The sequence below is a fragment of the Phragmites australis genome, chromosome 1 (genome assembly GCF_958298935.1).
Source record: "Phragmites australis chromosome 1, lpPhrAust1.1, whole genome shotgun sequence".
In the NCBI taxonomy this organism is placed as follows: domain Eukaryota; kingdom Viridiplantae; phylum Streptophyta; class Magnoliopsida; order Poales; family Poaceae; genus Phragmites; species Phragmites australis.
This window is the reverse complement of record NC_084921.1, coordinates 48,559,798-48,620,745: the sequence shown is the minus strand read 5'-3', so window position 1 is coordinate 48,620,745 and position 60,948 is coordinate 48,559,798. Positions and strand designations below refer to the sequence as shown.

Sequence of the window (60,948 nt, the reverse complement as noted above, 5' to 3'; positions counted from 1 at the left end):
GCAATGTGAATGTGTATAGTTAGGAGCCATTGCAATGCACGTGTAATAGTTAGTCTTAATTCTCTGCGTCCTCCTCTTCTATACATTGCTTGCCCAAAAGAAAATAACAAAAACATTTGCATGTACTTTTTTTTAAAGTAAGACAGTTGCATATAGAAGCGTATAGTTAGTCTTAATTCTCTGCGTCCTCCTCTTCTATACATTGCTTGCCCAAAAGAAAATAACAAAAACATTTGCATGTACTTTTTTTAAAGTAAGACAGTTGCATATAGAAGCGTCATATTTTAGATCCACTTGTGCGTTGTGCGCATACTTCTCTACAATGAACAGAGCTTACAAGTTTGTTTCACAGAAGAGTATCATGGCTCGTAGCTTTGTCTGAAACCTTTATGTCGAAGTAGCTGTCGTGCGCATAAACAGTTCAAATGCTAAAAGGTCCCTGAGTAATCTGTACTCAATTTCAGGTAGAGAAAGGCAGAAAGCATTGCGCACAATCATTTCGTTTCCTTGACCAACCAGCAATAAGATGGTAAAGGCGGACAAAAAATGTTCTTCATTGAATGTCCACGCTGACTGTCCTTCACCCTGACTGAACTACGATGTCGTGCCAGAAACACGGCCTTTCCTCTCATCCCCGGACACAGATCGCAGCTCGCTCCTGAAAGCTTACGACGTGCATGCATGCCGCCATGGCAGAAGACGACAAGAGGAAGCAGCACAAAAAGCCGGACAAGGAGGCGCGCTTCGGACTCTGCACCGACGTGAAGGGCCTCCGGTTCGGCGGGCAGCTGGCGGCCAGGTCGTACACGGCGCGGCGAGCGGCGCCGCTGGAGCTGCTGCGCCTGCTGGGCATCCACCCGTCGTACGCGTCCGAGTGCGCGCACCTGCCGTTCCCGTCCACGACAGCCTACGTGCCCACGGGGTTCACCGTGCTGGCGCACCAGGCGTGGCGCACGCTCACGCTCGGCCTCGGCACCGACCGGTCCAAGGCCGTGCTGTTCGTGTTCGAGTCGGAGACCATGAAGTCGGCCGTGGTCGACCGGCTATGGCCGGCCGTGATCCCTCTCGGGGCCGTGAACGGGAAGCTCATCCGCGGGCTCACCGGCAGCGAGATGGCGCGGTTCAAGTTCCGGAAGGGGTGCCTCACCATCTACGTCTACGCCGTGCGCCGGCTCGGCGCGGCGGGGTTCATGCGCGCCAGCGACCTCGGGCGGATACTGCAGGCAGTGGTGGAGCTCAAGGATTTCATGGATCACACCGCCATGCTGGCGATGCCGACGAACCACAGGAGCCTCACTTTCTGAAGGAACGGTGCATGAGCCGTCTCATTCGTGAGGCTTTACATGACGGAGTTCGTCATCGGGAAGCCTGATCACACTTCGGTAGCACAGGTATTCTTGCTTGCCAAGAGCCTGATTCGTTTCAGTTCATTCATTTTTTCGGTTTCAACATTTCCACCCGTCTTATGTGGGAAAAAAAGAGAGAAATGCAGGCGAAGGCACCGCTCCCATTTTTGTTGACAAATGAGACCGTCTTTCTGGGTACTAGATTAGTACGAGTTTGGCTGGCAAAATCATTCGTTGCCTTAAAAGAGGATAAACAAGCAGTTGAGCAGTAGACCCAGCAGTGCCGGTCTAGTCTTTCTTTACTGTATAAAGTATAAGTTAGTCGTGCGTTACTTTGTTTCCTTACTTTTATCTTATTTAATAAAAACTTATAAAATTTAATTAATTTATTTATTTTTCCGTCCAATCTCGTCCGCTAAGCTTTTCATCTCAGCTACATATATGTAATCTATTTTATTAATAAATATAAATAAAAAATATAGGAGAATTAACTGATAATCTCATCCGTATTTTTATCACATAAAATCAAATTATGGCATCCTCCCAGCGTATTTATTCGACAGTGTTTCTATAGCATATTCATATCTCCTAACTTGAGTTTAAGGTTAATATTACCCCGTGTAATATTTTTTTTTACAACACATGCACTTAGCTAGGAAATATCTTAAATCATCTCATGCAAGTACCGTGCCTCAAAAGTTACTCTTCTAGCACGCATGTAGCATGTCTCTCGTGATCTCATCAGTTTTCTTGGGATAAACTGCTAGTGAGCAGTTGCAGAGATGTCTTGTAATGCAACCTCCACTTCAGTTCAACAACTAATCGTGCATGCTAAGTAGTGACGCCAGTCGCTAACTAGCTAGTCAGCGTGTGATCGCAGAAGATTAAGATGCCACCAGTGAATCGGTGACTCCGGCTACTTCTTAACATGCTGCAGTTGCAGGCTGTGCTCTTTGAACAAAACTTGCTGCCTGTCATTTCTCCAAAACGAGCAAGCTACGGGACCAGGTCGTGCAAAATAGCACGAGTGTGCTCATGTGCCGGCGACAAGGACGCATGCACCCGCCTTGGCGCGCCGCGGTCATCTTCCATGGCGCGTCTGCTGACATGTCTGAGTCGCTGCATCAGAATCTCGGCTTACTGGACAGTCTGCCTGGCACCACAACTCAACCCCGGAAGCAGCAAAATGGCAGCACGCAGGAGTACAGGACGGGCAGAGAGAAATAGAGAATGACGGGTGTTTCGTTTTATCCTACTCTCTACAGTTAAATATTGGATGCGGTAATATAAAAACAAAATCAACATATGAAGATGTGAATGTGTTATGAAGGTACCGTCGAATGAATACGTCGGGACTCAAGAGTGATGCAGTAGTTTGATTTCATATGAGATCCGAAAAAGTAGAACATGATTATTCATTAATTTACCTTCTAATTTTCTCATTTATTTTTATTAGTAAAACAGTTGCATATCCATAGCCGATAATGGAACGAGAAGGTTGGAGTGTGAGGATGGATGACAAAAATGAGTAAATTATTTGAATTTTAGAGGTTTTTATTAGATATGAGAAGAGTAGATGAAGAGATTGATGCGAAAATCAATTTATGTTCTATATAGTAGAGATAGATTGTTGATATCATCTTAGTAGTTGATTATTTCTCTTGTGACTCAGCGATCAAGATGAACCGAATATGAATATTCAAAATAACTTACTATGATCCTATTTGGTATAATTTACTACTGGCTTTTGCTTCTCAGAAGCTATAAGTTGAAACAAACATGTTGACTTATGGTTGATTTTTGAAAAACTGAAAATCTAGTTTCTAATAAAATAAACTAAAAACTGATAAGCTAATTGATAGTAACTTTTCTAAAAAGCTGGTATAATATAAACTTAAAAATTTCTCCTAAAAACCAACAGCTTTTGACATAAAGTCATAAATAGCTTTTTAGCAAAATCCACTTTTCAATAAAAGCTCATAAATTTTATGCCAAATATGACCTACATATATTTTGGATCGCTCCAATGCCCTATCTGCCAAAGCTGGAGCTAGCATTGCTCCACTGTGTCTATAAGCCAAAAGAGCTAAGTCAATTTGGAATTCAACTTCGCTAGAAGGTTCATATTCATGTTTATAAGCTTGTGCTAGGAGTGTTTTATACCTAGAGTTGATTTAATGTTATATTAGTACCTTTTGAAATACTATGTTTTAATGAGTTTTCTCAAATATGAACTACATTACTATTTTATTTTTAATACTAACACGCGACGAAGAATTTTTGTTGTTTTGTGGACCTTGATGGGATGCCGCGAAAATTGCGATCTAAAACCTTGCCGAATACGAATCACCATGTAAGGCTACCAGCATCGTGACAAACTTGGAAAGAGGAGACCAAAACCGATTTTTGTACAGTACTTGGCTTGAGCCCTGCAGACAAAAGCATCTTCTCGAAGGAATCTAATACCAACCAGGACAAACTTGCGTAGCCACGTAACTTCGACACGAGGAAAGATATCAATCCGAGTCCCCGCGCCGCGGTTTCCTTAACCATCTCCAACTATAATTCTTTCATTTTGTTTCTTTTCTTATTTATTTAATATTTTTATATGAAATTTAATATAAGATAATACGAATATCAAAATAAATATAAATCTTAATAACCCTTACGCCCATAAAAATGAGTGGAATTTTCCTCTCCCATCCACTCCCAAACCCAAGTGTCCGCCACCCATGCCAGAAAAGCTGGACTCTCCAAACGCAAACGTTAAGATTGTATCCAACGGTTTTCCTTCAGGGTTCAAAATCCCTTCACGACGGGATTTTTTTTCCCTTCAGCGCTTCAACGGTTTCCCTTCACGGTTCCCGTCGCGAAGGGATTCCCAGGGTCATACTCTTCAGACTGAGATTTTCTCTTCTTTTCCTTCGCGATTTCGCTCGAAGAGAAGTTATCGGAGATGAGAGGAAATAAAAGAAATAAGAACGGAAAAGGAAATCGAAAAGTGAACGAAATAAAAGGAATATAATTGAAAACAGTCTAAAAACCTTTCCAAATCCACATCATTCTATCCCCCGCATGGCCGCATGCGCAAATTCCCCCAAACCAACAGACCGAAAGCCAAAACAAATCCTCGGTCAGCGGCGGGCCGCGCGACCGAAGCCGCACCTCAAAAGCACACAAAAATTCGCAAAATCCGACGACGCATCGAGACCACCACCACCGGGCCACTAGGCAGCCATCCACCCCACCCGCCCGAGCCGCACGCGGACGCGGTCACGCGCTGTGACCGCGCCGCGCACAAGCGCAGCGCCACCGCCCCGCCGCCGCCGCCGACACCCGCTGCTTCTGCCCCTCCGCGTCCCTGGGGAGGCGCGATCACGCGGGAGGAACCGTAGCGCGAACTCTGGACTGCGACTCCGAGCCCTGGCTTCGCGCGGTTACTAATATTGCAAGGTGCTGGAGGCTTCGATGCAGAACCACGCGTACAGCCGGCTGGGGAGTTTGGGGGGCGGGGCGACCGTGCCGTCGCAGCCATCGTCGCCGCGGCGGGCGTGGGGGAGGAAGGCCTCGGTGAAGGGAGGAGGGTCGGCGAGGGCCGGGGCCGGCGGCGGCGCGGGCGCGGTGTGGAGGGCGGCGCGGGTGGTGCTCGCGGCTCTGTTGCGGCGGCAGGGGGTGTTCCTCTTCGCGCCGCTGCTTTACGTGGCGGCGATGCTGCTTTACATGGGCTCCATCTCGCTCGACAGCGTGCCCCGCGTCATCTCGCGCCCGGCGCCGGGGTCGATGTACCGCAGCCCGCAGCTGTACGACCGCCTGCGCGCCGACATGGACGCCGACAACGCCACCGATGCGGTGAGGGGCTCCTCCTACTCATCTGCGGCGCAGTCTGTTGGACTGGGAATTTATGTTTGTGATGGAAGTCTTTGGTCGTTCTGGGTTTAAGCATGCTCGTGCTGTCTTAGTTGTGGTGTTCCGTACTCGGATCATTGGATGCGAAGTTTCAGCATGTCTGCTGGTCGAGCAGAGAAAGTGAACTGTAGGCTAGTGGTTGGTACATGTTCAGATTATTTTATGACTGCTGATTTGGTCCATTTTTTGGGTTAACTTATCTTCTAGTTGCTGGAGAGTGGCAGTAAACTCATAGAAATATGTGTGGAGTACCGGTTTTATATTTCTTAAGTGTTAGTTCGTGCATGTGTGTAGTGAATGACAGGAGCAACTGATGGCGTTTCACCAGTTGATACCTGCTTCAACTTGTCGGGGTCATGGAATATTATTCATCGGCAGATAATGGTTGGCTTGGTTACAATCAGATAATTGACATTTCGGAATTTTGTCAGATCAGCTGGTGTGGGCGATAATGTATGTGCCAGTTGTACATAGTTCCTATTGGGGTTTGTACATTAAATCGAATGACCATCTAAATACTCAAAATCTTAGGGTAACTCAGTGATAGACTGATTTCCCCATAGCTCAAGGGAAATGGCACAGGTGTGTAGAAGACAATTTTACAGCTTCTAAAATTAATGCTTTTGTTCTATCAACTGAAATTTGTCATTTAACTCATCCTGTCCCTATTTACAAGACTCTGTCTTAAGTTCAGTTATTCATGTTTTGCAACCGTGTCTCATTTTTATTCATATTGATATTGCTATTTTTTTGTAGCTAGCGACGGTATGGCGACATGCTTACAAAGGTGGTATTTGGCGACCTTGCATAAGCAATAACACCAACGGTATGCCATTCCTATTTTTCTTCTCGTGAGTCGTGATTAATGAATTTCACATGTTGTGAATATTCATTGATATTTCTAATTTCAAATGTTGGTTTTTTCCTACTAATATGACTTTGACAAATTCGAAAGAAGGTAGCTTGTTTCATTCCACATAGGTTCCATTCAAAGTTTTCTAGTTTGTGGTATTCCATTAACTTGATGACTAAATTTGACAGATCTTATGTGTACTAGTGTATCATCAAGTGCACATGCATTTGATGTATTTTATTATCTTAGTTACGTGCTTACAGCTTCTAAAATTTCAATTTTGCAAATAAGAAACTATTCTCAGAAGTGACTTCTGAACTATAAGTAGATCTATTCATGGGCTACCCTGTCTGAAGCACCCCGTTACTTGTGCTTCAGTTTCCTGGCCTGAGCTTGGATTGTCCTGAGAATAGTTAGTAACATAGTTTTTGTACAAATTGTGTTGTATTTTTTAATCAAAATAGTAACATTATTTAATATTATCTCGAAATATGTAAATTTAATAATTTATCAATATTCTTGGGCTGTTTTGGGCTTTGGGTCTAGGTGTGTTGGCCTGAAGAGCAAGGCCTGGCACTTCCAGAACTGCCTGGTGTGCAATCTGAGGCCGGTTTGGCTTGGGTTTTGAGCAGCCTGCTTATTAGTAAAACAGGTTAGGAGCAAGTACGCTTAATGCTTATGAGCCGGTGATAGGTGCATATGAGCCACGGCCCATGGATAGATGCATATGAACTTGTAGTTCGCAATATATTATATTTAGTGTATTTGGCATATTTTGCTTTAGTCTCATCACTCATTTTTTTTACTTTAGGAGGTGACATTTTCTGCAATGAAATTTTATCTTGAGGGCAATATCTAATAATAATTGATTACTTATGGTAGGTTTGCCTGAATCAAATGGCTATATATATGTGGAGGCAAATGGTGGTCTGAATCAACAAAGAACATCGGTATTGCCTTCCGTTAGTGGTTCTTCATGACTGTTATCACTTGTGTTATTTACCTTATAATCTAGTTCATTGAGTTCCTTTCTAATGTTTTTTTTCTTTTAAAATTGTTTTGCAGATATGCAATGCAGTTGCAGTTGCCGGTTTTCTGAATGCAACTCTTATAATCCCAAATTTCCACTATCATAGCATTTGGAGGGATCCTAGGTCTCTCTCTCTCTCTCTCTCTCTCTCTCTCTCTCTCTCTCTCTCTCTTGCATGCCATAATGCAAATTATGTTCAATGGCCGAAACTTGGTTGATGCTAATACTGAGAAGGTTAAAAATGCTAGGTTTTTGTTCCAGTAGTGCTTGAAAGACCACTATACACATGCTCACCATTCTCTGTTATCTGTTATGCGTATGGTTCCATGTATAATCCTTTCATTTATATGCACATACTTTCTGGTTGTTCTGAGAATAATTGATCTTTTGTATCCCCTGTCATGCCAATTGATGAAAATCTCTTATCAATGCCGCAGTTTTTGCTTAAAATAGAATAATAAGACTACTGACATTTATTTTTTGATACAGCAAATTTAGTGATATTTATGATGAGGATCGCTTTGTCCATCGTTTACAAAATGATATCCGAGTGGTTGACAAGGTGCCTGAGTTCATAATGGAGCGGTTTGGTCACAATTTGAGTAATGTATTTAATTTCAAGATAAAGGCTTGGTCTCCGATTCAGTTCTATGAAGATGTTGTTCTTCCTAAGTTGATCGAAGAAAGGTGAGCTGTGAAGCCAATACTAATTACAGGTTCATAAGGATAATACTTTCTTGTGATATTGCTAAGTAATAATTGTTATAATACTTATATGAGCTTTGAAGCTATTTTATCTGAATTACAGGTTCATAAGGATATCACCATTTGCAAATCGGCTGTCGTTTGATGCTCCTCCTGCTGTTCAGCGACTGAGATGTCTAGCTAATTTTGAAGCTTTAAAATTTTCTAAACCAATCACAACTTTATCGAACACTTTAGTTTCTCGAATGAGAGAAAAAAGCTCTGAAAACAGTGGGAAATACGTAGCAGTGCATCTCCGTTTTGAAGAGGTTAGTTTTCTCTACAAAAGATTTATCCTTAGTCTGTTTATGAAATAACAAGACAAAATAAGGGTGCAAAGGAACCACCAGGATGTTTTAGATACTGCTGGGTCCTAGACTTCTGGTTATCAAAAGAATAGGAAACAAGTGGCTTTTCCTGTTCGTTTTCCGCTCATGATGCAAGGTAGGCCCGTTATAATTAGACAGGAGAATTCTCAGCTAGAACTTTCCTTTTCAGGATATGGTTGCCTTCTCTTGTTGTGTCTTTGATGGTGGTGACAACGAGAAGAAGGAATTGGATGCAGCCAGGGAAAGAGGTTGGAGAGGGAAGTTTACTAGGCCAGGACGTGTAATAAGGCCTGGAGCAATAAGGATGAATGGGAAATGTCCACTGTCACCTTTGGAGGTAGGCCTGTATCTAAAAGATGGTGTTACTGCTTGAAAAGAAACTTCAGGAATTTCATCCTCAAGCAAATACAACAGACACTGCCAAAGAATTTCATCCTTATATGCTTATATGATGTTTAGGTTGGATTAATGTTACGAGCAATGGGTTTCAGCAATAATACTGCAATCTATTTGGCTTCTGGAAGGATATATAAAGCAGAGAAGAACATGGCTCCTCTCCTTGAAATGTTTCCTCTCTTACAGACAAAAGAAACATTGGCATTGGATGAAGAACTCGCTCCATTCATGGTATATAGGATGGCTGCAAAATTTTTCTGTACTGAATTTATAGTATTTACTATTTAAGACAACGTGTGCCTGCAGAATTTCTCCTCAAGGATGGCAGCTATTGACTACAGTGTCTGTGTTCATAGCGAGGTTTTTGTGACTACACAAGGCGGAAATTTTCCTCATTTCCTTATTGGTCATAGGAGATACTTGTATGGTGGCCATTCGAAAACAATTAAGCCTGATAAAAGAAGATTGGCCATACTATTTGATAATCCACGTATCGGGTATGTCATTACTGTCATTCTTTAGACATAAGGGTGTATCATTACCTTTGACTTTGATGCCTTGTATTCATCATTTTTAAACATGGTTTTTTCATCTTGTTCAAATTCTGCTTTGTTTTTTTTTTTGTGCAGATGGAAGTCACTGAAACGTCAACTGATCAATATGAGAACACATAGCGATGCTAAGGGTATTGAAATGAAAAGGGCAAATGAATCTATATACACCTTTCCATGCCCTGACTGCTTGTGTCGTTCAAACAAATCAGAACACTCCAAATCCATCCAGGCCAGATAGCATCTAATAGTTGTATCTTAACTCATTTGACTGACCCTAATTCTTTCTTGGCATCATAGCATTCCCATTCTTTGCGTGCCACCTGGTGGTGTGATGTTCCATCTCCAAGCACCCCTACTAAAGTGTTGCTTGTCCATTCCATCCTCCCCAGGGCAACATCTGCTTGTATAGCCTGGAGTGTCTGAGATATATCAATTTCTTTTCATCTGAGCTAATCCTGTTGCTAACAATACACTGATCCATATCGACAAAAGATGTATTTAGCAATATCTAGGGCTGTTCCTTAACAACGTAGTGCTAGTTTGTTTGGTGTAGTACTAGTTCCCTTGTACATTTCTCAGCTAGGAAGCAATCGTCATACACAGAATTTTGAAGAAAGACAACCATTGTTTGTTTTGGTGAAATGTGTTGATCAGTTCTCCAAGGCTGGCCCTTTGCCCCTTTGTCTCAATGTTTTACTTCTTTGTTTTAACATTTTTCTATGGATTAGTTGCTGTAACTTGGTTGGACACTAAGCAAGTACTATCAGTTCAAAGATTTACAGCCGAAAGGTAAATTGTACTGTAAGATTCTTGTTCTTCATGTTGCCATTGTAGTAGCAAACTGGATGTTTCCTGAGTGCAGTGCATGATCTTCAAGTGTGAGATTGTTCGAATGATCAAGTATATCATGGCAAAGGTAAACTACTTTTTTTTGAATGATGTGTTCGCCTTCATTTCTTTGTGCTTGTTTGGTGAGTTGCTTGCTTTATTGTGTGCAAACCGCAACCATTTAACTGCAGTAATGTGATACAGGTTTTACCACCGGGGCTTGTCACTTACCCACGATTCAGGTGGCTGGTGAGTCGAGAACTTCTCATCCAGCTTTTCAAACAAATAAAAAGACAAAGAACAACTTTTCCTTTTGAAATTTCTTACGATGGATTTGGTTTTGTCTCCTGCTGCTTCTTTCTTCCGGTGATCCATCTTTTGGAAGGTGCCTATTTGCTACTGGATCAAGATTTCTCAAACCAAACTGAACATGTTTTCAGGTCATCCCAGAGCTCCGGAGTCCGGACCTCACAGGAGACTTCAGCCTGCTTGCTGTTTTGGACTCGAGTGGCACCCGAACATAAGTAACTAATCTATACTTCACCACCCCTTACTGCTCACGTGCTCCATTTGAGCCCTATGGGTCTCCCCTCTCCTTGACATACACGCCAGAGTGAACAATCCATCTAGATCTCAACGAAAACATCAGAAAAAAATTCTAGATAAATGGGATCAAAACATTAATATTCAGGCAAGTGGGATCCTAGGGGTCCGCAGGCTTAACCTGGGTTCATACTACCTAACATTTTGTCTTTTAGGTTGTATCAGCAAATCTAAGCATGATACTCTATTTGGTCATAATGACCAAATACATAACGTTTTGATAAGGTACGTCTCTAATGTATAGTTTTGATTATTATTTTTTATTAGAATATATTTATAAAATTCATTAAATTTGTGATATTAGGAAAGTATTTTTTAAATCTACGCGTATAATTTTATTATTTCTAAACTAAATATTTTGAAAACTATTGTTTGTAAAAGTTTAGCTAAATATTTTTTTTAAATGACATGTATTTATGAGCGTAGAGACAATAAGGAATGAAGCTGTGGTGCAGAGTACTTATCCGTATTTTAGACCTAGAAGGACTGACTCGACGAGCACCACTTTGTCGAATAGGACCAAGGCATATCGTGGTACAAACTTTGCAAAACTGCTTGGCGGGCTGGCGTAGTTGCTACAGTCCAAGCCACCTACACACCACGCCATTCCAACAGCAAAGAAGACCGCAAGCAAAAACCGAAACCAACCGAACAGGAAAGGTGGGGGAGAAAAGACCAAAATACTCCCCCCTCAGCAGGCAACCCTTCCGTCCCTTTCTCATCGGTCATAATCTATCTCCTGATCTCCTCTCTCCCCACTCCAATGCTCCGCTCCACTGGCGAGATGGGGAGAGGCGCCCCTCCCATCTCGCCGCGCCTCGCGCTCGGGGCGGTGCTGGTGCTGCTCGCGGTGGCGGCGGCGCTGCCTTCCCCGGCGGCAGGGGTCAACGTGACGGCCGTGCTCGCTGCGTTCCCCAACTTCGCCGACTTCGCGCGGCTGCTGGCGTCCACCCCGGTGGCCGGTGAGCTGGCCGGGAGGTCGTCGCTGACGCTGCTGGCCGTGCCGGATGCCAACCTGCCGCAGTCGCCCTCGGCGTTCGCGGCCGCCGCAGGCGCCGACATTGCCGACATACTGCGGTACCACGTCCTGCTCGAGTACCTCTCCCCGTCCGATCTCACCCGCCTCCCCGCCTCCGGGAAGCTCGTGACGACGCTGTTCCAGACCACGGGACGCGCGCCCTCCGACCTCGGCGTCGTCAACCTCACTGCGGGGTCCAACTCCACCGTCGTCGTCCGCTCGCCGGAGCCATCCCCGAGCTCGAACGCCACCGTCCTCGTCGCCGTCACCGCCGTGCCATACAACCTCAGCGTGCTCGCGGTCGGCGGCCTCATCTCCCCCTTCGGATTCGACCTCGCGGCCTCTGAGAGCCGCCCACCCCCGCCGGTCAATATCACCCGCGTCCTCGCCGACGCGCGGGGATTCAACGTGGCGGCCTCAATGCTGCAGGCTTCCGGTGTGACTGGCGTGTTCGAGGACGACGAACACGGCGCCGGCATCACCGTCTTCGTCCCCACCGACGACGCCTTCGCCGGCCTCCCCGCCACCGACCGCCTCCAGTCACTCCCCGCCGAGCGCAAGGCCGTCATGCTCCGCTTCCACGTGCTGCACTCTTACTACCTGCTCGGCTCCCTCGAGTCCATCGTGAACCCCGTCCAGCCCACGCTCGCGACCGAGTACACTCAGGCTGGCCGCTTCACCCTAAACATAACCCGCGTCAATGGCTCCATCGCCATCGACACCGGCGTTGTACAGGCATCCATCACCCGCACAGTGTTCGACCAAAATCCCGTGGCAGTCTTTGCCGTCTCCAAGGTTCTACTGCCCAAGGAAATGTTCAGCCAGGGCGATGCTGACAGCACCGCTGTGTCGCCACCTTCGGTCACGATGGCACCAGATGCCGCTGGGAACGAGCAGACACCGCCGACGAGGCTGTCATTGCCGCCCGACCTGCACGAGGAGGATAACAAGTCGTCAGCCGCATTTGCAATGACAAAGGGGACCGTGTGGTGGTGTATAGGATTGATGTACCTACAGCTGCATCTGTTACTATTTCTGGTATGAGGTCCAGGTGTTACTCGTTGCTCGCTTCCTTGTGCTCAGTTTTTGTTCTTACTGTCTTTAGAACGTGTACACTGGGAAATGGATGGGATGGGGAGAGAATTCCGTAGCTGCAAAGTAGCAAAAAAAAAAAAAAAGTTGCTTCACTTGATTATTCCCGTTTCTTTTTCCTTTTGTCATGTGGCAAAGGGAAAAATAATATCACACATAGAAATCTATTCAGTCCTTTTGTTCCAAAATGAATAGTATTTTCCATTTTGAACATGTGTGAACTCAGGATTTGGGGGTTCTAATGGGGTTGGCGTTGTGGGAAATTTAGAATCAGGATTATTTCTGAGGGTGTGAATTCGGTAGAGCTGGATTACCGAGGGGTGAGGAGATATAGCACTATGGAATGGATAGGTGGTAAGCGGGGACGCCACCTGGCCGTCAACCCTTTTGGATTCCTTGCTTCTTTTTCTCACTATCATCTCCCACTCTGCTTGTGCCTAGTGTTTGATGATCTCACAACGTCAGTATGTTATGAATACTCATGATATAACAAAGTTACTGTATCATGTTAGATCATTTAACTCTTGTCGGAACTGAAGTCTCCTTAATGATAAGTTGGTTGCCAGCTGAGGTCCGAACTGCAAAAGCTTCCTATGTGAACTTATTGGCAATGGACAGCCTCTGGCTACCAACGAATTTTGGTGGAGTAAATTTTACAAACGCATGCTCAACTCATAGGTGGATTTACTGAATTTCGGTTATTACTGATTTGAGTTTTATAGTAGAATGTTTGTACGCTTAGCAGGACGTTGCTGAAGTTAAAAATTCTAATTTTCTTTCTATGGAGGTTATAAATGTAAGCGGCTGAGCATAAAATCTCCATCAGGCTATAGTACCAATAAAATGTGGTTTCAGTGATATATGAACTGAAGAAGGATTTTTTTAACCATCTCAAGAGAGTTAGACCCCCATTTGTCATTGCCAAGGTAATGCTGAAAACCTGAACCAATCGGCTGTCTTAATTCTGTATGGTTTGACAGTTGTTCAAGCAGTCCGGCAGATGCACACACATTGGGAGAGAATGAAGGAGTGAGTAATATTTGTTGATATGTCGCTGGTACCTGTAGTTCTTATGCTGATATGCCTAACATTCTGTGGTGCTTCCATGCTCAGAATGAGATAGTGGTTATATTTGGGGGACCACTAGCTATGTATGATAGCTCGTTTGTAGTTTCCCTGAAGTTTGTGAGCATGATGGACCCAATGAGGCGACCCATGTTTTAGTTGATTAGTTACTGGGCCTGTTCCGTCATGTGCAGGTCATGCGTACTTTGCTGGAGTCATGACCTAATGGGACCCATGTCACCCATGGAATTTTTTCCCTGGGATAAGCAGATGTTGGAGAAGCCTATGTGATGATAGCCATAATCGCATTCTATCCATTCTTTGCAACATGGGTTCGATCAATCAAGCATTGCTGCTTAATGAGATGTGTTGCATAAATGCCTTTTGGGTTGAGCTAACTTAAACCTGATCTGCAAGACAAAAATCCCCAGAATATTTGATTTTTACTCAGCCAATATTACAAACTCCCTTGGTCCATTCAGAATTTAACTTATCATCAACTTGGTTACTATTCAGTAAGCGCACACCCTCTTTGCCACTCAAAAGGGAAAGTAGAATAGCAGGGCTTATCTGAGGTATTAGGAGAATATTTATCATATAAGTTGAGTGTGCCCTACAAACAGAAGAATCTGGGTGATCTTTGACCAAGGAAACAAAATGAGGTGTGACTTTGAGACATGGTGAAAAATTAGCAGTGGGGAATTTTGGAGCATCTAGGTTTGTTCTCCTAATTAGAGTTAAGGCTTATCTGAGATATGTTGGACTAGTGACAAATAACTGGTTTATGTTAGGCTTGTGGGGCTGCTCGTCTGGAGCCTGCAATGAAACGAAAAGGTCTATGCAGGAACTTTTTGGTGCATTTGCATCTACGTCCGGCACACTGAAAGGTCTTATCAGATAAGGCTGTCTTACTGTAGTCTACTGCATGCACTGCACTGCACTTGTCAATGGTACAGTTTATAGTTCTGAGATAACTCTGAACTTCATCAACGCTGAATATGGAACTGGAATTTACCACTATTGTTTAAGTATTTATATCATTTGAATCTGATCAGTTTCTCATGTCTATATTATGATGCCTTGCCTCTCTCCATTTTGTTCTTAATGGCTATAGTACTATTTTCCCCTTTCGCATGTCTAAATGCAGGAGAAGATGACATTAGTTTGGAATGTGATCAAGACTATGGTACTAACACAGTGGACTTAGTTAAAGAAAACTATATTTACTTTTAGATTTTGCCTTAGCATTGCTGTAAAATTGTATATTCAAAGGACTTGAATGATGTGAACGAAGACATGCCACATGCTAAAAATTCTTGGGTAAAGCAAAAGACTGAAGCGACTAAAAGCGATCCAAACTGGTAGGACAGGTTTGATGTCAGTGGAGGCTTTTGTTCGATGCAGCTGTGGAAGTTAGCCTGTGACTTTGTGATCACGTGGTAGCTTCATGTACTATTTGTTTTCCGATATTTTTAGCTATGCACGAAGGTAAAATTTAAAAGCTACTAGTATAAATGCATAGCTATATGCTGCAACATCATTAAATCAAGTGAACGGATTTCAGTGATTTTTGTTAGGAAAATTCACGAAGTAGCAGTACCAGCTGGTTTGAGATTTTTGTTAACCCATGGTATTGATCTGATAACAAGATGAGGAAAATTCAACTAGTAGATGCTGACCAGAAAACCCAGGATTTCTGGTTATTTCAACAGGTGAGTTACCACTAAACACTGGTTTATGAAGTCTACTCTGAACCCTTGTAGCACATCCCTTTTCGTTAATTTATCCTCTTACTGGTATTGGTTATCAGAATTATGTCTGTGACAGTCCTCGGGTATGGCAATCTCGCAAACTTGTATTAGATGGTGTACAAAGTAATTTCACATTCGATTCTGCCGTTGATTTGTATCTAACACCATCAGTGGTAATTGGTACTTTGTCCAAAGGTTGGTCTAGAAAAAACTGTACGCGTAAGTAGTTCTGCAGGCATTGATGCTGCTGTGGTAGGAGGCAGATGATTACAACCATGATGATAACAGGGTCAAAAAGGGTGCAGCATTAGTCCGGTACCACACAGTAGCTATGCTGGCTGAGGAATCTATCCGTCTCGCTACAGCAAGGGTCCGCCCTGCTTTTACTCTCCTACGAAGAAAATAGTACTAGTAACTAGAATCCTGGGATGGTAAACAGTGCAACGATGACGAGCAAATGGCATGTAAAAGTTGCGGGACAAAGGGGAGGCGTGTCATCTTAAAAGTATAATAACAAAAAGTGTGTTTGCGTGGTGTTAGGTTTCGGGCGTAGGCTCAACCCTGGCTCCGAAATGAAATGTGAACTGGGATGGGGATTTTGAGTAAGAACTGAATTACTAGTACACTTCTCCCTGCCTTGTTTGACTACTTCAACCATATTTTCTTCATTTCGTTTCCTTCCCGATTTCTTTCTCTATTCTCATTCCCTTTATTTCCTCTTATCTCCAACAGCTTCACTCCGAGGGGAATCACGAAGGGAACGGAGAGATAATTCCGTCCTGAAGGGAATGACCCTGGGAATTCTGTCGTGAAGGGAAACTGTTGAGAGAGGAAACGGAAATCTCTTCACGACGGGAATCTAGACCGCGAAGGGAACCTGTTGGATTTGGTTAAAATAGGCGACGAAGTCATCTTGTACTATTACGTGTAGAGGAACCGCCTCCGGTGAGCAGGGTAACCGCCTCCGGTGAGCAGGGTAGCTATCTTAGGTATCTGTATCACAGTAAATTTACTAGAAGTTTGGCTGGAAGCTCGAAAATTGGTCTAGATGATCTCTCCTCGTACATCCAGGCATCTGAACTGCGGGATAGAAATTTACAAGGCCAAACAGCTATACATCGCGAAGCATGCCTAACAGAAACCATGAGAACATCAGAGAGTACCCAAGCATTACGCAGCAGTGTCAGCAAACCACTGATCTTGCAGGCTTTGAGAAGGGAGAAAGGCTAGTTCAGCACACGTGTTTTTTTTTTTCACATCACCACCACACCAACCGACTGACCCCATCACTGGCTCAGGAGCAGCATCGCCTCCGGCCGCTGCTGCACGAACCCGTGGAACGGGTGGCGGTGGTGCGGCTCCTCCACCTGCGCTTCCCGCCCGACCCGCGGCTCCGGCCTGGCTATCAGGTTCTCCTTGTCGCCGTCGTCGCCGTCGTCGTGTCTCCACCGCTCCTCGAACTGCGAGTTGCTCCGGCCGTAGCGGTTGCTGTCGTCACCGGACGGTTGCGCGACTGCGCGCGAGGCGTTGCCGAGGTTGAAGCTGCCGAAGCCCTTGATCTCGCACGCGATCTTGCGCGCCCGCTCGCGCTCCTCCTCCAGGAACGGGCCGCGCTCCAGCAGCTTCAGCACGCGCTCCGACTTGCTTTTCACCGTCAGGCCCCAGTTGAATCTGCGGCAGAGTTCACGGATCGCATCAGCAGCACAACGCCATGTGAGCACGCGCGCGTATGGACATGCTTACCCTTTCTCGTCGATGTGCTGGAAGGTGGTCATCCGCTCGATGACCTCCCTGTTTTTCTGGAACTCTAAGGCGACGCTCCGGGGGCCGTGCGTGAGGAGGTGCTCCAGGAGGAGGAGCGCCTTGTACGCCTCCCTCCACTGCTTCCTGTCGAAACTCGCGAAGCGCCTGTGCAGGATGTTCGAGATCCTGACGTACTCGTCGATCTCGAACGCCTGCCGGGCTATGAGGCCCATCGTCTTCACGTTCGGCGGCGACGCGTCCCCGTTCGTCGCCTCCTCCGTCATCCTACACGCCAAAAGGGCAAAACGTGATGAGCAGAGTGAACGCCGCGAGATACGATTGATCACGCACTTATACAACCACGAAGGTTAGCGAGCTAACTCACAGCTGCGTCGGGGTGACGTCGGTGAGCGCGAGCCGCGCGGAGCGGATCTTGCCGGTGAGGTAGGATGACGCCTGCCGCCTGAGCTCGTTGAAGAAGGGCGCGTCCATGGTGGGCAAGAGGAGACAACCACCCTCCTTCTCTGTCCCGACCGATCTGCCGCCGAGGTGGGCGAGAGGAGATAACGAGCGACGGAACAAGAGCTGTGAGTTAGCTCGCTATCTCCCTATATCGGTATGCCCGCCCGCCCGCCCGCTCACCCGCGCGGCGGCCGGCCAGCAACCACTCCGCACACGAGCGCTAGCGAACAAGCGGTACGAGGCCGGTCGAGCCGTTGGGAGCGCAACCGAACCACCTCCTCGAGCTCGAGTGACGCACGCCACGCACAGGCAACGGGGTGGAGTCGCTGGGCGAGCTTAATGGATGGGGAGAAGAGCGCGCCGCGCTGCGCTCCGATCGCGGACTTTGAAGCGTTCAACCTTCGTCGAAGTGGGGGTGGAACGGACTGGATGGGCGACCGTGACAAAACGTCAGCCGGCGGATGCAGCGCGTTAGAATTTTGAATCCGCATCCCGTGGTGCCGGTACAGGACAGGAGGCCGCTGCCGAGGTCACGTGGTGCGGTCGGCCTGCGCGCGTGACGCTCTCGCCGTGTGCCGACGGCTCCCGGATGGGGCAGCCGGTCCTGGTCCCCTACTTAGTTTTTGGCATTTGCAAATAACTCTCTCGTTTTTTATTTTTTTGCAAAGATATCACTCGAATAACAGTTTTAATGTTATTTTTGTAATTTTCTAGTGTAAGCTTGCAATAATATTATTTAGTAGTGATTTCTTTGCAATTATCCCTATTTTTTTACATCGTGCCGTGTCTCTATCGCATCAGTGTGACGACGTTAGGCATGTGTGAGAACAAAAGGAAGGTGATGCTTCTTTTCAGGATGATGGCTAGCCCTTTCTAATTTTTATAGCCAAAGAGTGATAGAACCGATGGGAACTAAGGCCTCTAGAATGATTTGCAATGAACGTCTGGCGGCGACATTCCACGTCACTCGGTGCGTAGAGCAGCCTATGGACTCGGGGTTTCGCAGTAGAAAGTGTTACGAAGAGATGTCCTTTGTTGTCATATGACCAATTAGAGAGTAACTAATTAATAGTTACCAATCCAAACGGTCACAAACATGATGGTTTATGTACTATATAATGTAAACACCAGACGAAAGTAAGAACACAGGCTAATTGGCCTCAAAATCCATCTGGATAAGCATGACAACTTGCTCTCACTGCCCAATCGATGGCAACCCCGTACCTTCCATTCATGTGTCGCTGGAGACGACCATCTTCCTCGTCCTACCGCTATCGATTGTTACACGCCGCCATGGCTCCCACCGTGGCTAAAGATGTCGCCCGTACTACGGCTTCATGTGGTCATGCTCGTCGCCGTGGTCGTGCTTGTCACCGTGGACGTACCACCATTCCAGTACATGTCACTAACACTCCTGCATCGGCCATGCCCGTCATAGTACCTGCTCCTCCAAGCATTGGCTCCCCGACGGCCTCCCCAGGAAACACCCCGGTCGTTCCTCCGGGCGGGGACTCCCTTCTGTCATCGGCTCCATGAGAAGAAGCAACGGCGGCTGCTCCAGGCTCCATCAATGTGGTCTCCTCTAAGAACCAAATTCACCGAAATTGGATCTTCAGGATCCGTCACGACCGTCTTCTCCCTGGCACCATGGCAGACTACGCCCCTCCATCGTCTTCCCGTGGCTTTGACCTCAACTCGCTGATAGGAGATGAATAGGGATCCATGGCTGCTGCCAGGATCAGCATCTAAGCCGGCCCTCACCCCATTATAGGACCACCTACAATGGTGTCCTTCACAGTGGCCGGAATGGAATCCAGCTGGACTTAGGGCACCATGGCGGCTGCATCTTCCTTTGTGCCGGCCATTATTGACTCTAGCCTCAATGTGGAGAAGGCATCCTCCAATGAGACCTCCACCTCAGCCTCCACTGATGCTGCACTGCCCACTGTCGCCTTTGGCACCAACGACGGCACGCTGGAAGCTCGACGTGGAAGCCTACCCTTCTTCACCGATGCCACCACCTCAAGCACTCATACTGAGCCCCCTCCACCAGCACGTCACCCCAGGCGTACGACGACGGCGGTGGTCCACCGTCGCCCAGGCCTTAGGTGGGGCTCATGGAACCCAGAGGCCCTTGGCCTCCCCTACTCCAGGAACTAGCGCGCGCGGAGTGCGCAGGAGGGGTGGCAAGCTATAGCGAGGCGGCTGCGGTGGCCGAGCGGGAGGGGCGGGTGCAAACCCTAACTGTCACACCCTCACCGCATTTATATGGTGCGAGCCGTCCCCTCGCTTGGGCCGGTCGGGCCAAAACGCTGCCTGGGCCTCAGCCCAAGTTTCCTCAGCCCATGTGGCTTCTAGTGGTTTTGGCCATTTTTAACAAAAAGCCCTTAGGCTATATCTTATTTACAACATTGTGTGTAGTTCAGTTATCTATTTTACAACCAAGGCCTCAGGTTTAATGAATATTGTACTGTACACATTTACATCATGTAAATATGCATTCCAAACCCTGTGTTATTTGGAATCCTGCACTCTTCCATGTGTTCGCTTCATGCAATTCCTATAACATATAGTTTACTTAGCAATCTTTGTTTATTTTACAATTATTTTTCTTTATTACAAAGTTTACATTCTGCACTCAATTTAATTAAGCCCAATGTGCTCACGCAAAAAGCTTAATTCAAAGTAAAATTTAATGCAATTTTTAAGTGATTACCTAAATTTAATATTGACGAAACATAAGGTAATAGAACTATAGCATCTACTGCATATTTGTAGATTATCCACTATTACTGTGAGGTCTACATTTTATCACATTGACTTAATGCTTACCTTCAACGTGTTCTTCCAAACATTCTACTTAGCATAACACAAGATAATAGGAACATAGGCATCTACTGAGAAATATCGCATTATGCTTCCTACTACTGCAAGATCTACACCATTTTTAGTAATTATCTTCAACGTATTAGTTACATAATCTGAGGTCTATACTATGTAATTCAAGTCTCAGCTTGACTTTACATAATTTTTCATTATTTACAATATTATCATGATTCTTCAATTTACCTTAAATGTAAATTTATTCAATCATTGGCGGTAGAAAGATCACAAATGAGAATATCACTCTTTGAGATTGTTGTTTGCTCTTAATATGGACATACACCTTTATAAGTATGATTAAAAAGGTGTCAGTGCTTAATGATTATTGGGTCATGTCCTAGCGAATTTAAAGCTTTAATCTTTGAATTCATAGGAAATATGACTCAAACATTTTCTTGGAGTTTTCTCGCTCTTTTTTTGGTTTTTATTCTCTATTTCAAAACCATTATAAGGTAGCCATTTAGCAAATATTTGCAAATGAGTGTTTGAGTGCGTAAGGCTTCATTCAAACTGGTCTAAACATGTGTTTTTGTCTTGTGGCCATCTGAAGTTTAGACTCAGCGAGAGATTTTAGTTTAGCAGAATCTTTTTCTTATCATCGGATTATCCAGTGCTCTCTGCTTTCTCCTCAGCAGATCATCCGGTGCTTAGTGGTATGTGTTGTGTGAAGTCCCCCTGCAAATGGTCCGACATCTGCTCATTGTCATCACTGGACGTTCCGGCACTCAGTAAGAGGCAACAAAATCAAAGATGTTCAAATATAGTTCAACAAGTACAATTTTGTCAACATTGGACCTTCCAGCGTTTAGAAACCAGTTTTTTTATCAGAAAAGGTCCAGCATTCAATGATTTGTTTAGCGGACATTCTGGCGTGTGAAAGTCAGTTTTTGGCTCTTTTTGCAAGGTCTCTATAGAAATTGGTACAACGCTATTTTTGGCATACATAAATGGATTTGTACCGGTCACATATATATATTGGGGAACGGGTTGGCTACGCTAGCCTAAAAACAAAAAAAATCCACCGCACTCACCTAGAAAACCATGCATGTAGGAGATCATAGATCGTTACCACTCGACGAGCAGTGCAGCGAAAGAAGAGTTGAAGTAGACTGCTCCAATGTCGTGCGCGTCTAACTCCTCTAGCAACTTCTCGATCTTGATCAAATCTTCGTTTTAATAAAGTGGTCAAAGGGTTTGATTTCATCAAGAATGAAGAAGAGCCTTATGTTTACAAAAAGGTTTGTGGGAGCATACTTATGTTTCTGGTCTTATATAGATGGCATGTTATTAATCAAAAATGATATTTCAATGCTTAATGCTGTCAAATCTTCGTTGCAAAAGAGTTTCTCAACAAAAGATTATGGAGAGGCAACATACATATTAGGCATAAAGATCAATAGAGATAGATCGAGAAGGCTAAACGGATTAAGCCCGAATACATATATTGATAAGGTATTGAAAATGTTCAATATACATGATTCTAAGAAAGGTTTCTTCCCAATATCACATGGTATCACTCTCAGTAAGAGTCAGTGTCCTTCGACACCTAATGAGGTTGAGAGAAAGAGTGTGATCCTGTATATTTCCGTTATCGAGTCCATCATGTATGACATGCTTTGTACACACATATGTTTTCTATGCTCTAATTGTTACAAGTAGATACCAATCAAACTCAAGTGATATTTACTGTATCAATTTTTACTGTATCCGTTACACTGTAGCAGTGCATCTGATCTATCTATCTACGATCCAACGGTCTACAGAAGTTTGAAGTCACCTGACTTCACCCATCGGTAAAATCAGAGGATCGAAATCCGATGGAGAAGCAGCCGGAGGAGGACGAAAGGGATCCATTCTTCTGTTCTTTATGCTTTCGTTTCTAGGCAACGCCTGCTCCTCCTTTACGGCTGTTGCCTCTCAGACCATCTCCAGTAGAGGAAGCAAATTTGCAGATTCGGGTGGTACAGTGTTTTGCGAGTCACTGTTCACAGAGGCTGCTAGTGGGCTGGAAGAAGAAAACAGCGTCAGTTCTACAGTACTGCGGAGAGAGAGCATGGGCCTCAAATCTGCGGAGTTACTGTAGCACACTGTTCACAAATACTGCTAGTGGGCCCGAAGATGAAAACAGCGTCGGTAACTGTAGCAACACTGTACTGTACTGTTCAGAGAGGCTGACAGCGGGACTGAAGAGAAAAAAAAGTAAAAGGTAGAAAATAGGGTAGCTGCTAGAGATGAAAAAAATAAAGGATGCTATAATAATAATAGAGGATACTATAATAATATTTTTAGGATGAAAATTTGATGTAGCTGTTGAAGATGATCTTAACCAAGTGAGCCACCTAACCCTCACAGTCCAGCGCACAAGCAGGCGAAGTGACCGTTCGTCGGCTCCCCCTACACTCTCCCCGTTGCTTGGCTTCGCGCATCCGTGCATCACAGCTTACGTCCGCCACTGTGTGGACTCGCGGCCGCGGCCGCGACGTGGTCCTTACACCCGCCGCGCGCTTAAACCATGGAACTTTTTTTTTCTTCGGTAAACGCCGATGGATACCATTCGCGTTGCAGTTCACAAGCTATCAGCACCGTCTTATCTGCCGTGAAGAAATGGTAACAGCACTTGTGATTCATCAAGATATGTTCGTACAATCACGGAATAAATAGTCAAGATATGTATGTGTACAAGCGAAGTACACGCACAAATGGATGAAAACAAGTATATACTCTCTAATTGACTGATCGTCCATACGCACACGGAGAGTTGATGTGTTCTGGACGAGATTGTCACTGGCAAGTGACGTCGCATGAAGCTAGCGTTCCATTTTCTTTTTGCATGTAGCCGTGATTTGTTGTTCATCCTGCACTTGGAAGAACCGTACCGGCCAGTGGAAAGTCCACGAGAAACTGCGGCCGGGTCCAGACGCAGTCACGTACGATCGAATTCTTGCGATGCCACCAGGATGAGCTAGCCATCTGGATGTAGTCCAAAAGCTTCTGGACACGCGCGGCAAAGCACGCAACCTTTCACGTACCTAACCATGTGTTCCGATCCGAAGCGCCACGGGTGACCAGATGTGATACGTACGAGTGCGACCTTGGCGAATTCGCGCGCGCGCACATAGAAAAAAACCTGACGTGAAAGACTCTTCTATCACACATTCCCGAGCCCATACTCGATCGTGCCCAGTAAGAACGCACGGCGTGGCTCGGTTTAAATATCAACACACGTACGTGCGCCGGTGCGGGTACGTGGTGGAATTTTTTTATCAGTTCGTTAATAAGGAGAGAATCAGGGATCGATCCGTGGATCCTGATGACGCTTACGAGGCAGGAAGCGGAGGAGAGCAAGGAGATGGAGAGCCTCCGGGTGCACGCCGACGACGCGCTGCTCTCGCTGTCGTCGCCTGCGCCGTCGACGAACGCGAGCAGCAGGAGAGCGATGGCGACCGAGGGCGTGTTCGAGTGCAAGACGTGCAGCAGGCGGTTCCCGTCGTTCCAGGCGCTCGGCGGGCACCGCACCAGCCACACGCGGTTGCAGGCGCGGATGCTCAGCGACCCGGCGGGCGCCTCGGGCGCGGCCGAGAGGGACAGCAGGGCGCGGGTGCACGAGTGCGCCGTGTGCGGGCTCGAGTTCTCCATGGGCCAGGCGCTCGGAGGCCACATGCGCCGGCACAGGGGCGAGGCTCCGCCAGCCGTGACCGATGGCCCGGCGCAGCCGGAGCAGGCCATGCTGGACCTCAACTTCCCTCCGTTGGAGGACGGCGATGGCGGCGATGGCCAAGAACCCTCGGGGGATCACAGTAGCTCGGAGCCTCAGCTGCTCAACCTGCTTGTATAGCTACATGTTCATGGTGATTCGGTGTTGTACATGGTGTTTGGATTCTTGACCAAAATTTTGGAATTTGATCATGACATGTAATTCCTCGTTAACTGTAGTTCATAGGTCGATTGCAATTTATATGTTGTAAGTAAAAAGTGTCAATATATTATCTGACAGCTTGTTGCGTCAATTAGTGGTTCAGTGAAAATTCTCGTTCCCACGAATACTATCTCCTACGCCCTCCCCTAAAAAATAATGAAAAAAATAAAAGGTTTAGCAATACAATAAGTGCATCATAATGGACCTTTGTTATTTGTTATATCTCCTTTCATTAGAGGGCAAATTGTGGCTATATGGTAGATGAAGTCTACATCATAGTAAATACTTTGTAAAATTATCGGATGTGTCCGGATGTAGAGGCTGAGATGGCTTGACAAATGTTATTGTATTATTAAAAAATGAAAATGTTTCGCGGTGACACCAAACAGTTCAGAAAAATTATCACGTTGCACACCTGAATTTATTTATTTATATTAAAAATATATATATAATTATGCGAACATTTTAAAAATTTGCAAGAAAATGTGTCTTTCATTCGTTCAGTTGATGAGAAGTAAAAATTACCCACTGAACAAGCAATAAGTTTAAAAATCACAAAACTATGATGTTCCAATGCCCTCAACCATCAAAATACTATCGAAATAGTCATAAAAATTCTAAAAAATATGATGTAGATGATGCTATCATCTAGCACTTCACAAAATTTTAGATCAAATAATTACCTCTACTATGAGGAAAAAAAGTAATTGCGGAGCGCTAGATGATGGTATCTTCTACACCATAAATTTTTTTTAAAGAATTTTTCATGAATATTTCGATAGTGTTTTAAAGATCGAGAGTATTGTAACACGATATTTTTGTGATTTTTAAATTTATCACTCGGTGGATGGACAATAAATATTTCTTCCCCATTAAACGGGGAGAAGCATCTATTTTTACCAAATTTTAAAATGGGCACATTTTTTTACATTTTTTAAGTTAAAAAGGTATTAAGAAAAAACTCTGCAGACCTACCCGACGTTCTTTGTGGAATTTATGGCTTAGGCCAGTGAGTCTTAGGAACTGAGTAACCGTGAAAGCCTTAAAGCTCGGGCTAGACAGCAGAAAAGTCCAATCACGTTCCACATTGGGCCGTTGATGGTATTGGCAAAGTGTATTTTAGAATTTTATATATATATATATTTTTTAATATTTTCAAGAATATGTGCCAATTTGAAAAAAAATACATGTGTATCCAACCGTTACTCGTTCAACATGCGAGAACAAGATCTCATCACGTACGAGAACTTGTGGCTCCCGCCACTCAGTGCATTTAACAACTGGAGAGATGAACATCTCACCTGAACGGGTGAGACAAGGTCTAGCCCGGTGAATGTGCAACACCTTTATTAATATACAGCTAAAAATGAATATGTATAATTGTTTTTTCTAATATAATTTTTGTATATGGCACTTTGAAAAATATTGTGCATTTATTCGGTAAAATGCTAGTCGTGCAAATAGTTATCTAAATGCCGAGGAAGACATTGGAGTTGAGATAACCGAGAAATGAGTGGTTTATCTATGGTTGAGGGTGGGGTTATTTACGGTGGCTGGGGCTTGGAGCATGAACTGAGTGTATGGGCATGGCTAGGAGGTGGAGCATGTGATTCCCTATGAAAGTTAAAAAAATTGACATTAGTGTTTGACAGAATTCCCTATAAAAGTTATTGTTTTGTTGGTCATTTTGTTCTATAACAGTTCAAGAATGAGTTATAATTGCCTATCGCGGGAAGGATGGTTCAACTAATGTAGATCATTGAGTTTGTTACCGCCAATGTATTTTATGTAAGGCATTCATGTGTTGTATACTATGTGTATCGTAATATCGTGTTGCTGTTTATAAGGGTGTTGTCAATTTAGTATGACTAGAAGTAATATATCTTGAATGTAATAGTGTTAGGATTCGTAATGTGAATGGTTTTGATATAGAAAGTTGCAAATCGACGATTAATTGCCTGATAGGACGGCACCCCTACCTTGGCCTCTGCATTTGGCACGCTTTCGCCTACGTGATGACGCTGGTTTTCACCTTAATGTAGAGTAGGTTTTAGAAACTATACAGTTGTCAGTGATACCTCTAATAGGTCGATGCAGTCTAGCGAATAGACTTTTCAGTGCTACCCCTAATAGGCCAGTGCAGTCTAGGGAATAGGCTTTTAAGTGCTACCATATCTATCTATTACCGATGAGACTTCTTGTATATAAACAAAACACAATCGATATTATACTCACACATCTCCTGACCTTGAATTAAATTGAGACAATGGTGTATCCTCATCCTCCCGATGACCCCATCAATCAACCGCCTCCATACCCCCATTTAGACGTCTATGGTAGATATTACTACGGAAACCACAATGCTCTACCTTGCTCTTTTTGGCCACTATGTCTACATGGAGATGACGTTGCAATCCAAGTTTATAAGCATTTCGGTAATGCAGACCATCGATTCTTCTGTTGTCCACATTTCAGAGTACGAAAAAATAAAACTCACTTTCTTTCCTATTATCTCAACAACATTTACTTATCTCATCTATCACTTTTTCCAGACGGATGATTGTTGGTTTCAATACTGGATTGACCTGCGGATGGAACCACATATTCAAGAATACATACGTTACCTTTGTGTCGTCATCGCAGAACTATAGGAACAATTGTGTCAAGAGAGAGTCAGAAACGTCAGAAGAGTGGAACTGCATTCTTTGTTGATGGTCTTGGACGGACCGGAAAGACATTCATATACAAATATTTGCTAACAAAAGTCCATAGTGAGGGAAAGATAGTTGTTACTACTGCGATATCTGGTGTTGCTACCTCTATCATGTCTGGTGGTAGGACTGCACATTCAAGATTTAAGATTGAGCATACAAGGAGGGGTGTGTAACTTCACGAAGCAGAGTGGGACAACCAAACTTCTTCGAATAGCTTCACTTATATTATGGGATGAGGTCTCTATGACAAAAAGACAATCAATTGAGGCACTTGATAAGAGTCTGAGAGACATCATAGAAAAGACCAATCTACCATTTGGAGGAAAGACGATAGTTTTTGCAGGTGACTTCAGGCAGGTCCTTCCATTTGTGCGAAAGAGGACAATGGCACAAATAATAAATGCAATATTACGCAAATCTTACCTATGGGACATCATGCAAAAGTTGTGGCTTCTTCGTAATACGAGGGCTCAATCAAATCCATGGTTTTTAGTACCTACTACGTATATGACTATGTAAGAGTACCTAACGAGATATGTGTGCCTTACACTGGTGTGGAATCTGACATTGATAATCTTATTAAAAGTGCCTTTCCTATGTTAGCAACACACATATCCAATCCAAACTACATCACATCTCGAGTTATTTTGTCAACAATGAATGAGAACATCGATGGCATAAACATGAGGCTTATCAAACGCTTCCCTGGCGATGAGATGGTCTATCACAGCTATGATCTTGCAGTTGATGATCCTAACAACTACTACCCCCCCCCCCCCATTCTTGAATTCTCTCACCCCAAATGGACTATCACCGCACATCCTCAAGCTAAAGGTCAATTGCCCTGTGATTTTGCTTAGAAATCTAGATCCAACTAGTAGGTTGTGTAATGAGACGGTGTTAATAGTACGAGCACTTGAAAGGAACACTATCGATGTAGAAACTGTGCTAAGCCAACATGCTGGGAAGAGTATTCCTGCCAAGGATACCTTTGTGCCAATCTGATGATAACATGTTCCCATTTAAGTTTAAGAGAAACAAATTTTCTATCAGAGTGAGCTTTGCAATGACCATCAACAAAGCACAAGGACAAACGATCCCACATGTTAGAATCTACCTACCTAATCTAGTTTTCTCCCATGATCAACTCTATGTCGCCCTATCGTAAGCAACTGCTAGGAGCAATATCAAAATATTTGTTGCACCGGAACATGATGCTAGCGTGGATTCAGCCTGCACACTAACACAAAATATTGTTTACAAGGGAGTCCTCACCTCATAAATGCATCTGCAATAGTGTGCTACGTCACTTTATTATTTGTATCCATATCATGTTCAACACAAAATAATTTATTTGTTCATGTGTTGTATGTTATCTATGAACGATATACTATTTTAGATCATATTCATATACTATTTTAGATCACATTGTTCTTCCTTTCTTTCATACTATCATAATAATAAAGTACACATTTGAAATATGAATATCATAGCAACGCACGGGCACTTTACTATTATGCCTGTATGCCACAGTTTTCCCCGTGGGTTGCCACGATTGCAAGCTACTCCCTCCGTTCAACAATATAAGACGTATTTTGTGATAAAAAATAATCAAAGAGAAAGTTTGACCATTAATTTTTCTTATAATATATTGCTAATTACTATAAAATCAATATTATATTAAAAAATTTAAATACAAATCTATTAAAAATAAATTTTATATATTAAATATACATATAATTTGACTAATTGTTAGTTAAAACTAAGTTTGATTTTTTGGACAAAATACACTTATATTTTTAGAAGGAGAGAGTACATCGTATGTTGTAGGTACCACTACCACTCCAATCTCGTTGTCAGGAAAGAGATGATGTGACAGGAAACGGATCGGAAGGAGGTAACTGATCATGGGGACCGGTGCTGACGTGGAGGTAGACGAACGGTAAGATGAAGAAATAACAGGGGTTAAAAATTTGAAAGGAATCGTAGGGGCAGAATTCATCAAGCTCCTAATTTGCCAAGCACCCCATATTTACCACTTCCATCCAGCATCTATTCAGAGCCTCTTCCCAGAGAAGCCAGAGCGGAATCCAAAAAAAAATGGAGCTGCTATATGTGTCTTTATCTAGACGCCGTGGATGGAACACACTCGAGTATAGATAGGCTGCTCTGCCGAGATTCGACCCGTCTCACTGGCAGGAGGAAGAGGAAGTGAGGAACCAAAGCACAAGAACTAATAATAGCATACGCATTGGCACCGTCTGTGCATCGATCACACAAGTCTCTGCATTCCGAAGGAGATAAAGAAGAACGTAGAAGCAGCAGCATGCCAGTATGGCTTGAATTCAACACATCTATGATAAGTAAACACGACGAACTAAAATCGATTAGCATAACATAATCAGGTTACTAAAAAGTAAAAGTTCAAACAACGAGGCAGCAGGTCACATATTGACAGGGCACACATGGAAATCACAGGCATCTCACAAGCAGACGACAGCAAACTGGACATATATCCATCCACTGCTCCGTACACGAGAAGACCAGAAGATACGTAGGCGCCATTGGCCAGCTCGCCACATCCTCCACATGACAAGAGTTCAGGGTGACGTTCATATGCCAACGAAAATGTCCTCATCCCTTGTTATTATTCCCTTGCGAGTTGCACGAGATCACCAGGGAGCCGGCGCCTTTCTTGCTCTTGGGCTTCCGCGGGATGCACCACCTGTCAAGGTCATGCAGGTCCCCGGCCTCCTTTACCAGCTGCTTTATCACCCTGCCATTCAGCACGGCCGAGATAATCATATCACCATCTCATCATCACTATTCTCGTACGTCACATGGCAGTAGGCCATGATTTCTTTCTAAAGCACTAGTAAATGCAAGGTGTTCAGGCCCAATTAGGGCTCTGGACCACTGCTTAAAAGCAAGGTTTGAAATGGCTGACAAAGGCTGCTGTAACAATCTCACATCAGATTACTTTCACGAACTGTAGTACTACCAGGTTATGAGTAGATTCAGATTAAACCGTCTGAAACGTAGAACGTACGCGCGTGTCACTCGCCAAAAGCAGCTCCAGGATTTGGTGCCTGGATCGCACGGAACAGGGCAGGTTCTGACCAGTGCCCCAGCCCGTTCCTGACGAAATTCTCTACCCGTCGGCTCCATCAGTGCCGTGATGCCTGGTGCGCGACAGCTCCGCGAGAGCTGCTTCTATTTATGGAGGTATCCACTAATCGAGCGTATGTTGCGCGTACGGCAATGGCGACTGCGGGACGGGTTCAGCTGCGACGAGCCAGAGTCATAACTGCCGATTACGACAGGATGGTTCAATGCAACAGTGGCAGCTCATCCTTAGTGGCATTAGAGTCTCCAGTAAGCGACTGATTAGTGATTCGGGTGCTTGCTTGCGTCGTCGCGTCAGTGATTGCAAGAGGGATTATTGGGCATTTGGGCTTTACCTGTCCGCGTTGTACGACGACGACCGCCGGAGAACGGCCAGGTTCTGGGACGCGTCGTCGGCAGGCGAGCGCTTTGCCGTCTCGACGATGCTCCCGCTGAAGTACTTGTCCTCGACGATCTTTCCGCGGTAGGCTTGTATATCCGCGGCCGCGACGGCCGCGGACGCTTGCGGGCGGGGTGGACGCGAGCGGTGATGCGCGCGCGGCATCACCAGAGAGGCGTGCGCGCCCTTGACGGACACGGACCCGCACGAGATCAGCTGCATGAGCACGGTAGAGGCTCTGGCCCTGCCGCTGCCGCTGACGGCCGCCACGACGCGACTGTCCGCCTTGATCAGCGCCTCGAGCGTCTCGGGGCTCGTCGACGCCGCCGGCGGCGACGTCTCCGCCCTGCTCAGCACGTCCTGCGCTACCGCGGCCTGGACGCGCCTTTGGTGGCCGCGGCCGCCGTCCTCGGTCTGCGTCGCGGCGTCCGCGGCGCGCTCCTCGCCTTTGTACACCATGTACTCGCCAAGCTCCGCTGGGCCGCGCGCGCTGGCGTTCTTCTTCCGGTGCGCCGGCCTGCCGTGGTCCCACCTGGCCGAGGACGATGAGGTGGCCGTTTCCTGCGAGCCGGAGGACGTCGACGAGGACGCGACGGCCGCGTCGAGAAGCGGGAGCTGCACGGGATGCAGGCGCTCGGTGCCCTTGAGCACGTACTCCCGGTCGAACACCGGGTGGATGTAGTCGTCGTCCGCCAGGTCGTGCCACACGAACCCGTTCCGGTAGCTCCTACATTGCAGCAAAACCGCAAGGAACGCATATCACGGCGTGGTGCACCACACTTGCAGCATGACCAAAACGAGAGAAAACATGAGCAAACCCAAACCTCTTGGACGCCCACGAGTACATGCGCGCCATTCCCTTCCCTCTCAGCGCGTCGAGCCGGTCGACCACATCTACGCACACAGCAGCAACGAGTTCATAGAATGCTCAGTGCCTGCGCGCGCCATGAGAAAGCTGATGTGGTGCAAGCAACGCATGCGTACCTCGGAGGTAGAGGCCGTCGGGGCAGGAGAGCGCGACCTCCATAAAGTGCGGGTGCTCAAGGTGCCCTTTCCTCGACAGGTAGTACACGACGGTCGCCCTCGCCGGCCGCGGTCGCGGCGGCCTCAGCGGCGGCGCCATGTCGGGGCTCCTCGGCTCCTGCTCCTGCCACTGCAGCCTCGCCTGCTCCGCTCTCACCCTGCTGCCCGCCACAACCACTGCCATGCTTGGCAAAGCGCTGCCTCTCTATCACTGAACTGATTGAGCAGCAGCCGGCGTCGTCGTCGTTTATAGCTAGCGAGCGAGCTCGTAGCGTTTAAATGGCGCGAGTGCGACACAAGGGAAGGTGCAAAATAAGGACTCAGAGACCGCAGGCATTCAAATCATGCCAGGCCCAGCACGTAGCTGTAACAGCAGGGCTCTCAGCTTTGTGTGCTTTGGTGTACCGCAGTGGAACTGTGGAAGGTGTGAAAAACAACCGAGAAGGATAGGTAGAAACTCCGTCTATGTGATCTTGTTGTTTTCTCTTTTATTCTTGAGGTCAACCGACTACTGGAGTACTGTATTTTGTATGGTAAACTGTCCTGTTGGTTAAGTACTGCTACGAGTACTTTAACTAGGGGTTAAAGTCCAAGGCCTCTTTGCTGTGAAAGGAAATTTTATAGGACTTTTTATATAAATTTTTTTACAAGATCTTAATTTATATCTTTCTTTCTCCGAGAGAATAATGGGAACATATATCATAATTTTACTCCGTCGGGCCCATCCAAGTTTCCCATGAGTAGTTTACTACTGGCTCTTTCATGCGTGGTGTCGCGTGTCTTACTACTGGCTCTTTCATGCGTGGTGTCGCGTGTCTTCACACGCAAAATAACCTGTTCATGCGAGGCGTTCGAGCCACGGGTATGCTAGGGAAGCATTTGAGTGCGTGGGAAGGCTGCAATCCCTGTCTTGTCCACTTGGGCCTGGGAGTTCCAACCCTCTGCTGCCTGCATCGCGACTGCCAACTGAGAAGAGACAAGCATACTAATCCGGGCCACGTGAGAGGGACCGTCCTAAGACAATCACGAGCAATTTAGGCTCGGAACCCGCTGCTCCATGGCCTCACTCGTCCGTGGTTCGCACGGAGGGGCGACTACAATCACACAAGAAATTAACCAGGCGCTGTACCTGTACTAGCTGCTTAGCAGAATGGGGTGGTTGATTAGGGGGCAGGCAGTGAGGGCACGGGGGAGGCTCCACCGACTACAAGATGGCAGCCAGGTGCAGATAGCGACGGACGGACGGCGGGCGGCAACACCGGAGCGCGGGATCGAGACTGCACTGCGTTTGGCTCACGGAGACGGTGCGGACGCGCCACCGCGCCCCGGCCCGGCCGCTCGGGCATCGAAATCCCCCCGGTGTAGAGTAGTTTTCTCCTTTTCACCGCTCGTCTTTACCACGCCCCGGTAAGCGGACTGAATGAATACTGCCGGTCGCGCTATCGATCGTTCGCGTTCACGCAGGCGAGGTGTCCGTGGCAGTTCGGAAACTCGTTCACCTCGTTGTACCGGGCTGCAGGTTTCTTTTTTCTTTTTATCTCGGGTGGCTGCAGATTTGGCAGGAGCAGGAAGTGGCACCCGCATGCGATTTAGAGCTGTGAAAAAAAAGTCCACACCTGTCTCGTCGCGCAGGTTTCCAGGTGCAAAAAACACCGGAGCGTTCGTTTATGGCTTTGGAAGCTCGTGGCGTCGCTGCAAGTGAGCAGTGCACGCGTTGAGAACATGCATGCAACGTGCTGTTCCGGTCTTGCTAGAATTAAAAGTGCAGAAATTGACGAGGCCTAGCTAGGAGCAGGTTCGTCTTGCGCCGTAATGGAGCGCGCCAAAGTCACCGAGGACGTAACTCTTGCACTGTTCCGTTAGCTGTTTGCTACTGTGTGCTTGTTTCACGTACCCAGTGTATCCAGCGCGCACAGGTAAGGGAGGGGATTGGATCGATATTCTTCGATGCGATCCGGTACAACTGTTGCAGAAAACATGCGTCAGCCGCACCGTTCTAGCAGGAGATCATAGTGGACGTAAGGACTAGACAAGAAAGGGGTACCGTGTTGAGCTCACCCAACCACTTTTCTGCTTGTCCTGCTTCACAGACCAGTTGCTATGAGTATGTTTGGTTGTTAGAATATATTTTTTAAAAGAATATTTTAAATGGGTAGGAGTAGTGAAAAAAGAGTGATTGGTTATATGTATAAATAGATGTAATAATTATGTGATGGTGTTTGGTTACCTGTATAGACAGATATAATGACTGTGCATCTGAGATTAACGAGTATACCTATTACAACACTATAACAGATACAATATATTCATCGGATCAGGATTTAGAGAGAAGCCCGATTCGAATGTTCCACTAGACCAGCATCCAATTATATAATTGCATCCGCAGATGCTAGGAGAAACAATTCATGGAAGCAATCAAATGATCTTCTCCGAGAAAATATACGCACAAACAAAACTTAAGATTCTCCTTACGCGAGTAACCAAACACACCATATATTCTATTTCACATGGTTGCCTTCTACCAGGTGACATGTAGTCTATCCTTCTTTCAACAAATGACATGAGTATAGAATTACAAAATTTAAAAATAAACATATATATTTGCATTTTTATTTAAGATATATAAAAACAAAAAAGGGTCCATCCACGAGGACGTTTTTTCGCTTAATTGTCTGTTTGGTTGCCCGTATGACCTAATATGGCTTGTATCTGGTGAGCTTGGTTTATGCAGCGCTATTTTTTTTTGTTGGTTGTATGTGTTCAGTCTAGCTGAAAAGAGATTTTGTTTAGTTGCCTACATGAGTATATATTGTATGAGATTAAAATAAAAAATAAGTGTTAACATAATGTTTATTTTGCATAAATACATTCTATAATGCTTAATTTATTGTATTAAACCTTAATCCAATTTGAAATATAGTAATATAAGTTAATACTCACTAATTATACGCTAATACCGTAATTAACTCTAGAGAAACACAAATCATTTTTGTTTCCATAGAACCAGACTGAAATAGTATTTTTACACCTTGTAAGCTAAGCTCAAATAGCCATCTAAACAACCAAACATCAGGAACATGTATCTGGTGAACCTGACCGGGCCTCGTACATGCAACCGAACGCCACCAAACAGATTCCAGTCCCATTAGCACGTAAAGGTAAATCTTCAGCTGCTTATCCGGCCCATTAGCACCGTCCCGGGCCTATTAGGCCCATGTGTCGCACGGAAGGCGAGCACAAGCCTAGCAAGCGCAGGTCAAAACTGAGCCCGCTCACAAAGCCCTCAACCCTCGCCGCCGCCGGCCGCTCCACCCCGCCGTCGCCATGGGCAAGTTCCGCAAGCTCGGCCGCCACGCTGCTCACCGCGTCTCCATGCTCAGGTCCTGCTTTCTCTCACCTCCACGCCCGTATACCGTATGTCGCCTTGCCGCTGACCTCTGGATTTGTCTCGCTGGCAGGACTATGGTGTCGCAGTTGGTGAAGCACGAGCGCATCGAAACCACCGTCGCCAAGGTACTTTCATGCGCATCTGGGCATTTCTTCGGGCGCACCTTGTGGTGGGTGCGCGGGAATTTTGTGCCGGGAGTTGTTAGTTGTTGAGTGCCCTTCCTTTGCCGTGGTTGGTTTCAGGCGAAGGAGGTGCGACGAAAGGCGGATCAGATGGTGCAGCTGGGGAAGGAGGTAAACCGAACAACATTCCCTAATGTTTGGGTCCAGTATCAGGAATTGTGCCATTTGCCTAAATTGAACCTGGACGCGACCTGCTGTTGACTAGCACATTTCACTGAGATGCCTAGTAGTTTCTTTTTTAAGCGGGTTTAAGTGTTGAAGAGTCTCATTGGAGAGCTGATCGATGAAAATGTTATCGGAGCTATTGCTGGCATAGAACTTAGTAGTACCATTTTGTTTGTAAATGCTAAATTTTCATTGCTGGATCCCATAGCCCTATCATCTGAGTGTTGCCCTATTTTCTGGTCATACATATTCCTATATGATTTCTTTTGTAAAATTACATGCGACCCCAACCCCTTTGTTATCCTGCCAGGATCTCGCATTGATTTTTGCTAACTGTATGTCTTGAAATCTTGCAACAAAGAAATTAGTGACATATCTTGACATAAAAAAATGCAGGGTACACTGGATGCAGCCAGACGTGCATCCGCATTTGTTCGGGGTGATGATGTTGTTCATAAGCTATTCACAGAGCTGGCTTACCGCTACAGGTAATCTCTTTATGCGCTCATGTATTATCTCAATTAGTGCAACTGGACAAATTTGGTGCCCAACATAGGCGATAAGGCATGAAGAAGAATGACTATCACTGCAGTACTTGATGTATATTCGAAAACCTTGTTTGAAATAAATTTCATTTAACGAAGGAGTGTGCAGGGAAAAGCATTAAGATGTAATGTAGCTCAAAATTGGATAATAGCTTGTATATACAGACGAAATGAGAATACTAGAATGGCATGTATAGATGGGTATACAATTTCAAGCCAAACCTAATGATTCACTTTTTCTGTACTGCAGAGATCGAGCTGGTGGATACACAAGACTGTTACGTACCAGGATACGTGTTGGTGACGCTGCACCAATGGCATACATCGAGTAATTTTCTTTAACTACATTTCTTAACAAGAAATTATCAAAGAGCTTTTCCACAATTTGTTTACTATCTGTTGCATGTTGAAATGAAAGCTAATTGTTCCTTTAGTAAAAGGAGTTGCTGTAGAAGCAAACTGATTGGTTTAGGGAATAGACTTTTTTACTGCATTTGTTACTGGTTTCCTATCAAGTCACTGGCTTTTCTTGGCATTGTTACTTCCAATACCAAGTTTATGCTGCGACAAATAGTTCGATACGTTTTATTAGATGATGGAATAAAATTATCACAGCCTCTGCATCACTTAATGCATATAGCCATTCATTATTATAAGTTTATAGCTCTTGGCTACCACACCATAATGCAAAAAATAGTCCCTTGAAAACAAAATCATGAAAAGGAAACTCTCAAGCACAAATACGATACGTTTACATTGTTACTTCTAGTACCAAGTTTGTTACTGCAGTAACCTGTCATATATCAGTTTCTGAAAGCCTTGTAGAGGTCCATTATTTATCAGTTATGTCAAATGCAGGTTTGTCGACAGGGAGAATGAACTTCGAGAGGCCAAACCTGCAACGCCACAGCCGCCTCAACGAGCTCCTCTTGATCCATGGGCCAAGTCTCGTGCTAGCCAACAGTGGGCGGGGCCTAAAGTCAGCAAGAGCGCTGAATCGGAAGGGTTATGAGAACAATATCTGTGGTGTGTTCACTTCCTTGAAAGTGTATTCATTTCCTGTAGCTTTGGCCGACATGCTGGATGATTTTTCTGAGAGATAACTGTGAATAGAATAAAAATCAAACTTATATGGCTACAGTATATCCTCATGAGATGTATGCTTACAATTCGTCAGTTAAGATTGCGAGGCTCTCCACGCAGGATTTTTGGCCCGAGAGATGTGTTGTTTTTCCTTTTTGCTGATGTATCGCTGATTCAAGAACCACCTGTCAGATTCATGGCTTGGATTATCGGACTATTTCACATCACATAGTTCTTTATCATATTTCGTGAGTGCAGATGTCGGGTTAGATCCATTCGATGACCGTATATTGTCGCCTGGTAAATTGCTAAATCGTGCCTACCAGACGTTTTCACTTCGCTCGCTTCCATTGATTTCTTTTTTTTTTTTAGAGGAACCAGTCTTGCATTGCTAGTTGGTTTAGACTTGTTTGTTTTTTATTTTGATCATGAATTTTAGTCCTAAAAATAAAAACAAAAACAAAAGAGCACAATCTAAAAACTAATTCTTACAATTCACAAGTTAAATTATACTACGAAATCTTATAATTCATAATTTGATAAAAAAAATAGTTTTTACAAAATAAACTAAATTCTTATAGTAAAAATCTATAAAATAAACTAAATTCCTATCGTAAAGCTAAAACAAACACCCTTAACTCAAAATCCTCCCCGGCCAAAATAGAGAAAATCTACGATTTGCCATCGAATAACTACTGATTCTACAATCCGCCATCGAATAAATTCTGTTTACTTCTATACCATCGAATAAATATTTCAGTTCCTTATATGTCATCGGTTTCCGATATTGCCCTCCGTTATACTGTTCATGAACAGTCCCCGAGAATAAAAAAAGTCCCAAAAAAATTTCAATTTTTGTGCACGCTCTATAATTCATAATCAACCCATTTTAACTGTATTCACCTAAAAATACTGTGTAAAATTCAAACTAAAATTTCTCAAAATGAACTACTTTTGTAATACTGTGCATTACAAAGAACTAATTTTTTTCACCGCGGGAGATAATTTTAGAAATTATTACATCACATTAGAGGAATATTAGTAAATTTTCTCAGATTTTTTGTAAAATTTTATGAGGCTTAAAAATTACAAGAAGTTACAAAAGTAGTACATTTTGAAGAATTTTAGTTTGAATTCTATACAGTATTTTTAGGTGAATACAGTTAAAACGGGTTGATTATGAATTATAGAGCGTGCACAAAAATCGACATATTTTTTGTGACTTTTTTTATTCTTGTGTACTGTTTATACTGTTCATTAACAGTACAGCGGAGTGTAGTATCGGAAGGCATATAAGGAACTGAAATATTTATTTGATGGTTTAAAAGTAAATAGAATTTATTCGATAGTTAGAATCAGTAGTTATTTGATGGTACGCCAAAAAACCCAACCCCCGAACACGAAAGGCAGCCTACGGAGGCTCCCGAGCAAACTACTACACGCGTCCGCGCTCAAAAGCCCAGAAACGGCACGCCAAGTCGCCGAACTCCTCAAGTCGGGGGGCCCGCCGTCCGCGACCCAGCTAATCCAGTCATAGAGGCGAGGCGTAGACGCGCAGCGCCCACGGCGCGGCTGCGCGCGCCCCGCCCCGCCCCGGAAGGGCAACGTGCTCGACGGAATGCCGCACCGGGACGTCGTGTCAGCCACGGCCGCCATCGGCGCGCTCACCCACCGCGGCCGGCACCGCGACGCCCTCGCCCTGTTCTCTCGAGTGCTCACCGACGGCGTCGAGCCCAATGAGTTCACCTTCGGCACCGTCTTCCGCTCGGCCACCGCGCTGCGCGCTCCGCGCGTCGGCGTGCAGCTCCACGCCTGCGCTGCCAAGCTCGGCCTCTGCTCCAACGCCTTCGTCGGCAGCGCTCTCCTCGACCACTACGCCAAGACGGGCGCCATGAGGGAAGCCCAAAGGGCCCTCGAGGATACCCGTGAGCCGAACGTGGTCTCCTACACCGCGCTCATTGCGGGTTTGCTGAAGAATGCGATGTTTGAGGAGGCAGCCCGGGTGTTCCGGCGCATGCCAGAGAGGAACGTGATCTCTTGGAATGCGATGATCAGCGGGTGTAGTCAGGCCGGTCTCAGTGAGGAAGCTGTCAATCTGTTCCTGGAAATGTGTCGAGAAGGTGTCAGGCCGAACGAAAGCACGTTCCCCTGCGTGCTCACTTCTGTTGCTAATGCAGGATCACTCGGCGTTGGTAGAAGCGTCCATGCATCGGCCATCAAGCTCTTGGGAAAGCTTGACGTTTATGTGGGCAATTCTCTTGTGAGCTTCTATGCCAGGTGCGGTAGCTTGGATGACAGTATCCTAGCGTTCAAAAAGATCAAGCAAAAGAACGTGGTCTCCTGGAACGCGCTGATCTGCGGGTATGCGCAAAATGGGAGGGGAGAAGAGGCTTTGGATGCTTACAAGGCGATGAGAGGAACGGGCCTGAGGCCGGATAATGTCACATTTCTCGGCTTGCTGTTTGGTTGCAACCATGCTGGGCTGGTTGACGAGGGTTACGCATTGTTCAATGCTGCTCAGATGGAGCAACCCGGCACACTGAAGCCTGAGCATTACGCTTGTGTAGTTGATCTACTATCTCGGGCCAAGCGGTTCGACGACGCCAAGAGGTTTCTTGAGGAGCTGCCCTTTGAGCCCGGCATCGGGTTCTGGAAGGCGTTGATAGGAGGCTGTCAGATTCACTGGAACAGGGAGTTGGCTGAGAGCGTTGCGAAGCGCATTCATATGCTGGATCCGAAGGACACATCTTCCTACGTTCTTCTCTCTAATGTTTACTCTGCGGCTGGAAGCTGGCAAAGTGTATCCATGATCAGGAGGGAGATTAAGGAGAAGGGGCTGAAGAGGATCACTGGCTGCAGTTGGATTGAGGTCCAGGACAAGGTGCATGTCTTCTTTAACGGAGACTGTAGGCATCCTCGGAGTGATAAAATTTACTCGATGCTCGAAGCATGTCTGTATACCAGGGAAGATGATGAACATGCGCAGTCAGTTGTATGATCATGACAAATCATCCAAAAGACTATTGGCGAAGGTGCTTGCTTGTCGACGTTTTATATCCTTATTCATTAAGACCACAGCAGACTGGAATCCTGCACGCCTTAAGAACGAATAATCAAGTTTCAGGTATCAGATGAATTAATGTGTTGCGGTAGCAGCAAGAAATATACCTCAGAACGCCAACAACAAAGGAAAGCTGCGAGTTCCTGGACCCTAGAGACCAGAACAAAATGGGCAGCCGGGTCATGCTCCTCGGGTCAGAGGATGGTGCTGCAAATCCTGCAATCTCAGAAGATCAGCACAGAGCTTTTACATCACAATGCTGGCTGATTTGTTTTCTTTTCCTTCTCGACGTTCTTTTTAAAAATAGTTTAAATCTTGCAATTTGCAATGTTGACAGATTACATCGGAAGCCCTGAGAAAATTGTAATGCGTCAAGATTATGGAGAACTAGTCCCAAGCAAAACTGATTGTCAATCACAAGTTTCTGGAGATTCAAATGTATCCTCCAAAAGAAACCTGCTAAACGTCTCAGAAATGAAACTGCGCAATCAAAAGTTGCTGGCTTGCTGCCGAAAACATGACTGTCGAAAGTAACCAAATACAATACCCAAAATGTAATGAATGCTTGCAAACGCGCGGCCTGGAAACCCTGCAGAAAGAAATGTGAAAAACCTGCCGCTACAAATTCAAACAGAACAAGATCAATTCGAGCAACTCGTCCATAGGCGGCGGCCCAAATTGAACACAACCTTTCGAACAAATTATATTTGGAACTTCCGCAGAGATTATAAATTCATTCTGCAAACGTGAACCATTCTACATTGTTCCACACGACCAACCTAACACTACGCCGAACATTGGCCAAACGAAACAGGACGGCAACAAAAGACCCGACAACCTAAGATGAGGTGAACTTTGTGACGGCCTTGGTTCCCTCGGAGACAGCGTGCTTGGCGAGCTCGCCAGGGAGGACGAGCCTGACGGAGGTCTGGATCTCGCGGGAGGTGATGGTGGGCTTCTTGTTGTACCGCGCGAGCTTGGCGGCCTCGGCGGCGAGCTTCTCAAAGATGTCGTTGATGAAGGAGTTCATGATGGACATGGCCTTGGAGGAGATTCCGATGTCCGGGTGCACCTGCTTGAGCACCTTGAAGATGTAGATCTTGTAGGTCTCAACGCTCTTCTTTGCCTTCTTCTTCCCCTTCTTGTCGCCGCCCTCCTTGCCGGAGCCCGGCACGCGCTTCTCCGCCTTAGGCTTCTTCTCGGCCTTCTCCTCCACCGGCTTCTTCTCCACGGGCTTCTTCTCTGCCTTAGGCGCCATCACGGGATCGAACGGGTGGAGCCGACGACGTTGGTTCGGACGCGGCGGATTGGGGATTTTGGGGGCTGAAAGCGGCTCTTGGCTTTTCGATGTAGGGGTTCGAGGGGAGGGTGCGGTGGGATTATATAGGCGGGTGAGGTGAGACGTGATTAGTCGAGGGGGCGGTCGTGCGGATCGGTGAGGTGGCGGTATGCTTGGGCGTTGGATGAGCGGAACGGCTGAAATTCGAGGCGCGGAGGAAGGGGTTGGGGACGCGTGATACCGCGGCTTTAGGTTTTTTAAAGCATTCGGGTTGGGTTTTTTTCCGCTGCCCTAACCCGAATTCTTAAAATAATCTTAATTGATGGTATCACGTGTCCTTATATCAACTTTTTTCTTCGATTCAGTTTGATTTGTGGTGCGAGAAATTTGGACGTCGAGAATGTAAGCGGAGAGCTGTTAATCGTGTCAAATCGTGGTCTTTTGGACGCTTTTGGTCCATTTTTTTCAAGATTTTTGTAGGTCGACAGTTCGCGTTTGCGTCAAAGGTAGGCTAGGCTCATAAAGGGTTTTAGTGTTGTGACGGTTACATCGAAACGTCTCTTTTCTCCGGTAAAAATTGAGCTAATATTTACAATATTTCAAGTTATATCAGCTTATAATAATCACCCTAGCCTATAAAAATTTAGTATTTTACTTAAAAAAACCTCTCCTTCACTGCTTGTTTGAGAGGCATTCAAAGTTTGCGATAGTTTAAGTTGTTTTTCTTTTCGAGAGGACGATAGAGCACATGCATTTCACATATATGGAATTAACCTAAGATATAACAATCCAAAGAGATAAAAAATATTAAAAAAATATTTGCATATACAAAATTCACAGTATGATTATTTAATTTTAAGAGAGAAGAGAATAGCGAGTATCTGGACGGAAGGATGGAGAGAGCAGAAACATAACAGTGAATTTGTGGAAGATAATTATTAGACGTCTAGATATGAAAGATAAATAATAATAAACTGTATGTATTTTTAAATATATAGAAGATAAATATTGAATGTTTAGATATGAAAAATAAATAATGAGAGATGAAATATATTCAACAAATCCAATGCAAATGAATGAAACAACGTCTCCAAGGATGTGCATACGATGACATCCTAAGGAATAGGCTTGGGCATCGAGCACTACAGATCTTCCCTTAATTGCTAAACTAACCACCCAGGCTTCCTTGGTAGAATTTTACATCAATTTTATAGGAATTTCACAAAAATCAATTTATTTTGTAGTATTTTGAGGGAATCCTGTATTCCAAAGAAAACCTTAACTTGAAGGTTGCAAATAGGCTACCTTTGAATCATTCGAGCAGGATCAACGCTTCAGCCTACCTTCGCTCTTATTCTTTAGGAGGCATCCACCTCATAAGCTACCTACTTTGCAGTGTACCTTCGCTACGGATTCTTCTTTTTGTTTGTGAATTCTTATTTATATCCTTTCATTGCACGCTCATAAGTAGTAATCAAGGAAATCGATCAAACGTTAGGAATGCTTATTATAAAGGGCTTCCATAGGGGGTTTATTCTTTCTTTGAGAAAAATACAAAGATCAGATAGATTCAAACTACAATCGTACTTGTAAAATTATAATTTTCACCAACTTCGATTTGGCTCTCTCGCGAAAATCACGAGTTGCAGAGATAAGAATTGTTAGGAATGATTTCTAATAATGAATCCGGGGTATATCGAACGATAGGCGTGTTGATCTATGTTTTTTATAGGTGTATATTGAACGAACTTAAGAATATAAGGATTTATCTAGGTTCAGGTATCCTATGTGATAACAACTCTATATCTTATGTATTTTCTTATAGATTAGGTAAATTTGGGTATACCGGACGACAGACGCGTTGATCTATGTTTCTTACAGATGTATATCAAATGAACTAAAGAATACAATTTATCCAGATTCAGACCTTCCAACAAGAACCATAAAAAGCGAGATCTTGAATAAAAAAATAGAAACAAAGCCTCCACCCTCTGCCCCCTCGTGAATAGGCGATTATGCATCCTTAAACGAAAGAGTGGTCTTTTCAGAATTGGTCGATGTGTCACCACCTCACACATATTGTACACATTCAATTGTCACTGCAAAACTATATTCAAGGTGCAAGGGTCTTCAAAAATCTATTTCACCGTTGACGCGTAACTCTATAATTTTGCCAGAAGATTCTAATATCTAAAATTGATACTTTTGATAAAAAGGCTGAACATACATCTTTATCAGCATATGAAATCTAGTTTAAGCACTACCTTAATGAGAGATTGGCCCATGAAGAACTCAAATGGTTTCAAAGAGCCAAGGTAAAAGATTTACTAAAAGAAGATAATAATACAAAATATTTTCAACTAGTAGCAAATGAGAGACATAGGAAGAAAAAAATTATAAACTAGAGCAGGAAGAAGGTACAGTTTTGGGTGAGGTTCAACTTAAGAAGTACATCATCAAATACCAGTAAGGGCTCTTTGAACCTCCTGAATTAAATCATTTTTCAATGGATGAGACACGCCGTGAGGACATTCCTTGAGTGAGAATTCAAGAAAATGAATTCTTGATAGCTCCTTTTATAGATGATGAAGTTCGACAAGCTATTTTCCAGATGAAACATAACAAAGCCTCTGGTCCTGATGATTTTCCTACTAAATTCTATCAAGTTTTTTGGATGTAATCAAGGTCGATTTAATGGCTATGTTTGCTGATTTCCATCAAGACGCTCTACCACTGTTCAGTTTTAATTTTGGAGTAATAACTTTACTTCCAAAGTCAGATAACGCCTCACAAATACAAAAATATCGTCTCATATACTTACTTAATGTAAGCTTTAAAATATTTACTAAAACTGGCACTAACAGGATAAGTGGGGTGGTAGAACATGTGACACGTCCAACACAGACTGCATTCATGCCTGGTCAAAATATTATTGAAGGAGTTATAATCCTACATGAGACCATCCATGAGTTGCATAAGAAACATCTTAATGCAGTAATTGTGAAGATTGACTTCGAGAAGGCTTATGATAAAGTCAAATGGTCATTTCTGCAACAAACTCTAACGACGAAAGGATTTTCTGATAAGTGGTGCCAATGGATCCAAAATTTTGTATCTGGCGGGAGTGTAGATATCAAAGTCACTGATGACATTAGACCTTACTTTCAAACCCACAAAGGTTTACGTCAAGGTGACCTACTTTCTCCTATCCTCTTTAATATTATGGCATATATGTTACAGTACCAATTATGAGTGCTAGCGCCAAAGAGGATGGACAAATCACATGAGTTGTACCTCATTTGGTAGATGGCAGGTTGTCAATCCTGCAATATGCGGATGACACTATCATCTTCATGGACCATAACTTGGAGCAAGCTCGAAATATGAAACTCATGCTATGTGTTTTTGAACAGCTCTCTGGACTTAAAATCAACTTTCACAAAAGCAAAATATACTGTTATGGAGAGGCAAAAGAGATGGAAGCTCAATATACACAGTTGTTCGGATGTGATGCTGGACTATATCCTTTCAGATATCTTGGCATTCCTATGCACCATCGAAAGCTTCACAATAGTGATTGGAGAAAGGTTGAGGAAATATTTGAAAAGCGTTTAAGCAGTTGGAAAGGAAAATACTTGTCAGTGGGAGGCCGATTAATATTGATTAATTCGGTTCTCTCTAGTCTGCCAATATTTATGATGTCTTTTTTTTTTAAATTCCACGATGTGTTCTCAAAAGACTAGATTATTTACGATCCAGATTTTTTTTAGCAATATGATATAGTCACAAAAGAAAATATAGACTTGCCAAGTTAAATATATTGTGTCAACCTAGAGATCAAGGAGGGTTGAGAATACTTGACATTTCTATCCAAAATAAATGCATCATCAGCAAATGCTCAAAAGCAAATACCTTGGAAGTAAAACCCTCACATAGGTTGAAGGAAAACATAGATATTCACATTTTTGGAATGGACTAATGAAAGTCAAACATAAATTTTTAAAATGGGATTCATTCAATATACAGGATGGCGCCCAGATAAGATTTTGGGAAGATAGATGGCTAGGTAATACACCTCTTAGCAAACAACATCCGTCGCTCTTTAATATTATGAGGCATAAAAGCGCTACGATGGCTGATATTATGAGTACTATACCACTCAATATATCTTTCTGCAGGCCATTTATTGGAGACAGATTAACAGCTTGGCATAATCTAGTGCTCAAGTTAGTTAACATACGATTGACACAGAAAAGAGATGATTTTATATGGAACCTTGATAAAAGTGGACATTTTTCGGTCCAGTTCATGTATAGGCATATGGTAAACAGAGATCTTTCCTTCTTCAATGATTTTTTGTGGCGTTCAAAACTCCCCTTGAAGATAAAGACCTTCTTGTGGTATGTAGGACGAGGGGTCTTATTGACTAAATATAATTTAGCGAAACACAACTGGAATGTGGATCTTAAATGTAGCTTTTGTAATCAAAATTAAAGCATACATCATTTGTTCTTTGGTTGTAATATTGCTAAATTAATTTTGTGTGTACCTAAAATTGCCCTAGGGATTGATACACCTAGAAACATCTGTCATATGTTGGGCAGATGGGTTACATGTGTTCACCAATTTAATAAGAATAAGATCTTTGTCGGTGTAGCAGCTTTATTTTAGGCTATTTGACTATGTCGTAATGATATTACTTTTGAGAAAAAACTAATCATGACTTTCATATAGGCACTTTTCAGGGGCACATACTAGCTAAGATATTGGAATCTGCTGTAGAAGGAGGTGGATAGGGACGTCTTTTCACAAGGCATGCAAGCATTGGAGGTTGTGACTATAGATATCTTCATCAAGAATGGGTGATGCTTTAACAATAGACTTGTTGATAGCTGATTGGTTTCCTCTACGGAGTTTATGAACGATATTTTAGCCCCATTTTGAATGCTTGCAACATTTTGTAATAATGAACCAAGCTGTGTGCACCAAGCTATGCAGAGGCTGGAAACCTCTTTCCATTATCTAAAAAAACTCTATATATTTTCTTTAGAAAAATGATATGATTTGGCGCCTAAACTGAAAGGTTTTACTGAGGTAAATTGATGACTTGACATCATAAAGATTAGCGCTAAATGATTTTATCATTTTTTTTAAACACCAGTATAACTTGTAGACTTACGCACACACTCACATAATTCCTATTAAAGACTTAAGATATGGAAATTGAAGATTAACAAAGTCACCACATACGTCTCACTATCGACAGATACATTGTTTACCACTTTGATAAAACACACCAGGAGCTAAATCTGGGGTTTGATTATTAGTGGGTAAGAGGTACAACCACTTCCACTAACCATCTAAACCAAAGCTTAGTTCTCGATGATTTTTATCACTTAACCCACATGTCAATGACATAGACGGTCATAGTGTCAAAGATAAATTGGGTTTAAGTTCTTGCTAAGCTTATGCTTCCCCACAATACATTGCTAAGGCCATGAAACCAACTAAATCGCAATTCAGCTGAGGCATTTACCAAGAGGCAAAAGAGAAATCTCGTGTCAAGACTTACCTTAAACAGAAAAAAATATTAAATCAAATTGTTTTGGATTAGCTTGACAATCAGAGACTTTGTTGGTTGTGCCTAATTTGCCCTATTGGCCCACAATTTGGCAAAGAGTAGCAAAAAAATGGATGGAATAGGACTAAAGTTCAGTTTGTAGTTGTGGTATTGTATTGTGCTGCACTGTAATATTATTTTTCAGTAAATTTTGTTATTGTATATCATAAAATCATGCTCCTGACTAACTGTAGCATACAAACTATATAAAAAAAGAGCTATTGAGCCACACTAATAAATGGAACCTTAAAAAGGTTCATGCTGTCATAATTTTAACAACAATCCAAGCAACTGGCGAATTTTTAGGATTACTTAGCATGTACGAGGAATCCACGTCGTTGAACAATAAATCCTAATATTATTGTTCAAGATAATTGTTTAAAGATTCACATCGTTTCAATCTTCACATATTATTCTTCAAAAATACATTTTGTTTGTTTGAGTGTATTTCGATGAGTATATGAGTCATTATAATTTTAAAGTAAACTAAATTGATTGGTTATGTAAAGAATATAATGAAATTTTGGGCGGGTACAGATCGAACCAGCATTTGAGGGTTTGTTTGTTTTTTATTTTGATTATGAATTCTAGCTTTTAAAATTAGAATTGAAAACAAACATGCTAATTCTATAATCCAGAATTCACAATCTTGAACCAAATTATAACATAATCCATAATCTAGAAAAAGGGTATTTTCGAATTGTGGATTATGGATTGTGGTACATATTTATCCACTATATCATTACAAAATAATGTTTCGCTTCTTTTTTTCTCCCTTCGCTCTCTCCCTACTCTCTCTCCCTCTTGTTGCTGCTCAACCGAGCTGCCATAGCAAACTCAGCCTCCTTCTTCCTCTCAGGCGAGCTTCGCCTCCACGAGCTCCTCCACCGCAATCTCCTCCACATCACCTCCTCCCCACCAAAGAAATCGAGCCATTGAGCTCTGTTCTTCCCCAATTCCAGCAAACCACCACCACGACCGCTGAATGGATCCGCCGCCGCCGGCCTCCTCTAGGCAAGCCTTTGCACCAGGAGGTCCGTGCCGATTTCCTCTCCCTTTTCCTCAACCTCCCTCATCCTCCTCTTCGCTGTGCATGGCTACCGACGGCGCACCTCTGCCGCTTGTCCACCCTCTCCGTTGCCGACCCATTCCATTGCTCCTCCGCCTCCACTGGAACCCAAAACGAGTTCCCAGCATTTGGGAACATGTGAAGCACCCTCTAGATGACCTCCTCACTCACCTGAGCTCGTCGTCGACTTCCTCCTTGCCGACGGCAAACAAAGCTCGCCGCTCCGTTTCTATCGTTCTCAGCGTCGTTCGCCACCTCCCGTGGCAGCTTCCTCTATCGTCGTTGTCGTGACCGGACACCGGAGCTCGCGATCGAATGAGCCCTCCCACTCCTCTGCCCTGCTCTGTCTCCAACGTGAGGGAGAAAGCAGGTCTGTAGAAAGAGGGAGAGATAAGAAGATATTCTAATAATATAGTGCTGTTTATTTTAGATTTTACTTCTAGATTATAAAGATTTAAATTTAAATAGTTAGGATCATAATAGTAATAAAAAGACCCTCAATGAGCCTACGAATCTAACGAAACGGCCGTGCCGCACGAGCCGACCAGCGCCGCGTCGAGTTTTCCACCGCCTCCGCTTTCCCGGCACGCCAAGTGGCGAGGGGCCTCCGGCCTGCGCCCACCGGCGGAGGAACCTAGTTACCCAAGCAGCCATAGCGGTTCTTCTCATCACCGACATACCGGTCACCGGTAAGATCCGTTCCAACTTCCTCTCTTTCCATCTCATCTCCGCACTGCAGGCTACACCCAGCCCCACCCATCGCCGGATCTCCCTCTGCAATGTTTTACTCTCTTTGACCGTGATCTGGTCTAACTTATTTGCAAACTGGTTCGAGCTCGTTGAATCGGTCGACCATACTACGCACGCCCAGATCTGCGGGTAAATTTTCTTCGATTAATTCCTGCTTAGCTTACGTGTTCTACAATCTGGCTTGCTGAATCTGTTGCGACACGGTATTGGCAAGTGACATCATTTAGTGGCCTGGCCATGGACTCGCCTGCCTAGTTTTCTCCTTCCCTATTGGGATTTGGGGCGGTTAAACTGTGGAGAGTACCCTCTATCCTGACTAGAGCTGGGACTTTGGGCCGTATTTTTTGGCCGGCCTGAGCCCAGCACGGCCCGGTGCAGCTTAAGTTCGACCCGACCCGAGCACTGATGGGCCGGGTCAGCCCGGCCCAATTTATGGGCTAGGCTGGGCCTTGATATGGGGCCCAATGGGCAGTTTGGCCCGATAAAAAATGGGTTCGCGCCCTCACGCACGGTGGAGTGTGGTGGTGCTAGGCCCGTGCCAGCCCGGCCCGATAAGACCCATCGTGCATTCGGGCTAAATCTGGACCTAGCTGAAGGTGGATTGGGCCAGCCCGACCCGACCCGAACAGTTTATCGGGCTATCCTAGCACGGCCCGAAAGGCCTAAAGCCCGAAGGGGTCGGATCGGGCCGGCCCGACCCGGCCCAAGTCCCACCTCAATCCTGACCGAAATGTCACATTTGAGGCTAGCTCCCGGGCCTGCACCTGTATGGCTGATACCTACCAATTTCAGTGCACATCTTGTCGGGTGATTTCGGATGCTGATTAGCTGTTTGGCTAGTTCACAATTACCTCCAATCGCTGTTAGCATTGTGTGAATTAGCTTATGCGTATTCTGGGTTACTATATGTTTGTGGGTGTTTTCCTGTCCATGCATTAAGTTTTCTTCACAACTAGACGAGTCTTGTTTGTGTCTGCAGAGTGCATACTGCAGTGCCTCTCATTGTTACTTCCACCTATTTAATATACCATCAATATGCCTTAACCTGGACACAATAGTCCCCATATAATGCTAGAGGAAGTGTCTTTAGTTGTAAGTAAATACAGGCTATTTGCCTAGCCCCCCATCTTCTGCTCAGGTTCCTTTTTTTTTGTTGAATGAGATTATGTTGTATTCTTGTGCATGTAAAGAGACTGTATCAGATTGAATCCATTTATACATGAAATATGCTCAAGCCTGATTTGCATTCAGAGTGAATTGGCAGTTCCAGGATAAATCTCTGTTCAATACAGTAGTACATGAGTTGCACAATATGTACGTGCTACAACTTTGCGGTTTTCGTTGAGCCTCACTTACAAGATTTAATCACTTACAAGATTTAACAAGGACTGTATTAAAACCAAATAAACAGAACGCGTACCTGCAGAAGATTTAAGACTGAATTACAGGATGGAGTTCACTGTAAGAAATGCGCATTCCCCGTTGCTGTAAATATTGGGAACCGAATCACTAACGGCAACTCATGCTTAGATTTGTAACAAAATACCGGGCAGAGCGACTGAACTTTTCTGGAACAGAAAAACTGCTCCGATACACGAACAATTGCACACCTTCACGGATGTATTAAATGTCTGATATAGCCAATTAGAATGAAGTTTGTTTATACAAGGTTCGTCAATAGAGTTCAACACTTACAAGTTTCTCATCATTGGTAGCCCAAGTCACACGATACAGCAGAACCTTTAGAATAGGCGACACGTCCCAGTGCATTTCCTGAGACAAAACCACTATTCACCAATGGACAGACGCTAAACGGAAAATATACAGGGGAGACTTGAAGACGCTGGCGTCAGATGGTATTCGGAGATCTGACAGCAAAATCTTGCAGCCTGACAGTACTCCCATTTTATTCAGAACATTTCTTGTGATTTCCGCACGATGCGCCTAACCTTTTTCTTGAAGTCCTCCCTCTTCTCTCTCCATTCCTTCTGTGCGAAAATATGACAGGTATAACTTCAGAAAAAAAAAAACAAGTCCATTTATAAGAGGAAAGGGTACAGTTTACACCATTGTAGCGACACACAAGAATGCACCCATGCAACAAAGAACAATGCAAATAGTTGATATCTGGAAAAATATTCAGGGTCGGCACTTTTCCCTCGACCTTAACAATATGTGGGTATCTAGATGCATGAGATGTCCAACAGGATTGTGGTGATAATGCATTCATGACTTTTCAGAACAGTAAGACAAAAGTTGTTTGAGATCTCTCAGAATTGAACTTTTCAATACTGGCCAGTAAATAAAAAAAATGTTAGAGAACAGTCAGCACACAGCACTGATTTTTGAGAATACTGGATAATAAGACAAACTTTGTTTGAGAACTCAGTTGATTTCTTTTTTCAATACTGGCATGATATCTTGCAGTAATGCAAATGAACTTTGGTCATTTTACAACTATGAAGTGGTGGGAAAAAGGGGACAAGCATGAAGTATTTTGCCATTATAGAGGCTCACGAGTGCAAACCAAATACTGTAGTAAATTGTCATGTGAACTTACAGCTGCCTCAATATTTGCCGGCGACTCATCATTTGGACTAGAAAGCATAGAAATAATGCTCAGAACTATGCTCTCAACCTGCAAATGCAAAACAATCATTAAATTAACAACTAGCGAAAGCATACACAGCTATTGACAAACGAAAGAAATCTGCTCTTTATCATTCCACCTTGGGACCAAACGTGGCATTCTATCCAATCAAGTGGAAGATGGGAAAATTCTAGAATAATTGCTCATCATCACCCAGAAGAATAATACATGTCAATTTTTTATTAGTAAAGCATCTGACTGGGAGGCAACCAGTAAATGCAATAAACTCTTCAAGACCCAATAATGGATCCAAAACTTAGGAATTCACCGAATATGGTTGCTCTCCCATAAGTTGCTCATGATTTCGAATTCCGTAGTTGTCCGTGTCCAAAATTTTTTGCCGAATCAGACACCTCGAATTAGAGTCGGATTCCGAGTTGTATTTCGTGTGTCAAATTTTCTTTGCCGAATCCGAGTTAGATTCCGATACCAGTGTCCTGTCCAGGTAACACTGGCTATATGACAATATTTCAAGTGAATGGATAGAAATGCACAATTAGATTTCAATTATGTTCTAGAAACATAATTGTATAATGAATAGCAGACTTGGAAAAATGCATTTGATGTTAAGGCTATTCTCATCGAATTATTTCAATTTAAGTAGCTGTCATAAAACATCATATCATAACCAGTTACATGATTTTACAGATCCATCAATGAACTTCTGAATGTTGTTTGATGATGTATTGCAGTAAAATAGCTGATAAAGGCTTCCGTACAGAGTACGTTGATAGAATGGTACTAGCGCAGAATAAAATTTGAAAATGGATAGAAAATGGTAGTACTGTAGACATTGTACATGAAGCACTACCGTGTGCACAGGTGTCCAACGCTCACTTGCAAGCTCATAGCCATTGGGATCTTCACCAGGTGGATGAAGAATAGAGATGCACACCCGCCCATCTGGATAAACTGGCAATCAACCACATATTATGTGCAATGTCAGAATTATGGATCATGGAAATAAAGTAATATGAAATTTTATGCTAATGAAAAGCTGACCATTCGGGTGCCACATTTCAGAGGTAAATCTGACTGATGGCGGGCTGTTTGGATAATTTTGTGGGAAGCTCATTATTGCGTTAAAGTACCCTCCATCACTGCAAAATGCAGGCTAATATTAGTGTATTAATCAAAACATAAATAAAATATTGTTGACATGACTGCACTGGGGCAATGCTTCATCACGAATACAAGGCCGCCGAACCAATAATTCTCTTTAAGGTCTGTTAGTAGTACAAACCGTGGTAGCTGAGTTAATTCTTTCGGAACTCAGATGTCAGATCATACATTTAATTTCAGATTGATATATGACTGACTGGAGTAACCAGAAGAATTGCCAAGTACCACACCGAACTTTTTTTCTGAACCAATATAATACCTAAGGATGCATTAAAGCTGGGAATATATTGATCACAAGTACCCAAACTCCTGAAGAGAGCTCTAGGTTCCATTTCAAGCTTAAGGACTGTGTTTGGGCTTCTGATTTTGGGTTTTTCTAAAAAGTTGGGCTTTTGGTTTGTCTGAAAAATTGCTTTTGGAAATAAGTTATTAGCTTCTATAACAAACTTTTAACTTCTCAACACATAACTCCTCAAAAAAGTGTCTCTCAGAGAGCTTCTCAGCTTTAATTTATTTTCTTCAGAAGCTACTTCACCAGAACCCTTTGTTCTGGCTTCTGTCTTCTGACAGCAACAAAAGCAAAACCAGAAGTAAGAAACAAACAGGACCTTACTTACATTGCCACATCATTAGAAACACACACTACTTCTGAAATTATTATATAGTGAAATATATCTCCACAAATGCAAGTTACTTTGCTGCTTTCCACACTTCAGCTAATGGCAGGGCTATTCAAGCACTCTCTAGTATGCTGCATGCTCTCCCCATCCAAACCAGCACATCCCTGTGAACGAGATAACAGTGCATATAAAAAAAAAAAACTCAACCCGCGGGGAGAGACGTCCCCGAGGCATTTCCTCGGTCGAGAACCCCCCCCCCCCAATGCGGCACCGCTACCTACACGCTCGACCACTTATAACAGTGCATATACACTGAACTCATTTACCAAAACTAGTATTGCTTTACACTTATCAGTATCACAGTTACTCAAGGGTGGTTTGTGCGTGCAGCCGTGCACAACTAGGCAAAACACCATGAGTAGTTACAACATGTGGCGACCTTTCTACTTGATACTATAGTTTAGTAATCGGTAGCCAGTGAATTCACCTAGAAATAATGTGTTTATCCTCTACGTCCAACTCATTCTAAATCTGAGCAGGAAAATGGTGTCTGCAATAAAAACTCTGCTCATGCACCAAATGGCTCCACGAAAATAAATTGTAACTTCAGGTGGCAAGTCTCACAATTTATTTAATATGAAATTACGAAAAACAAAGTGCTCCTGACTAATTTACCCCATCTATCTACTACAAACTCAAACTCGGCTAGAAACACAGTTTCATTTCTCAACATGATGCAGTTGACGAACCTATTCCAAGCTACCATAAGACCATCCCCTGCAGCACGCGCATGGAGCCTAATGCACACTCCTACCAAAACTTCAATACAGCAATACATACAGTTTATCCCAAAAACTATCATGAACACTTCCCTTGATATGCACGTGCAAGCCCCAATTCCCAGAATAAATATTGATATGGCGATGACCAAAAAAATCAAAAAACCAGAAACTATTAGCCTCTAAACAGAGCAACCCACACACGCAGAACCAATCAAACGAGATGGAATTGAACACCGATTAAACAGCCCAATCGCTGCGCTAGGGGTATGCCACCCGCTACAAGAACCAACAAGCAAAGCAAATTCAGGAGCACATCAACCTCAGTTAGCAACGAATCCCGGAGTTAGATTCTCCGTCCTGCTTCCGGTCCACATGTACACACTAAACACCATAATTTGGCATGGCACCAACACAGAAAACAAGCAAATCATCACGATAAGGCATGGAAGCGTGCGCGCAATGGAGGGAATCCGACTCACTATAAGGTGTCGGGCGGACCGATGATGGTGACCTGCCACTCGAATACGTTGCTGTCGTCGACCAGCCCAGCCGAGAACCCATCCACGGGGTGCTTCGCGAGATCTGCACCAATCACCATACCGCAAACCAACCCCAAATCAATCAATCCGCAGGAGGAATAGAAACGAGGGGAAACAGATGCGCGGAGACTCAGGACACCTCTGAGTTGTTTCTGGAGGAGGAGGCTCGCCTGGCTGGTGGTGGCCGCCATGAGAGAGATCCGCGGCTAGGGTTTTGCGGCGCGCGGAATGATTAGCGCGCTCGGGGAACCTGTGACGCGAATCGACGGGCGCCGCGGGCGCCTTATTTATAGACGTGCGGAGGGAGGATGGAGCTCGGAGAAGATGGGATCCGGGAAGGGGAGAGAGGTGGGGAGAGGACGAGGAGGTGGTTGACTGGTACGGTGGCTGCTCTGCTACCAGTAGGTGTGAATCCAATTATGGTGAAGATTTAATTGGAGATAGATTGTGAAGTTTTCATTTTGAATACAAAATCTTCCGTTTCAACATGATTAGCATTAGAGGAAAATATTTCTTAAATTTTTTTTAAAGGTCTTACATTCACTAAAAAAAAAACAACAAATTCTGTTGCGCTAAGTTTGAATTCGGGGTGAGTGGTGAGAATGAGACTTATGGTCTGTTTGGTAGAACTCTCACTGATTCAAGTTTTAGATAATCACTCCTACAAATTTCACTTAGTGAGTTGAAAGCTGAAAGCTACTGTTTAGCAGAGCTCTTCTTATTCCAACTGAAAATCTATACTGAGAGTTCTGCCAAACAGACCTTTATTAATATCAGGTTAAAAAATAAGTGTTTATCTTGTTTGTAGTTTTTATTCTAGCGACATAGGATTCTTCATTGGTTTTGTAGGATTCTAATGAAGCAAACGACTTTTGATCCATTGTGCCTATGAATTTAAATAGAAGAGTCAGTGTAGTGAGCCATATAGAGAAGACTCAATATTTATATTAAAAAAACGTATAGAGATATAAATATATTTGTCCACATAAACCTGACATACTCCTAGCAATAAGTAGTACCCAGAGTAGCAAATGGATATACTTCCAGTATGCTAAACAATTGGTTTTCTAATAATAGAAGATCACCATGATAGAAGATCACACAACGTGGCATCATTCTGTGGCAACTAGCCATGCTCCACTTTGACAGACAAGAATGTCAATTTCAGTCTAACAGGGAGGATTAGTAAATTGTAACGGTAGTCGAGCTCAGAATCACCTTCTTGTAGCCGCCTCCGTGGAATGGCCGACATGCAGTTCCTGTCTCAAGAAAGGACACGGTCGAGTGGAGGTCGACTAACGTATCCAGCCATTGAACCTGTATGCTTCGGTCATCACCGGTCACGGACGACTTGTTTTTAAATCGTGAGGTGGAGAAGCCTCACTTGAACACTACCGTTCACGGCCATGGCCATTGGCCATGCAGGCTGCGCGGCCGGGCCACCGAGGTGGCCGCTTCCGGGGCCTCCTTATCTCGTTCGACGGCAACACGAACCGGACCACCAGACCAAATAATGGTGATAAAACAATTACTACTAAAATTTCGATTTATCGTGGTAGCAGTGCAAATGGGCCATAAGGGGTTAGAGTCCGATGATTGTCGTGCCATATGTTCCCCTCAATGGTAGATGTGTACAGGAACAAACGTAGCAAGTTAGGTTAGAGTCCGAGAGGATTTTATAATTAGTAGTTAAGGATTTATTAAAAATATGATATATTTTAGAGGCATATATCTATCGTATGCATGTCATTAGTCAGATGTAGTAGATTTCATAATTGCCATGAGTTAAATAAGACGTGTACCGATATTCCAGACGATTTATCATGTTCTACGTAGAAATTATCCTCAGATTAAAAAAATTCTTTAAATATTCGAAAGTAATACAATCTGAAAATATTTTATTTAGATACCTTTTCTTTCCCAATAGCGAAACCCTATTTCCATTACATGGTAACATAATCAAGTATTATAACTAAGTCCTTTACAGCTTCATAAGGGTAGAAATAGAAAGAGCAGAAACAAACGAGTAAACCCAACTAAGTTTGTAACTCCAGCTGATACATATGAGCAGAGCCCAAGCACGGTCATGATTAGAGCATGAGACAAAAGACGAGCGCAACAAAATAGCAATTTTGTCATGAAGATGAGAACATCACGGGGTTGCATCATCATCACCCGGTTACGTCTGGCCCTTCTCCACAGGTTGATCCCTGGGTAAGATTGTCAGGTGACTACTAGGAAGAAGATGTGGATGCGTCGGCTGATGCTACACTACTAAAACCTACGTTGCAGTCTGGAGGAGGCCTTGCGCCCTCGTAACAATTCTTTCTTGCTCACGCCATTCAAGAGTTGTGCCCAAATTTTTAAAAAGGATTAAGTATGAAAAATTAGATCATTAGAATCATAAATTAGTTTCTTGTCAAAGTATGCCTTATTACGGGCTTTTCAAATAGCTCAACAAATTGATAACAATCCAATCACATAGAAATCCTGCCCATGGGGCAAATAAGTTTTTATCCATAGGTAGTATTGTTGCGCACAATTTGGGATAAAATCTACACCAATATATAAGGCAACAATACCTTAGACTGATTTAGCAACAGGACAAAGGAAGAAGAGATGAGAACAAATCCTCAGCTGGGTACATCAATAACATGTCCCATCTCCTATCCATTGGCATTAATTTAAGCATATTGTCCTTAGTCAAAAGAACATGTTGCTCTAGTAACCAAAGAAAAACTTTAATTTTTAGATGAATTTTAGCTTTTCAAATGTGCCTATAAGAAATATTAGGAGTTATATATGGATTTATCAGTAAAAATCCCTTTTGTTTTTCAAAGGTCAGGTGACAATATCCTTAGAAGCAATCAATTGGACATTAAACCAAAGTATGAATAAATTCCCATTTCAGATAGAATTTAGCTTTCCAGATATGCCCATAAAAAGGTTAGGAGAATCTCCCTTCAACCAGTTATGCATGGATTTAACAGTAAAAAGCCTTTTTATTTCAAAGGTCCAGGTGACAATATCCTTAGAGTTAGTCAATTGGACATTAACAACCATACTATGAATGAAATCCCATTGTGACAGCAACTCAGAGTTCAACCATCTTCTAAAAGTCAAGATCTAGTTAGCATCATATACATACCGGACTAAATGGCCTTTCTCATTACAAATTTCATACAAAACTATGAAGATGTTGGAAAGGGATTTGGGAGTAACCCAAGTATCTTCCCAAAATCTGATACTTGTTCCATTCCTCACATTAATTCTCGTATCTTTAGGATAAAACTGTCTGACCTTGAGAAGGTCAGATCAGCAGGAGGAATCATCATATGTGTGCTGGATAAACACCACAATAGAAGAACAAATACATTTATTTTTAACTAAAAATTGCCACATGCTATCACTTGTTTCAAGGTTCTACCACTATTTACATAGGAGGGCAACATTCATCTTCCATTTATCTTTGATCTCAAAACCACCTTTTTCTTAGGTCTGCATATTTTATCCCACTTGACAAGATGATATTTCTTTTTGGTACTCTCTCCTTACCAAAATAATCTTCTCTGAGCCCTATCAATATTTTTCAGAACAATTTTAGGCAACAAGTATATGAACATATGATATGTTGGCACATTGGATAGACTAGCATTGATAAGAGTTATTCTACCACCAATGCACAGGAAACCACCCTGCCAAACATCAAGATTTTAAAAGATTTTCTCCTCTAATTTCACCATTCAGTGATATGTAGCCTAATAGGACTGATAGAGACACTCAAATATATCATTAAAAATAGCCAACCTGATAGTGAAAAAGATCAGTATAGGCTATTGCAATTTGGAGTCCCCTCCTAGAATGAGGACCTCACTTTTTTTGAAAATTGATCTTCACACTAGACATAAGTTCATACAAGTATAGTAGCAATTTGAGGTTGTCAGCTTTGGCAAAATCATGCTAGATGCATAGAATTGTATCATCTATATACTACAACATAGCAATACCACCCTCAACAAGACGAGGTACAAAACCAATTATAGCTCTAGTTTTTTAAGTAGCCTTAATCATCTTAGCAAGACAATCAACTGCCAGATTGAACAAAAGGGGAGAAGGGATAACCTTGTCGCACCCCCTTTATGGCTTCTAAAATAAGATCCAATCTGATTATTAAGTTTGACGCTAAGGGTATCATCTCCAACCACCTTTTTAATCCAAAACCTCAATTTGGCACTAAAGGTACACTCAGGGCCTACAGGTACAATACGTCTCTCCAACATAATTATATAAGGAGGTGAGAGGATACATCCAGATAGAAGGGATGAAGACAATTTTGAAAGTGAATCTAACCCTTATGTGTTATTTTGGTAATTAATCACAATACATATAGACTGTTAAGAATTATTAGTAGGTTGTTCTATAGGTGATGCATAGAGAAGAGATATGCATCAAGATGAATGAGCTCTAAGTAATGTTCGAGTAAGTTAAGGATAATATTTATGAACTAACAATTTTGTTGAGAATTGTTATTAGGTTATTCCATGGGAGATGCATAAATGATTAAACATGAATTAGGTAAAAAATGCTATGAGTTCAAAAAATTGTATCAAAGTTATTGAGATCTTAATGATACACATAAGAAGAATAAGAAGCTTGAAGAATGAAGGCTAAGTTACTTATGAAGATCAAATACCTAAAGGTATGCTATTTTTAATAGAGTTTTATGGACCAACTCGTGTGCTATGTACTTAAAAATGAGTGGAGTTATGTTCCATATAAAGAATGACAATAAGTATAAAGGCTAAGTTACTTGTGAAGATCAAGTAACTAGCCTATGTGTTTTATGCTTAAAAGTGAGTTGAGGGTTAGGTTACATAAAAAGACATAAGTTGAATTGAAATCCAATATACCAAGAATGAAGAATAAAGATTAGACTCCATATTTGAGAAAGTGAATTTATTAAAGATGTCGAATACAAAGTTATTTTCTATGGCAAGACAGTGAAGGGCAAGCAAGACTCGACTGCGATGTACCATCCGGTGGTAAAGGACAAGTAAATAGCTTAGCATCGAATGATCAAGGCGGTGATGAAGAGCGAGTGAAGGCTTTATGCCAATACCGTGCAAGGTCTTGGAATGCTACGAGTGAATCACATCAATCACATAAATAATCAAGAAGAGATGGAGTGAATATGATATTAAAGTTGGCAACCCTCTAAGTTTGAAAGAAAAAAATAATACTTGAAGGTATTCAAAGGCTCAAAATGGTTCAAACGAGTTTTATATTTGAATTTGAGTATAGTTTTGTCATACTATTAAGAGAGGTGCAACATAGAACTATTTATCGTGTCTCAGTGCTCAAGAGTTCTAACCAACCAAAGTGAGAGTTCACTTTAGGCGTCCGGTGCGAAAAGTATGGAAGTGTCCGAATCGGGTTTCAGAGTGTTCCTACTTTTGATCCAATGTGCTTGAGATCATGAATTCAGTAGGGATGTGTAACCCTCTGAATAAGCTTTCTGTGGAGTTCAAAATCGTCGAAAACAGACATTAGGATCAAAAGTTATCGCTTTTTTAAGGGCTTGCTGTGTTGAACTCGGAAGTTCTGGGTTAATACGGAAGTTTCGGGTTAACTCCGAGTTGGGGTTCTTGATTTGGGCCTTTTTAGTTTACGCGGAAGTTCTGGGTTGGAGTCTTCTGTTGGGTTTAGCTAATGTAACCTAGTAGTTCTGGGTAAATTCGGAAGTTTCAGATTGTACTGATTGTTGGTTATAATGATAAGTTTTTAGAGGTTAGGTATAAATACCTCCTCACCCCTTTTGAGGGGTCTGCTGCTGGGGGCATAAAAGAAAAATATTCTAGAGCCAAAAGAACTCCTTCCCACTCATATTTAGTGTGAGATTTGAGAAGAAAAGTGAGTTAAATTAAGAGATTAGAAGATTAAGTGCAAGTGAGCTAAACTCTATTCTTGAGCACTTGAGTTCATCAACAATAAGTTTATCGTCACATTTGTTACTCCTGGAGCTTGAAGCTCCTAAGTGGCTAGATGTTGTCGGCGAGTACCTAAGGTTATGGTGTGCCGCGGGAAGTTTATAAAATTTCGACTTCGCCTCTGCAAGTGAAGAAATTAAGAGTGGATGTCAAGCTCAAGTATGATCGAGCTTGGAGAGAAAAATAGTTGAGAGTGAACAATATTTTCAGGATTTTCGATTAGAGTTTTCTTGCATATATTTTGTTAGATTTGAATAATCTTTATCACCCTAGGATAGTAACCTTCACACCTATTCTGGTGATTGTGCACTAGTTGAGTCTAGCATATTTAGGATTTTCACTTAT

General features: G+C 43.5%; 10 protein-coding genes across 13 annotated transcripts; 6 read left to right on the top strand and 4 right to left on the bottom strand.

The window, feature by feature from the left end:
* The first annotated feature begins 587 nt into the window (after positions 1–587).
* On the top strand, positions 588–1,368 carry LOC133890405 (uncharacterized). The gene has a single exon (XM_062330788.1). It carries the CDS (start codon positions 678–680, stop codon positions 1,302–1,304), a length of 627 nt encoding a protein of 208 aa, XP_062186772.1. The 5' UTR covers positions 588–677; the 3' UTR covers positions 1,305–1,368.
* Positions 1,369–4,432: 3,064 nt separating this feature from the next.
* LOC133924212 (protein ESMERALDA 1-like) lies at positions 4,433–9,820 on the top strand. 2 transcript variants are annotated; one of them, XM_062369654.1, is made up of 10 exons: positions 4,433–5,195; positions 6,009–6,078; positions 6,988–7,067; positions 7,171–7,259; positions 7,625–7,822; positions 7,944–8,148; positions 8,378–8,545; positions 8,668–8,835; positions 8,911–9,101; positions 9,234–9,820. In XM_062369654.1, the coding sequence occupies exons 1-10, from the start codon at positions 4,815–4,817 to the stop codon at positions 9,394–9,396; spliced, it is 1,713 nt and encodes a 570-aa protein (XP_062225638.1). In that variant the 5' UTR covers positions 4,433–4,814; the 3' UTR covers positions 9,397–9,820. The 2 variants fall into 2 exon arrangements, with proteins under 2 accessions (XP_062225638.1, XP_062225647.1); XM_062369663.1 differs by having other exon boundaries at positions 4,434–5,195; positions 6,988–7,055.
* A 116-nt stretch (positions 9,821–9,936) lies between these two features.
* LOC133924225 (fasciclin-like arabinogalactan protein 4) lies at positions 9,937–12,910 on the top strand. Its single transcript, XM_062369673.1, has 3 exons — positions 9,937–10,074; positions 10,191–10,235; positions 10,427–12,910. Exon 3 carries the CDS (start codon positions 11,353–11,355, stop codon positions 12,649–12,651), a length of 1,299 nt encoding a protein of 432 aa, XP_062225657.1. The 5' UTR covers positions 9,937–10,074; positions 10,191–10,235; positions 10,427–11,352; the 3' UTR covers positions 12,652–12,910.
* A 3,578-nt stretch (positions 12,911–16,488) lies between these two features.
* Positions 16,489–18,185, bottom strand: LOC133924194 (uncharacterized). The gene is made up of 3 exons (XM_062369634.1): positions 17,644–18,185; positions 17,259–17,543; positions 16,489–17,186 (listed from the first exon to the last, which is right to left on the bottom strand). Exons 1-3 carry the CDS (start codon positions 17,748–17,750, stop codon positions 16,802–16,804), a joined length of 777 nt encoding a protein of 258 aa, XP_062225618.1. The 5' UTR covers positions 17,751–18,185; the 3' UTR covers positions 16,489–16,801.
* A 5,585-nt stretch (positions 18,186–23,770) lies between these two features.
* LOC133924202 (zinc finger protein ZAT8-like) lies at positions 23,771–24,610 on the top strand. Its single transcript, XM_062369643.1, has one exon. It carries the CDS (start codon positions 23,914–23,916, stop codon positions 24,436–24,438), a length of 525 nt encoding a protein of 174 aa, XP_062225627.1. The 5' UTR covers positions 23,771–23,913; the 3' UTR covers positions 24,439–24,610.
* Positions 24,611–29,541: 4,931 nt separating this feature from the next.
* On the bottom strand, positions 29,542–32,114 carry LOC133890398 (protein SOSEKI 5-like). Its single transcript, XM_062330783.1, has 4 exons — positions 31,723–32,114; positions 31,563–31,632; positions 30,695–31,465; positions 29,542–30,009 (listed from the first exon to the last, which is right to left on the bottom strand). Exons 1-4 carry the CDS (start codon positions 31,943–31,945, stop codon positions 29,868–29,870), a joined length of 1,206 nt encoding a protein of 401 aa, XP_062186767.1. The 5' UTR covers positions 31,946–32,114; the 3' UTR covers positions 29,542–29,867.
* Positions 32,115–35,010: 2,896 nt separating this feature from the next.
* LOC133890387 (uncharacterized) lies at positions 35,011–37,255 on the top strand. Its single transcript, XM_062330777.1, has 6 exons — positions 35,011–35,141; positions 35,220–35,274; positions 35,392–35,442; positions 35,893–35,984; positions 36,292–36,369; positions 36,900–37,255. Exons 1-6 carry the CDS (start codon positions 35,086–35,088, stop codon positions 37,051–37,053), a joined length of 486 nt encoding a protein of 161 aa, XP_062186761.1. The 5' UTR covers positions 35,011–35,085; the 3' UTR covers positions 37,054–37,255.
* A 1,355-nt stretch (positions 37,256–38,610) lies between these two features.
* LOC133924181 (pentatricopeptide repeat-containing protein At5g42450, mitochondrial-like) lies at positions 38,611–40,629 on the top strand. Its single transcript, XM_062369609.1, has one exon. The coding sequence runs from the start codon at positions 38,743–38,745 to the stop codon at positions 40,120–40,122; it is 1,380 nt and encodes a 459-aa protein (XP_062225593.1). The 5' UTR covers positions 38,611–38,742; the 3' UTR covers positions 40,123–40,629.
* A 78-nt stretch (positions 40,630–40,707) lies between these two features.
* LOC133924185 (histone H2B.4) lies at positions 40,708–41,552 on the bottom strand. Its single transcript, XM_062369622.1, has one exon. It carries the CDS (start codon positions 41,441–41,443, stop codon positions 41,024–41,026), a length of 420 nt encoding a protein of 139 aa, XP_062225606.1. The 5' UTR covers positions 41,444–41,552; the 3' UTR covers positions 40,708–41,023.
* Positions 41,553–50,522: 8,970 nt separating this feature from the next.
* LOC133924160 (ubiquitin-conjugating enzyme E2 7-like) lies at positions 50,523–55,015 on the bottom strand. Of its 3 annotated transcripts, none has more exons than XM_062369596.1 (6): positions 54,756–55,015; positions 54,557–54,659; positions 52,556–52,653; positions 52,365–52,465; positions 51,464–51,541; positions 50,523–50,916 (listed from the first exon to the last, which is right to left on the bottom strand). In XM_062369596.1, exons 1-6 carry the CDS (start codon positions 54,805–54,807, stop codon positions 50,848–50,850), a joined length of 501 nt encoding a protein of 166 aa, XP_062225580.1. In that variant the 5' UTR covers positions 54,808–55,015; the 3' UTR covers positions 50,523–50,847. The 3 variants fall into 3 exon arrangements, with proteins under 3 accessions (XP_062225580.1, XP_062225572.1, XP_062225564.1); XM_062369588.1 differs by having other exon boundaries at positions 50,523–50,888; positions 54,756–55,014; XM_062369580.1 differs by having other exon boundaries at positions 50,523–50,891; positions 54,756–55,011.
* Between the last annotated feature and the right edge of the window lie 5,933 nt (positions 55,016–60,948).

Coding starts and splice junctions, on each gene's coding strand:
- LOC133924225 (XM_062369673.1), top strand. CDS start 11,353: ATGCTCCGCTCCACTGGCGAGATGGGGAGAGGCGCCCCTCCCATCTCG.
- LOC133924212 (XM_062369654.1), top strand. CDS start 4,815: ATGCAGAACCACGCGTACAGCCGGCTGGGGAGTTTGGGGGGCGGGGCG. Junction 5,196..6,008: donor CCGACAACGCCACCGATGCG/GTGAGGGGCTCC, acceptor ATTTTTTTGTAG/CTAGCGACGGTATGGCGACA. Junction 8,149..8,377: donor TGCATCTCCGTTTTGAAGAG/GTTAGTTTTCTC, acceptor TTTCCTTTTCAG/GATATGGTTGCCTTCTCTTG.
- LOC133924181 (XM_062369609.1), top strand. CDS start 38,743: ATGCCGCACCGGGACGTCGTGTCAGCCACGGCCGCCATCGGCGCGCTC.
- LOC133924185 (XM_062369622.1), bottom strand. CDS start 41,443: ATGGCGCCTAAGGCAGAGAAGAAGCCCGTGGAGAAGAAGCCGGTGGAG.
- LOC133890398 (XM_062330783.1), bottom strand. CDS start 31,945: ATGGCAGTGGTTGTGGCGGGCAGCAGGGTGAGAGCGGAGCAGGCGAGG. Junction 31,633..31,722: donor CGACGGCCTCTACCTCCGAG/GTACGCATGCGT, acceptor CTGTGTGCGTAG/ATGTGGTCGACCGGCTCGAC. Junction 30,010..30,694: donor TCGTCGTACAACGCGGACAG/GTAAAGCCCAAA, acceptor GCTGAATGGCAG/GGTGATAAAGCAGCTGGTAA.
- LOC133890387 (XM_062330777.1), top strand. CDS start 35,086: ATGGGCAAGTTCCGCAAGCTCGGCCGCCACGCTGCTCACCGCGTCTCC. Junction 35,275..35,391: donor TCGAAACCACCGTCGCCAAG/GTACTTTCATGC, acceptor GGTTGGTTTCAG/GCGAAGGAGGTGCGACGAAA. Junction 35,443..35,892: donor TGGTGCAGCTGGGGAAGGAG/GTAAACCGAACA, acceptor AAAAAAATGCAG/GGTACACTGGATGCAGCCAG.
- LOC133890405 (XM_062330788.1), top strand. CDS start 678: ATGCATGCCGCCATGGCAGAAGACGACAAGAGGAAGCAGCACAAAAAG.
- LOC133924160 (XM_062369580.1), bottom strand. CDS start 54,807: ATGGCGGCCACCACCAGCCAGGCGAGCCTCCTCCTCCAGAAACAACTC. Junction 51,542..52,364: donor GTTGGACACCTGTGCACACG/GTAGTGCTTCAT, acceptor TTGCATTTGCAG/GTTGAGAGCATAGTTCTGAG. Junction 50,892..51,463: donor CGGCAAATATTGAGGCAGCT/GTAAGTTCACAT, acceptor ATTTTCGCACAG/AAGGAATGGAGAGAGAAGAG.
- LOC133924194 (XM_062369634.1), bottom strand. CDS start 17,750: ATGGACGCGCCCTTCTTCAACGAGCTCAGGCGGCAGGCGTCATCCTAC. Junction 17,544..17,643: donor GACGTCACCCCGACGCAGCT/GTGAGTTAGCTC, acceptor TTTGGCGTGTAG/GATGACGGAGGAGGCGACGA. Junction 17,187..17,258: donor CAGCACATCGACGAGAAAGG/GTAAGCATGTCC, acceptor ACTCTGCCGCAG/ATTCAACTGGGGCCTGACGG.
- LOC133924202 (XM_062369643.1), top strand. CDS start 23,914: ATGACGCTTACGAGGCAGGAAGCGGAGGAGAGCAAGGAGATGGAGAGC.